At 45.4% G+C, this 60,948-nt stretch overlaps 1 protein-coding gene and 2 long non-coding RNA genes across 3 annotated transcripts; 2 read left to right on the top strand and 1 right to left on the bottom strand.

Moving 5' to 3' along the window:
• Nucleotides 1-212: 212 nt before the first annotated feature.
• Nucleotides 213-27,963, bottom strand: Gm17501. Its single transcript, XR_003954574.1, has 3 exons — nucleotides 27,120-27,963; nucleotides 25,437-26,657; nucleotides 213-759 (listed from the first exon to the last, which is right to left on the bottom strand). It is a non-coding gene; the product is annotated as a predicted gene, 17501 (long non-coding RNA).
• A 91-nt stretch (nucleotides 27,964-28,054) lies between these two features.
• On the top strand, nucleotides 28,055-31,069 carry Ccn1 (cellular communication network factor 1). Its single transcript, NM_010516.2, has 5 exons — nucleotides 28,055-28,310; nucleotides 28,605-28,818; nucleotides 29,163-29,507; nucleotides 29,629-29,843; nucleotides 30,072-31,069. Exons 1-5 carry the CDS (start codon nucleotides 28,248-28,250, stop codon nucleotides 30,372-30,374), a joined length of 1,140 nt encoding a protein of 379 aa, NP_034646.1. The 5' UTR covers nucleotides 28,055-28,247; the 3' UTR covers nucleotides 30,375-31,069.
• A 13,997-nt stretch (nucleotides 31,070-45,066) lies between these two features.
• Nucleotides 45,067-48,583, top strand: Gm40164. The gene is made up of 2 exons (XR_867694.3): nucleotides 45,067-45,487; nucleotides 48,106-48,583. It is a non-coding gene; the product is annotated as a predicted gene, 40164 (long non-coding RNA).
• The last annotated feature ends 12,365 nt before the right edge of the window (nucleotides 48,584-60,948 follow it).

The raw sequence follows: 60,948 nt of genomic DNA, 5'->3' as shown, positions 1-60,948 counted from the left end.
AAATGTCTAGGAATTTCCTCCAGGCAAATATCACATTTTTTTTTTAACAGAACTGACAGCAAACTGTACAATATTCAAGATCACAATCGTGTGTGTCTCCTCATTGAGACATTAGAAGTCTGCCTCTGGGAGAAGTCTTTCTTCAATCTCTGTGCTCTTCAGGGATTTATAAACTACACCACAACTAAAATGCTAAAGCAAAGAGACTTTTTTTAAAATTATTTTAATTTAGTGTTTTTACTTATTTACTTTACATCCTGCTCACTGCCCCTTCCCAGTCACCCCCTCCCACAACCCTTCCCCTCCCTGACTCCTCTGAATGGGTATGGGCCCCCTTAGATATCCCTCCTACCTTGGCACTTCAAGTCTCTTTGAGGCTAGGCACTTCCTCTCCCACTGAGGTCACACAAGGCAGCCCCACTGGTAGAACATATCCCATGTACAGGCAAAAGCTTTTGGGATAGCCCTCGGTCTAGTTGTTGAGGACCCACGTGGAGGTCCAACTGTACATATATGTGGGGAAGCCTAGGTCCAGCCTGTGTATGTTCTTTGGTTGGTGGTTCAGACGCTGAAATCCCAAGGGTAAAGGTTAGTTGACTCTGTTGGTCTTCCTGTGGAGTTCCTATCCCCTTCGGAGCCCACAATTCTTCCTCCTATTCTTCCATAGGAGTCCCCAAGCTCCATCCTCTGGCTGTGGATGTCTGCATCTGTCTGAGTCAGCTGCTGGATGGAGCCTCTCAGAGGACAAATTGCTCGTGTCTGCAAGCATAAGAGAGTATCATTAATAGTGTTAGGAATTGGTGCTTGCCCATGGGATGAGTTTCAAGTTGGGCCAGTTACTGGTTGGCCATAACCTTAGTCTCTGCTTTTTTTGTCCCCTGTGTCTGCATTTTTTGTAGATAGGATAAATTTTGGATGGAAAGTTTCGTGAGTGGGTTGATGTTTCTACCACTCCACTGGGATTCTGGTCTGGCTTCAGGAGAAGGCCTCTTCAGGTTCCATATCCCCAATGTAGTAAGTCACAGCTAAGGTCTCCTCCATTGATTCTTGGGTCATAGACCTTTCACAGGTCTCTGTCTCATCCTGGAGTTGCTCTCCACCTCCTTATTTACCCCTTTCAGTTGCAGATTTTCATTCATTTTTATGGCCATCCAGCCATCTCTCCTGTCCTTCCCCACACCATGGGTTCAGAATGAAAACAAATGGGGGAATTCACTTCGGAGGCAGAGGCACCAGTTGTTTTCAGGTCAGCTTTGGCTTGGTGGGCCTAATGAGGACTGGTTGCCTAGCAAAGGCTAGGGTTAGGGCACTGCCTGCCACCCTTAGCCACCAAAAGGCCTCACAGTGCCTCCCCCAAACACCTTTGTAGTCACAAACATTTCCCAGTATTCTGGACTAGCTGTATAGTAATAGTACGTATGTTAATTATTCTATTTCCAGACGAATGTCAGTTTATTAACATGCACTTCTATACTTAAATATTTAAGAACTGCAACTCACGTGTAAATAACCTACTCTACTTAGTAATGCAGTGAGCAACCGCTAAGACAGAGACCCAGGAGACTCATTTTTCTGGGATTTATCTGCAGCCTTGTCCTCCGAGTTCCTTGAGGCAGGATCTTGGTGTGAGTCATCTCTAACTGCTTCTTGTTGTCTGGCGCTGAGCCTTGCACATTGGAATGATACCATAAAAGCTTTAGAATGGACGAAAAGGGACCTCCTTTAAAGCTGGGTATAGTGGTGCTTGTCTTGAATCCCTGCACTTTGCAGGCAGAGACAGGTTGATCTTTGAGTACAAGGCCAACCTGGTCTACAGAGTGAGTTCCAGGATAGCCAGAGCCGCAAGGGAAGATCCTATCTCAAAACAAACAAACAAACAAACAAACAAAACCAAGAGGGAGGAGGAGGAAGAGAAAGAGGGGGAGGGGGAGGAAGCAGAAGAGGGAGGGGAGAGGATGAAGGGGAAATAAAGAGAAGAAGAAAAGAGGCCTCCTTGGGTAGGGAGGAGTGGGTTCATCTTGAAGGCACAGACTGGGTCTCTGACAGCGGTGTGAGCTGGGAACCATTTGAACAGCACTGTGTACTTGGAAACACTTCAATCCATTCACTGTCTCTTGGCCGAATGTCAGTAAGCTTGTCTTGCTACTGGGGAAATTCACCTTTAGAGAAACCAAGGGATTCATCCAACATGGCCTGCTTCTCCTGCTTGTGGAATTAGAAAATAAAAATACATGCATGCATGCAAATGTACTGACACTCACATAGGTGGTCCAAGGGTTTTGTTGGTTTTATTTTTATTTTTTGAGGGGGGTGTTGTTGTTGTTGTTGGTGGTGGTTGGTTGGCTTTTAACACATCTTCACTTACTCAACTCATCGTTGTCAAAGTTGTATTTCAGGACAGAAAGTGAGACAGCATATCTCAAATATGTCTCTTTGCCGGACCAGATCTGTACAGACCTCAGAGTGGCTAATGGAGATGCTGTGGCAGAGCATGTTCATTCAACTTTGGATGTGTGCACTGCACTCTGCGTTTGACTTTGTAAGTATCCTTAACAATAAGGCACAGCTCAGAGAGACAATAGAACACTGGCTTAACTCTAGTGCAAAGAGCTGCTGGCTCAGGATGCTAAAAAAAATCAGTCTTAATCAGAAATGCTTAGACTTCCTTGTGACATTAGCAATGTGGCAGAAAGGCAGAATCTCCATAATATTCAATATACCTTGACTTGTTTTAAATTATTCCATTATTAAATCATGTAAGAAAAATTGAAACCCAGGACTGAGGCATGTGCTAACCCATCCCAACTTCTGCAAAGAGACTGTGGATATTGGAGGGATGGGCTGTGAATGGTCGGGGCTGCTGGCTGCTCCTTCTCTTTTCTGGGGAACCAAAGCCAACAAGGTTCATCACCACTGCTGCCGTCTTGATCTCCTGCTCTCTATTTTTAGAACTCTCCTGTCCAATATCCTCTGCCCCACTGCTGTGACCTTTCATGACACACTTCTCCTGGTGGTTATTTTGAGATCATATTCCTTCCCCAAAGTATTACTGCAGCTAGAATCAATGTGTGATGTGGAACAAGACAAGTCCTTGCTTGACAAAGCACCCAAGGTATGTGTTCTCACAGGAGGGTGAGTGAATGGGACACAAAGGGCAGGCACATCATTCCATATTTTTAGTCATCAAAGCATTCTAGAAGGACTGCTTAATCAGTTAGATACCACAAGTCAGTTTTATCTAGGTGCAGAATTCATAGCTAAAGGCTATAACAGTGTGTGTGTGTGTGTGTGTGTGTGTGTGTGTGTGTGATTTAGGAGACAGAAAGAAACGGAGTAACCATAAAGAAGATAATAGAATTTATTGTTTTGGGTTCATTTTTTATACCTTCCTTCTCCCTGAGTCTATACACCACCCAGAAAGATCACCGGCTTCTACAGTGAAGGGAAAGCTCAAAGAGACTGAACATGCTGTGACTGTCTAGTACTCCTCAAAAAAGTATTCATGCATAGAAATTCTAGAAGTAGAATAAGAAGAATAGCAGTAAGATGAGCATTTAGCTTCTGGGACAAACCCCTCTTCAATGAAGAGACAGGCATTGCTTTCCGAATTTGTCACTGTACCTCCGTATCACATACACAGTTAGCCAGACAGCTACAAAAACTAGGAAATTTACATTGGCAATAAAAGTTAAGATTTATTGAGCATTTGTATTATGCATATGTGTTAAGAACTGTTTTTTAATTTCTATATAAATTATATCATGGAAAACTGGCAAACTCACCACGAACTATGAACTTGTGCCCTCTTTGACAAGACCATTAAAGGGCAGAGAAGCTAGAAATGTTGGCCAAGATCAAACAGGTGCCCATAGTTTACAGCAGAGATTTTTGAAGTTATATTTAAAAGAGCACAAAAGGGAACCAGCAAGATTTCTCAGTGAATAAAAAGTGTTTTCTATGTGTGCTCGGTGACCTGAATTCAATCCAGACCCATGTAAAGGTGAAAGGAGAAAAAAATCCAGCTTCATAAAGTTGATTAGACTCTACATATGCACCGTGGCATGTGCACCCCACACACAACATCCACACACAGAAATAATAAAGCTTAAAAATTAAAAATAACATAAAAGTTATACTGGGAGAAAATGTTATATGGAAGTGAGATCTCGATTCACATAGAACATTCTGCCTACATGCTATTCAATTAATTTGTCTCAGAATCTTCCCCCAAGTCTTGAAAACTGTAATCTTAGTATTATATAATGACTCCTAAGAGATATACTAGAATTTAGTAAACTCAGTACCAGCAAGGATGTTGCAAAGTAGACAGTCTTCTAAATTGTTAGTGGCATTTTGTGCTAAAATGCTGTAATCTGGCAAAGTTTCATATTACACATCAACATTAATAAAACGAGCCACGTTCACTGCTCAGTGATGGAAGACACCAAAAAACATTTGTGATCAAAGTTGTTTTCTCAGTGAAATATCCTTAGCCACCCACTTTAGATTGAATGACTCCTGCTGCATTAGTAGAGACCTCACTGTTGTCTAAAGCCATATCTTAGTAGTCACCCCAAACTCTTTCTTGAATGAATGCTCTCTTGGTCCAAGGGAAGAAAACCCTTTTTAAAAATAGGGTCTGAATTGGTCAAGCTGATCTGCATGTTAGCTAACACTTGGGAAAACTAAAGCACAGAACCACTGAAAACAAAAAATCAAAAACAAAAACAAAATCAAAAAACCAAACCAAACCAAACCAATCAAAAAAACTGGACCCTAATGAAAAGACACATGGTTCTCAGTTTCTAATACAAAACACTAAACATACCAAGAACAGAGACATTGTGACCTAGAACATGGAAAAAAGTCAACCAATGGGAGGACACCTAGAAATAGAAAAGGTAATGTTAGTGAAAGTTGATACTAAAGCAGTTGCCACCTCCAGGAATGGGTATAGAAAGAAAACCACAAAGATAAAATGAATTGACAAATGAAGATGATAGACCAAAGCCATTAAAAATGAAGTGTGCAGTTGGGCGTGGTGGCACACGCCTTTAATCCCAGCACTCAGGAAGCAGAGGCAGGCGGATTTCTGAGTTCGAGGCCAGCCTGGTCTACAGAGTGAGTTCCAGGACAGCCAGGGCTACACAGAGAAACACTGTCTCAAAAAAAAAAAAAAAAAAAAAAAAAAGAAGAAGTATGCAAGGCCTGAAACAAAAGGCTGATTGGGTAAATTGAAGAACCAATAAGACACTGCAGAAAAATCATCACTAACTTTGAGAATATAGAATGTCAGGTATATAAAGTATATGCAGATGAAAGTATTCTTAAGTCACCAAGACTTTTGGATTTATGGAACAAGCAGGAGGCATATGTGAAATCAAATTTGCCAAATTTTTCAAAAATATGTTGAAAAACTTCCAAAAGTATTCAAAGTTATAAGCCCACATATCAAAGAACCTCAATGAATCTCAACAATATGAGAACGAATTGAGATGAAAATACACGATTTTCATTTGTTGAAACTCAAGTATAGAATATCAAAAGCAACCAGAGAAAAATATTTAACAGAAAGAGGAATAACAACCAACTTCTGTCATGTGGGAACATGCGTGCCAAGGACGATGGAACATCTTCCAGGCTCAGGAGAAAGTATCAACCTGGATGTCTACACTCAGTACAAAAGCTCTCCAAAGATTAAATCAAAATTACATTAAAATTAGACAGAACATCACTGGCATACTTAGACTGTAAAAACCCTTCTAGAAAATTCTTTCAGGAAAAAAGAAAACGAGCCCCTTCACGTGGAAATTTGGGTCCACACTAAGAGAATCACAAATGTGTGAGGAATTTATAAGTACTTATTGTTTTAAATGTTCCTTAAAAGATAATGTGCTGAAACAAAAATATTTGCAGTATGTTGTGGCATCGCTACCACATACAGAAGCAAAATGAATGATACAACATTACAAAGTGGGGTGTGTGTACATTTCCTAAGCTCTGTGTGAGGCAGTGTAAGGATGTTTGATGGAAAGAATGTGGTCAGTTTCCAGACCCCATTGTAATCCCTGAACGGGTGGGCCCAGTGTTTTCAAAGGAACAGAGCTGGGATGGCTCTCACATTGGAACTACACAGGAAGTAAAAGAAAGACAAGGTTTAATAAAATCTTGAAGTAGTTGAGAATCAGTTCTGGCTTACTGATCATTCTTTATAAAATTTTGCTTATCAAAAAGCATGTGCTATCCAAGGAGTATCTATAATTTAGTTTATTCTAAAGAGTGTTTGTTTATAAACTTTGTTTTTTTTTCCTATTAATTCTTTATCTCTTGTAAACTATGAATTAGTAGACATTTTGAATACAAGAAAAAAGTCGATTTTGTAAAATAGTTTTTTTGCATAATAAAATCTTAATTGTGTCATTCTAATTATTAGATGTTATTTTACCACCTCTAACATGTAATTATGACAAAAAGACAGTGTCCTTGTGTTTGGGAAAGAGTGTCATCATAGTTGATTGCCAGACAAGTGCATGAGTTCAAACATCAGCTCCACCTGACTTGAGCACCTTACTTAATGTCAGTAGATCTCTATGATGTGAGGATATTGGAGCCCACCTTAGAATCAAATGATTTAATACACTAAGAGTACTTAGAAAAGGGGCCAGTAAGGATAAACAGATAAAGCCACCAGCCACTAAGTAATGACCTGAGCTCAATGCCAGGGACTCGCATGGTGAGAATTGATCCACAAACTGACCTCTGACCTCCACATGTGTGCCAACACACATATGTGTGCACGCACATACAAACACACAATAAAAATGTAATAAAACTAAAATCAAAAAGAACTTAGTACCAGAAAGACAGTAAATACTACAAGATAAATTGATTGTAATTAATCATAGGAACTAATATGCAGTAGAGAGAGCATTAGAGTCAGAGAGATAACAAATGTAGAAAGTGTTGTACGAAAACAACTTGACAACTAGGGAGTCTGCTTTGGCTTTGTCCAGTCAGGAGCTATTGCTGGCAGACATGACGCTGACTTCCTGAGGGCCCCTTCTCTTGTTTGTTCTTCCCTCTTTCATTTCCTGTTTCCTCGTGTTCTTCCCTTTCCTGTTTCCTGTTCCCTTCTTTTGCACTTACTGAGAATCCAGTATGTTAGATATTGGGATTTGTGTTCTTTCAAGGTTGTTGCTGAGAAGGTCACGTTCAAAATTCAAGTCACATTTCAAATTAAAATTGAATGCAGAATTGAAATATTGAATATAATGAGAGTGACCTCAGAATTGTCTTCCATGATGTACCTGTGGGGACAATCAAGCGTGTGTTGGTATTGTAAGGGAAGCCAGCACAGACTTTTAGGGCCCCTTTTCTAATTTTGTTGGAACTGATGAAATTATCTCATGGAACTAAACTTCACTGAACGTTAGAAGAACAAGTAAGAAATTCTCTCTGTGGCTTTTCCTTTAAAACGAGATATAAAAGGCACCAAGGGTGAGCTCTCTGTCTCTCTCTCTCTCTGACTGAACCTTTTCCAGTTTCTCCACACATGGAAGCTGTAATTGACTTCCCCTTTTATCCAAAGGCAAGACGCTAGTGTAAGATGGCACCATGAGCCTGGCCGGGGAAAGCACACATGGTGGGTGTAACCCCAGCACTTGGGAAGTCACACCAGGAGGATTATCATGAGTTCAAAGCCAGCATGAGCTACAGAGGGAGACCCTTTCTTAAAGAAAATCAAGAAAAAAAAACAGAGAAAAAAGCAAAGACTAGAAGGAAGAAAGTGGGGGGAGGAAGAAAGGAAGGAAGGAAAGAAAGAAGGGAGGGAGGGAGGGAGGAGGGAAGGAAGGAAGGAAGGAAGGAAGGAAGGAAGGAAGGAAGGAAGGAAGGAAGGAAGAAAGGAAGGGAGACAAAAACAAAAGGTACCACGTAGACAGACTATCTTGTGGGAAAAAACAAACCAACCCTATGGCCTATAGAAAAGAGTAGAAGAGAAGGTGGGGCATCCAGTATGCAGAGAGGATTCTGGGATAGAGCTAGGTGCAAGAAGAGTCACTGGGGAGTCTGGGTCGTTCTTTTATTGTATTTTATTATTTGTATGTCAGATTATCTCAGTTACTGAAAAAAAGACTTATCAGTGAGGCAGTGTGGAAGAGAACAGCCCCAACAGGTTCACATATTTGAATATTTGATCCACAGGTGGTGGAACTCTTTGGGAAGGATTGGGAAACGCGGTCTTGTTGGAGAAGGTGTGTTTGGTCTTTTTTGAGGAGATGTGTCTCTGGAAAGTAGGCCTTAAGAGCCCATGCTATTCCCAAGTAACCATCTTTGTTTCTGCCTCAAATAAGGCAAATAAGATGTAAGCTCTCAGCTATTGCTCCAGGGTGATTGTCAGTGGTCATGCTTCCTGCCAAGATGGTCATGAACTATACCACCCACTGGAACTGTAAGCCTCAAATTAAATGATTTCTTTTTAAAATTGCCTTGATTATGGTGTTTCTTCACAGCGATAGAAAAGTGGCTGAGATCATCTGACATACAAATAATAAAATAGAAAAGTTAATAGAAACAGAACCATAAATTACATCCATGGCAGAATTAAGAATAAGTGCATATAAAAATACGATGCCTATATTCTAAATGCGCAACAAAGTCATGGGAATAAAGCATGTTAAGTAGTAATACAGGAGATATTTAAAAGAATCCAACTTAAGCTTCTGTGGTTGAAAGCATGTACAGTGCCTCATGCCGATAATTTTGGCACTTAAGAGGCTAAGCAAGAATTAGAAGTTTGAGGCTAGCCTATGGGGGAAAAAGAGGGCCAGCAGAGCAGAAGCCCGGTGTTTAACAGGGCTGAGGAGAAACCAGGAAGACAGATGGCTCACTGGGTGAAGCCTTTGGGACAAAAACAGGAGAACCTGTGCCCAGTCTCCAAACCTCACGGAAAAAGCCCGCAGGGGCCTGAGGCCTGTGTGCCTAGGGCAAAACAGGACGCAGAGACAGAATTCCTGAAAGCTCTCAAGCTAGCTAGCCTGGGACGCACAGCAGTGAACACTGACAAGGAAAGAGAGACCTTGCCTCAAGCAGGGTGAAGAGGGACACTAGTACCCAAGACTGTCCTTTGACCTTCAGATGCCACCGTGAGTTCATTCACATGCCTGTGTTCACACACACGAATACACATACACAGCATTCTCTCTCACATGCTCGATCAGAGACACATTAAAAAAAATATTGATGAACTTGAAGACATAGCATTAAAATTGTCCAAAATAAAACACGTAGCTTAAGGCTGGTGAGATGGCTCAGTGGTGAAGGTACCTGCTGCCAAGCCTGACCATCCAAGTTGGGTTCCCAGAGCCCACACAATGGAAGGAGAGACCTGACTGCTGGAAGTTGTCAAGCCTCCACATTAGCACCATAGCAGGCAGGTGGGTGTGAACACACACACACACACATGGACACACAAAGATACACAGACACAAACACTCACACATGTGCATTTTCAATTGTATACATATACACGATAAATAAAAATGTAATAATTTGTAATAATGAAAAATGCATAAACTAAAAGTAAAATAGATGCACAATAGCATGCACTTGTGAAAACTTCAAGTAACAATATACATACTACTAGGGTCTGGAAGATTCAATAGGGATGTGTGAGACAAAAAAAATTAAAAGAAATAATGACTGAAATTCTTTCAACATGGATGAAAAATATAAACTCCTAAGTACCAGAACCATGAAGACTACAGCAAGGCATGCCACACTGAATTTGCTTGTAATTGGTTAGAAAGAGCAGTCTTGAAAGCCACAGAATACACACAGTGTACAGCGAGGGACAGACTCTCAAGCCCAGCATTCGGAGCCATGAACGGTGTAATTTCAGAAACAGAAGACAGACCCTTTAAATGGTCTAGAAGAGCAAACATTCTGACAGTCTGGAACCCAATATCCAGGAACACTGCATTTCAAACGTACAGGAGAAGTACGCAAGCAGGCGGTTGAGATGGCTAGGGTCAATAGTTTAATTAACAAGATTTTCCTCATTAATTTCCTAGTTTTCATGTGGCTGAGATGCTGCCGTTGGAGGAAGCCAGTGACAGGCTCATGGCTGACATTACTGTTCTCTTTTCTAAGTGCTACAACTCCACAGCAAATCAAAATTAGAAGTTTTAAAAAAAAAAAAAAGAAAGCAAAGCTTCTGCAGATGCAGAAGAACTGAAAGATAAGTTTCACACTGAAAAGAGATCTGAAGGAGTGAGGAGCAGCAGAGATGGCGCGCTCATCGGTAAATATGAAACTTTTATCTTAGATTTTTTGCCCAAAACGTTTGACAGTTTAAGGCTAAGATATTAATGATGTGCCATGAAATAGGATGTTACCTATAGAGAAATAGAACGTGACAGGGTAACACAGGGACAGACAGGGAGCTGTCTTTGTTCTGTATACAAAATAGTGTGACGTCATCTGGTGGTGGATAAGTTTAAACTTAATCTATAAGTGCTAAATCACTGAAATAAAGCATCAACCTGGAAAGTCCAACCCAATAAAGGAAGAAAAAGTAGAAGAAGAGAAAAACAGAAGAAACGAATGGGAAACAGGTAAGGAGACGGATGGGCTTAAACAGGTAAGGAGACAGACAGACAACTGTGCCTCAGAACCTCACTCAGTGTGAACAGTTTGGGCAACCCAATTAAAAAGTAAAAGATAGGGTGGGTATGGGGGACCTTTGGGATAGCATTGAAAATGTAAACGAGGAAAATACCTAATTAAAAAAAAAAGAAAATATCTTCTGCAAAAAAAAAAAAAAGTAAAAGATATCACGTGGACTAAAAAGGGCAAACTTCAATAACCAAAACAAACAAAAAGCAAACAAACAACAAAACAAAACAACAACAAAAAAATCCCACAATAAACAAAACTTTTAAGTATATAGATTCAAACAAATGGGAAACAATAAAAAAAATCATGTACGTTAGAGATAAAGAATGTGTTTAGATTGGTGAAACTCATTTTCCAGAGGAAAAGAACCCCACTTGTGTGTGTCTGTACACAAATGTTTACATGTACACACATGTGTGTAGGATATGCACATATGTGGAGGCTATTTTCTTTTTCATATGTGTTTGGAGGCTGAAGAGGCCCATAATCTATGGGTGGCAAATTGGAGACCCAGCAGAGCTGATGGCTAAGTTTCCAGTCCAAAGGCTGAGGATTCTGAAAGGACCAAAACATCAGCTCAAGTCTGAAGGCTGGTGGGGAAGAAAACTCAGAAACAAAACAAGAAGCAAAAGCATGCCCCTCTTCCAAAGCACTCAGGCAGGAAGAATCTCTTCTTTTTCACAGAGGCACAGCTGCGTTTTAAGGCCTTCAACAGACTACATGAGACCCACCTGCATCAGAGAGAGCAGTATGCCTGAGTCAGCATACCGATTCAAATGAAAAACTCATCTGAAATTACCTACAGACAGGTGCAGAGCAGTGTCTGACCACATATCTGACACTTGTGGTATAGTCAGGGTGACTCATGAAACCAACAAAGAGTCACTTCATAATTATAATCGATGTAGTCAAAGGATATGGTGACTCTTTTTATGAGCCTAAAATAGGGCGAGGAAGAGCATAGTGCTTTGGGTCTTGTTAGTCCTTCAAACTCATGGGACTAAAGCAAGAGAACGCTTTCAGTGGTGTCCATGGCCAGTCTGGGTAACAGCAAGGCTCTGTCCCTTTAAAGTAAATAAATAAGCCAAGTGTTGTTGTATATGTCTGTAATCCCAACAGTGGGGGCAGGAAGGCCAGCAGCTTAAGGTTATCTCATGCTACAAAACTGGTTTGAGGCTGTTCTGGACTACAGGAGACCCTGTCTCAAACAAAAGATAGATAGATAGATAGATAGATAGATAGATAGATAGATAGATAGATAGACAGACAGACAGAAAGACAGAAGACAGACAGATAGAGGCAGACAGACAGATAGATAGACAGATACATATATACATACATACATTCCATACAATTTGGTACCAATGTATTAATGATAAAATGAGACTTAAATTCAAAAAGCATTTTTCATTGACCTTAAACAGTTAAAAGCAAAACTTTAAAATGCATGACGCTGTTAGGTAGATACTAATCAATGTTTAAGCATCTCTTGGTGTCTCTCGTAGGAGCTAGGGAGTGGGAATCAAGCATGGGCTGGAGGTAAGACCCAGAGGTTAGGTGCTCCTTCAGAACTGCACCAGGATCTGAGCTTTATTCTTAGCACCAGGAAAAGAAACAAACAAACAAAACTGATCAAAATGGAAATTAAACAAATTTATCCGTTTAGATGGAGATTTCAAATGTTCCCCTTTAGTTGCCGAGTAGAGAGGTAGGAGGTAGGTAAGGACAAAGAACATGACTAGTTAGGGCGCTAGACCCCACACAGCATAATCAGCATGCCTTCCAAGTAGACCATCATCCCAGCCATATAGTGAGTCTCAAAATGCAAAAATAACTGAAGTCAGACATCCTTTATTTATTTTTGATCACAAGGAAGTCATGCTAGAAATAAATAACAGATTAATACATGGAGAATATCTAATTCATTAGATCCTAAATAATATTTCTAAATAGTTGGAGTCACAAATAAACTTGAAAGGGATCCCAAAAGTCTTTTTGTTATTAGATATTTTCTTCATTTACATTTCAAATGCTATCCCCAAAGTCCCCTATACCCTCCCTCCCACCCCCTCACCCCCCGCTCCCCAACCCACCCACTCCTGCTTCCTGGCCCTTGCATTCCCCTGCACTGGGGGTATATGATCTTTGCAAGACCAAGGGCCTCTCCTCCCATTGATGGCCGACTAGGCCATCCTCTGCTACATATGCAACTAGAGACACAGCTCTGGGGGGTACTGGTTAGTTCATATTGTTGTTCCTCCTATAGGGCTGCAGACCCCTTTAGCTCCTTGGGTACTTTCTCTAGCTCCTTCATTGGGGGCCCTGTGTTTCATCCAATAGATGACTGTGAGCAGGAATGAAATGAAAGCAGAGTCTATCAACAATTGGGGGATATAGCCAAGATGGCGGCTCATGACTTTAATCCCAGACTGGGAAGGCCAAAGCAGAGGAATCAATGTGGGTAAAAGGCCACTGTGATCTACATAGAAAACTCCACAACAGCCAGGACTACAAAGAGAAACCCTGGCTCAAATCAAAACAGGTTGGGAGAGGCAGTTAAAGCAGGAGTAGAGGAATACTTGCTCTTAGATAGTAGAGACAGGACTAGGGGTGGATTCAATGGGCAGAGTGCTTACCAAGCATGCACCAAGCCCTAGGCTTGATCCATACATAACACCACATAAACTGGGCATGGTGGCATACACCTGTAATCACAGTAGTCTGGCCATGGAGGAGGAGAAGCAGACGTTTATCATTATCCTTGACAGCGTAGCAAGTTCAAAGCCAGCCTGAGCTATATCCAACCATATCTCAAAACACAAACAAACCCAACAGCAATAGAGGGAGCTTACATCAGTGAGCTCAATGTCCACATTAAGACATTTTTAAAAAACAAGAAAGTTAGACCCAAAGTAAACAGAGGAGAGAGAGCAAGCAAGCTAGATATCAGATCAAGGACAAGGATGGAACACTCCTAAACGTCATCAAAGGGCATGGAATCATGGAATTCAACCCTCTTGCCCTCCCCCTGTTGTCCCTTCCACTGAGATAAAGGCTTCTAATTACTGGGATCATCTTTCTCTAGCAGAAACCTATGGTTCTATCACAGAGCATTTCAGGTAAAGCCAAGAGTATAACTCACGAGCCGTAGTCAGGACACCAGAAGATAGAATTTTCCCCCAAAAGGCAGAAACATTAAGAAGCTGGGTTATTTACCAAGAAAAGAGGAAGAACTATTGATAAAAAAAATTATCCCACCCCTTGTGAATAGAAGGTCCTTAGAAATCCTCATCTCATTTGCTACTGTGTTGTGAGCAGTCTAATCAGAGGAGCATGAAATTTGAGTGCTCTGGCAGGCTCTGTTTAGGAAATGTGCAAGATCAAGAGTGACTCCCCAAGCATGATAAGATGACCCCATCCCTGAGCCCACGCCCTTGAATATGTGGCCATGCTTAGACATAAGCTGCCTGTATTTGCAAAGTCCTTACCAAATTTGCTTATAGTCACTCTACCCAACTCTCACCTCTCTCTGCAGCACCTTCATCAAGGTGTGAATCCACATCTTAGTCATCGCTGTGTCCTCAAGTCTCAGCATGGTAGAAACATTTCCTAAAGGCTCTTTAACATTCAAGAGGAGACCCTCTGGAACTGTAGACATTCACAGACAGCACGCATGGAAAAGCCTGGTGATTTACCCCCAAACAAAATAAGACCAGACCCAAACTGAAGCCAAGGGGCAGAGGCTTTTAATCTGTCTTCTGAGATTAGATTTTTAAAGCATTTCTTTTAAACATATTTGTTTCCAGGCTTCAGTGAGAGTCTGGGTGGGTCTGGGTTTTATCTGACGCCATCTGCCCATCCTTTTCCCACAGTGCTCTGGAAGAAAAACTGTCTATGACTCACAAGTCCGCACACTTCTCAGTTCCTATGAGCCGACTCCAAACTGTGTTCCAACAGAGAAGCATTTACTAAGGATCAAAACCTGGATGCCCCTGGCCTGTGGAAGTAGGTCACACTATAAGGCTTCCAACACAGGGCTAAATTAACTGCATTCAGTTCCAGGTGGCTAATATCTAATAACTGCAGACATGATTATAAACAGAGATTGTCTCCATTCACATCCCATGCCCCTTCGAAGTCTTCCCTGGGTCTTTGCCCACCTCCATGTTTGTCTCATTTCTCTCTGGCTCGAGTTCTCAGAGTCCTCGGCATTAAAGTAACACAGATAGGATGGTTCCACTATGAGAATTGGTCCCTTCTTACACAGGGCTCAAGGATGCCTCCAGTCAGAACAAGAAAGCTAGGACGTAGAAAAGGTAGGAGGCCTGGAGAAGAGACAGAGTGGGCCACAAGAAGGATGAGGCGTCCCTAGGTATGTAGTCGTCAGAGGCTGCTCTCAGTTTCTCCCATTTCATCAGCCCACACTCCATTCTCAGGCTGACTGCCGACTTTCTCCATCGCTGGCCATGCCTCTTCGCTCTCAAAGACTCTATGGGAGCTTCAGGCTGGATCTTAGATTCTATGCTGAGATTAACTGACAGAGAAGGTCTCACTTTCCAGAGACCCTTAACACAGTTTCGTTCCATCACCTTTGTATCCTCGGACCCTAGCACAGCAAAAACATTTTGTAAATGTTCTTTTAAAAGGCAATGGGGGAAATCTTTGAAAGTATAAGGGCTCATGTACAACACCCACAGACGAGCCTATAGATTTTGCTGACTTCAGATCCAAGCAGAAAGCAAAAGCAGAGGATTAGAAGAAGCTGAGGTCCTGGGAGATTTGGCGGTTAACCTGAAGCCTTAACACAGCCAAAGTACCTGCTGGCTCTCTCTGGCTCTCTGGCTGTCTCTGTCTCTGTCTCTGTCTTTCTCCTTCCCTCTCTTCCTCTCTCTCTCTCTCTCTCTCTCTCTCTCTCTCTCTCTCTCTCTCACATAGGCCCACACCCCAACACCCTTCTATCCAGTACCCTTCAACATAACCAGCTAGCTACTGTCCAGAAGTAAACTTCCAGATTTCACCATAGTGTTCTTCAGTAGCCTTGGGTTGCCATGGCACCCACCATCTATCTCTTAAATACAAACCCCACAAACTGTGCTTCTTTTATTCTTTCTAATGACGACTACACCCTCTGGAGCTTGTCATTCGTCCCTGGAAAACAGCTCACATGCATCCAAACCATCCTCCATGGTGTCTGGCAAAGAAACAAGGTGACATGCAGGCTCAGTGTCACCATGCTGTTCTCTGATTATAATGGTAATGCTGATGGTGTCAGCTTGATACTAATGATTCCATCCACTTCAGTTTGCATCTCCTTTTAGAGTCTAAAGAGTCGTCTCTGGCTCAGTAGCTACCACTGCAGATCTGGAAGTGCTGAGAAGAACTTCAAGTGTTGGTTTCTTAGAGACACAGTGAGGGGGAACAGTTTATAAAATACAAGGATTGGTGCTGTAGTTCAGTTGGTAGAGCGCTTGCCTACCATATGCAAAGCCCTGGGTTCCATCACCAGACAGTGCATAAAATCCAGGTGATAGCATAGGCTTATCCTGCCAGCATTTAGAAGGTGGTGGAGGGGACAAGGTCAAGGTCAGCCTTGGCTACTCAGTGAGTGCAATGCCTGTCTGGGCTACAAGAGACCCTGCCTCAAGAAAAATAAGTAAATGCAAATTTAAAATAAGAAAAAGAGAAAATAATTGAAAAAAGAAAAAGAAACTCAAAGAATCAGGATGGTGTCACAGAGATATAGAAAGGACACAAGCCCGAATTAGAATCCCTGAGGGCCACATCCCAATTGTCTGATTAACATCTCTGAAACTCTACGGTTTTTCTTTTTAAAAAATAGCCCAGAAACTTAGGATACCCAAGATATAAGATACAATTTGCTAAACGCATGAAACTCAAGAAGAACGAAGACCAAAGTGTGGACACTTTGCCCCTTCTTAGAATTGGGAACAAAACACCCATGGAAGGAGTTACAGAGACAAAGTTTGGAGCTGTGACGAAAGGATGGACCATCTAGAGACTGCCATATCCGGGGACCCACCCCATAATCAGCTTCCAAACGCTGACACCATTGCATACACTAGCAAGATTTTGGTGAAAGGACACAAATAGAGCTGTCTCTTGTGAGACTATGCCGGGGCCTAGCAAACACAGAAGTGGATGATCACAGTCCCCCAATGGATGGATCACAGGGCCCCCAATGGAGGAGCTAGAGAAAGCACCCAAGGAGCTAAAGGGATCTGCAACCCTATAGGTGGAACAACATTACGAACTAACCAGTACCTTGGAGCTCTTGACTCCAGCTGCATATGTATCAAAAGATGGCCTAGTTGGCCATCACTGGAGAGGCCCATTGGACTTGCAAACTTTATATGCCCCAGTACAGGGGAACGCCAGGGCCAAAAAGTGGGAGTGGATGGGTAGGGGAGTGGGGGGGAGGGTATGGGGGACTTTTGGGATAGCATTGGAAATGTAAATGAGGAAAATACCTAATAAAATATTTTTAAAAATTATCTATTTTTATTTTATGTGTATGGTTGTTTAACCCACATGTATAACATATGCCTCTGTCTCACATATGTGGGGTTGGTTTTTGTTTTTGTTTTGTTTTGGTTTGGTCTTGGTTTTTCAAGAGAAGGCTTGACTGTGTAGCTCTGACTGTTCTAGAACTTGCTCTGTAGGCCAGGCTACTCTTGAATTCAAAGATCTGCCTGTCTCTGCCTCCCAAGTTGTTGGATTGAAGGTGTGAGGAAACTCCACTTCTTAAGCTTAAAAAAATGTCAGAAAAGTTCATCCCAGAGGAAGCTTTGAAAATTTTAAAAAATTATTAGTAGTATATGTATGTGTATGTGATAGATATATTTGTGAGATTGATGCATGGATGTGTGTGTCGTGTGTGTGTGTGTGTGTGTGTGTGTGTGTGTGTGTGTGTGTGATGCATGTGTAATATGTGTGTGTATGTATGATGTAATGCATATATGCAGGGTATGTGTTTATATATGTATGTGTATATGTATACATGTGATATACATGTATATGTCTATTTATTTGTACTGTGTGTGATATATGTGTATATGACATGTATGTATGGTGTATATGTGTATATGTGTGTGATGTATGTACATGTGTGAATGAAGATGTGTATGTGTCACACTCTGTGCTGTGTGTGGAGATTTGTGGAAACCTTTGGGAGTCAGTTCCCTCCATCCATGTGGGCTCCTCCAGGGCTCCTCCTCAGGTCCTCAGGCTTTTGGGATATGCTTTCACACACTGAGTTATCTCGCTGCCTGTGAGGATTTCTTGGACATTTGGTCAGGTGACCTTGATGGCGTTTGACCCAATAAGTAGTGCTTCTCTTTGCTCCTCAGAAGAAGGGGCTACAGTGACACAGAGCACACAGTTCAGAGCTTAGGTTCTCTGTCATCCACGCCCTCTGTGAGCAACACACCTCAACCCTGCTGCCAGGAGTTTCTTCTCCAGATGCTCGCTAATCTCCCATGAAAATGCACATGTTCTCTGCAGCCGTCAGCTTCAAACGGAACATGTGTGGGAGGAGGAACAATGCCAGACTCTTCTCACTTATCACAGTATACACAAAAACAAGTACTTCCATTTTTAAAGGGTAGCTTCAGAGGCAGACCCAACCTATCTGCACCCCTAAAGCAGCCTAGACAGACACAGAAACATATATATATATATATATATATATATATATATATATATATGTACTATTCCTGAAGCATGGACCCATGCTTTTATCTGTCTATCTACCTACCTATTATCTGTCTATCTACGATTATGCATATGTGTATGTGTGTATGTGAGTGTGTGTATATATTCATGAGATTATGTGTATATGAATGAGGACAATCACTTTATAACATATTTGCAGAGATCAGAGAACAACTTTCAGGTCTAATCTTCTACCTTGTTAAGACAGGATCTCTGGTTTCTGCTATGCTTTGGATTCTAGACTAGCTAGCCTTCACATTTCATTTCTCCCATTTCTGCCTTCCGTCTCAAGATGGGAGTGCTGAGATTGCAGATATGGACCTCCTCGTCTGGCTTTTTGTGCATACTCTAGAATTGAACGCAGGTTGTCGGACTTCTGAGTAGAATAGAACCCATGAGTCCTCTCTTCAGCTCCAATGTTCCCTTTGTGAACACGTGTCTCCCTGGGCCTTGAAAGACACTGTGGCAAAGATCAAGATCAGACATAGTCTCTGCTTTGCTCCCCAGGATAACACCAGACTCACGTTCCAAGTTTATTAGATGGAGCTGAACTTGGTCTGCAACACCCTAGTATATTTTTATATTTTGTAATTCTTCGGATTTCTCAGAGCCTCAGAAATTTCAAACATTGAACCCTTTTTCTTTTTTTTTTTTTTTTTTTTTTTTTTTTTTTGTCCTTTAAGAATCAATGGCGTTAAAACCATTTTGCTTTTCAAGCTGAAATCTAACTGGAGAAATAACTAATTCTACATTCAAGCTGCCTTCAGCTTGCCATAACCCAGGGCACCACCACCCACCCAAGGTTCAGAGACAGCAAAAGCACACATTGGGTGTGCTTATCCAGTGGCTGCAGAGTTCTGTGCCTAGTAACTGTTGTGAAGGTGGCCACAGGTCGTGGGCGGTGGCATCTTTGACTGCCTCAGGTAACAAAATCAGCGGTGGTGGTGACTAAGTTACAACTGTGGTATCTCTCAATCTCTGAGAGGTTCCTCTCTCTCTTTCTCTCTCTCTTCTCCCCCTCTGTGTGTGTGTGTGTGTGTGTGTGTGTGTGTGTGTCCGTCCTTCTCTTCCTCCCCTCTCCCTCTTTAGAGAAAATAGGAACAAACTCAGGCAGGGGCATTAAAGAGTAAGGTTGTTCTTAACTCACTAATTGCCAAACTCTCATCTCATAGAAACTGGAGGAGCCACAGTTACTGAAAGCACAAATAAACTGAAGACATATCTAGAAAACAAAATTGAAGTGATGGACTCAGTTACAAAGAGGCTTCCAGAAACTGCAAGGTAGTTCTCGAACTTTAAGGTGGATTCCACAGAAGGACACATATCATATAGTCCTTAATAGCACTAAAATTTGGAAACTCGGTTCTACCAAAAGCCTGGCTTAACACAGGTACACTCGTTACAAACTTCCGAAGCCTCCCTTTCTCATCTTTTAATAAAATGCACTACAGGGCTGTGTATAAATTCAGTTGAATACATGCATTCTAACTACCTAGCCCATGGTGGGCCAAAGGCAGACTCTCTAGAAGGTCCCAGTGGGCCCCATTGCTAAGGTCAAGTGCCAGCCAGGCCTGACCCTCAGACACAGCACTTTTCGTAACTATTTATTTATTTTACTTAGCTGATCTTTGGAGGCACTTCTCTGACTCTAACTGGCCCAATCCTGCTATTTTATTGCCAAGGAAACGAAGACAAATTTCACACCTCTCACTACCACGGAGGGCCACGGGCAGAATGGCAATCTGAGTGTTGTATTGGGATGGTCTCTGGTACCCTGTGCATCCTGAATGCTAGGCTACGTGGGTCTTTTTAATCACATTGTCAGTATACCATATATATATGTGCACGTATAGCCTGAGGCCATCTCCTCTACAAACTAGAAAATGCTTTCTAGAACAAGGCTCACGCATTGGATGCTATTGTAATAAAAGTTAAGATAATGATAGTGCTTAGTAATAGCAGTAATTATAATTTATTAAGCATTTTCTGTGTGCCAAGCATCAGGCTGGGTATTAACACATTCTTATGTCTTCGTGCACACAGTCAGCCCGGTGTTACAACCCTCCCTAATACTTAATCCCCGTGACCTGCAGAAAGCTGGCACAAATGAGCAGCTTCATTCTGTCTGTAGACTCTGCGCGCCTCATCGACTGTGCCCAAATGAAATCCTTTCTGAATTCCTAATGCGGTATGCATGGCTTTTTTTTTTTTTTTTTTGAGTGGGTAATTAAGAGAAAGGTATTTCCAGAAATACAACATGAGAGGTGGAGGTGCCAGCTCATTTGATAGTGACTTATAATTACTATATTTCAAATTGCTCAATCATCTCCAGAAGATAGATTGCAGGGTGGGGTGGGAGAAGTGCCCTCCAGTTCTTTCCAGTGAAATGTTTCTGTGTTAGCACAAGACGAGAAGTTCTGTAAGGTGAGGGATTTAGATAGAAATGCCGGGCTTCCTGTGGCCCTGCGCCAGGTGGAGGAAACAAACAGATATGGTTCCCATTGGATACCGGTGCCCTAAGAAAAGTGTTTCCTATCCTGCTGCCAGGACAGTGCCAGCTGCTCACGGCGATGACTCAGGGGAGAGCAGGAAGGCCGGGTGGTGTTTGGGGAGTGGATAAAAAAAATGATAGTTTTTCCATTTTATTAATAGGTCATAAACTTCTACAACCAAGGATTGAGTGGCAGCTTTGATATGTGTATCTATGTGTGTGTGTGTTTGTGTGTCTGTGTGTCTCGGTGTACATGTCTGTGTGTGTCTCTGTGTATGTGTCTGTGTGTGTTTGTGTGTATGTGTGTGTATATGTGTGTTTTTGTGTATTTATATATATGTGTGTGTCTGTGTTTGTGTGTCTGTGTGTGTCTGTGTGTGTCTGTGTGTCTGTGTGTGTGTGTGTGTGTGTGTGTGTGTGTGTGTATGCCTGCTTGTGAAAGCCAGAGGTCAGTATTAGGCATCTTCTTTAATCATTCTCCACATTATTACTTTTTTCTTTTTTTAAATTGGATATTTTCTTTATTTACATTTCAATTGTTTTCCCCTTTCCAGATTTCCCTTTCAGTAAACCTCTATCCCATCCCCATTATTATTAATTATTATTATCATCATTAACAAAGTCTTATTGTGTAGCCTGGTTGGCCTGGAACTTGCTCCAAAGACTAGGCTGGCTCCAGACTCAAAGAGATCTGATTGTCTCTGCCTTTCAAAATCAGGTATCTAGAAAGCTATCTCCACCTTACCTTGTTGAGTCAGGGTTTCTCATTGAACCTGTAGCCCACTGATTTTGCTAGGCTGGTTGGTTAATGAGCACTAAGGATCTGCCAATCACCATGTCCTCAGTACTGAGATTAACATGCCTAGCTGTTTTTTTTTTTTAAGGTTTATTTGGTGCATATATTTTGCCTGCATGCATGCATGTATGTATGCATGTCTATCTGTGTGTATGTATGTATGTATATACACCATGTGTGCTGGTGCTAGCAGAGGCCAGAAGGTGTCAGATTTTTTGGAACTAGAGTCCCAGATGAGTGTGAGCCATCATCTGGGTGCTGGGAACTGAACTCCTGACTGCTGCAGGAAGAACGTGCTGCTGTCTGCTGTGCCTTTCTCCTTCTCTATCCGCAGCTCTTTACGTGAGCTCTGGGGATCTGAACTCAAGGCCTCATGCTTGGGTGGCAAACACTTTAGCTTCTGGGCCATGTCTTCACTTCTGATTCTTAGGTAAAGTCAAGTTCACTTGGCAAAGAACTGGGCAGCCGCTGCTCTTCTTGGAAGTTTCACAGGTAGCTGGGAGCTACTGGGCACCCAAGACAAGTACCCTGAAGCCTGCAGTCTGGACATCACAACTGGCACCTGTAAGGTGTCTCCTTTGGGTTTCCAACCGTCAGCCAAACTGGTTAGATTTTAACTAATTGCCAATTTCTAAAACTTTGAATATTTCACAAATACATCTTATCCCTGGTATCTCTCATACATATACATATACACATACACATACACATACACATACACATACACATACACATACACATACACATACACATACACATACACATACACATATACATATACACATGTATATATACACACATATATGTGTGTATATCTATATTTATATCTCTATATAATAGGCCTACACTTTCATTTCCATACTCAAACAGTCCCCAACCTTGACGCCAAGCACCAGCCAGTCTGCATTCTCAGTCATGGCATTCTGCGACCTAGCAGAGCCCAGTACCAACTTAAATGTGTGTGGCTCTGGACTGGCATCATCCCATTATCGTATAGAAATAGAAAGCAAGACAAACCCTAGGACTTTTGGCCAGCATGAAAACAAAGTCCTAAAGCTGTGCCAGGCGAGGCATGTCCCAGCTGATCTCTGACCAGTATCCCGAGGACACCCCGTGGCTCAGCCACAGTTGTTCCTATACTTGGCCAAGGCCCTACTGCCTTTGTCCCAAATCTACGACCCTGCTAGCAGACACTCAGCTGTCCTTTCTGCTCCACATTAGCAAGGTCAGCCTTAACTCACGTGCCTGCTCCTTCATCAGACCTGAGCGTCCCCCAGGGGAAATTCAGTGTCAAAAGTCCTGGGTTTTATGTCACCAGTCTGTGGCACAGTGCCAGGACATCACATGAACTAGATAAACCTGGCATTTAGAAAATTAAAAAAACAGTCTTTTGGTTTATAGATCTGATTTTATATCAATATGTGAGGGGGGGACGACTGTCAAGTAAATAGTGCTGAAAAATTTAACTCAGAAATAAATGCAGTCATTCCTACCAGGCCAGGGTTTCCTCCACAGGTAGGAATTGCTTAATCAATGTGGTTTGCAAGGTGTCTGGCCTTAAATATCTTCTCCATCACCCTACCATGGTGCTTAAAAACTCCTGTAACTTACCTCTACTGAGACTTAAAAATAAATGAGTCATGAAATCATGAAAGAGGGCAGGCCTAAATGTCTGAGCTAAGGGACCAGGAGCAGACAATATAGGCTGTGGTTAAATTTAACACAGGTTTGAACCAAGACCTGGGCCTACTGAGTGGCCAGTGATTGGCTTCTGGAGTTCAGATTCTTCATTCAGGCCCAGAATGATACTAGCAAGACCATGTTCGTCAGCTGGGCAAGAGTGAAAGGAGTACCTGGGCTGCAGACCTTGAAAATGGTGTGTGCTATAGAGTAAGGCCTTCGTGACACAGCTGTTCTTAGAAGGGAGTGTCCCAAGGTTTGGCGCTGAAAGGGATTGTGGTGGTGGGAGAGCTACTCTTTTTTGGGGGGTGGGGGTGGGGGGTGTTTCGAGACAGGGTTTCTCTGTATAGCCCTGGCTGTCCTGGAACTCACTCTGTAGACCAGGCTGGCCTGGGATTAAGGGCGTGCGCTACCACGCGCCGGGCCAGGAGAGTTACTCTTGAAGGCCTCCTTTGTTGATCAAGAAGCAATGAAACAGGCTATGGCACTGGGCTTTAAACCCAACACTTAGGAGGCAGATGTAAGCATTCCTCTGAATTCAAAGGCAACCTGGTCCTCAGAGCGAGTTTCAGGATGGGGGCGGGGGGAGGTTACACAGAGAAACCCTGTCTTCAAAAAATAAAATAAAATAAAATAAAATAAAATATGAAAGAAAGTAGATATACTTGGAGATAGCGTGAGCTCCAGCTGTGTCTTTTGGAAGACTAAAAAAACAACAAAACAACAACAACAAAATAAACAGGCCTATTGTGGGCTTCACCCTAACCATCCCAGACAACCTCTGGTCCTCACTCTCTCCAGGTTTGTTCATGTCTCAGCAAAAGTCACTTTCCTATACAGAGTCCCCAGCCCCCGGTTCCTGGGCGTACCCTCGAAGTCTGGCACAGAGAGGTCGCTTGCAGCCCCGCTGGGAGAACGAGTCAACAGCGGGGTGGACTGGAAAAGTGACATAATCTTTGCAGCGCCCTGTGCCTCCAGCCTCTCCCGCAGCGCAGGCCTGGATTCTGCTCTCCTGCGCTACGGCCCGGGATTGAGGCGCTGTAAACTCGGGACTCGGCCAGTCCTGGGGTCCCTCGTGGAGTGGGGACCCCGGCGTGGGCGGCCAGGATGCACTTTTCAGGAACGCCGGGGCGGCAGCGCGCTGGCTGGGCGTGTTCCCAGACCGCCGCCCCCTTGGAGCCGGATGACGAAGTCTCGAAAGACTTTCACCAAATATGGGCCGAGGCTGGAAACGTCCTGTGCTGTGAGTCGCCGGAAACCTCGAGTCGCGGCCACCGCGGGAGTGCGGCTCTCGGGCCAGGGGCCCGCAGGGGGCGGCGGCGGCAGATCCCAGCCCCGTGGCCAAGGCCCGTTGCCCTCGTGCCCTCCCGACCCGCAGTATATGTCACTCAGTTCCTGCCACCGCTGCCACCATAATCCCAGCCACTCCCACCCATCCTCAGACCATGCCAAGCCGTGGGGGTGTGGAAATGAAGAGGGGTGCAAAAATGTGGGGTGACGAGAGGGTGTCAATGTGGCTAGACAAGCAACCCCCTGCCTGATTGTGGACACACAGGCACGAGGGTGGGGAGAAGTGGGGAGAAGAAAAAGGAGAAGGCAGAGACCTGGATAGAGAGAAAAGGAGGGAGGGAGGAGGGTGGAGCACTTCTATGGTCCAGAGCAGCGTGTGATTCTGGGACCAGCAGCATCGACATCACCTAGAGACTTGTTAAAATGTAACTGAGAAGAAAGTCTGGAGTGGGGCCTAGCAATCCGAGTTTTAACCAACCCTCCGGGTGATTCTGGTGTACGCCCTAGTCTGAGACCCACTAAACTAGGAAGCTGGAGTCGACAGGTTTGGGATTATGATCTGTCTCAGTTGCTGCGAGACAGTGAAACCTTCTTGGGGTAATCTAAACTTCCCTGGCAGCTGCTAGTGAGACTCTATCTCTCAGCTCAAGCCAAGAGCCGCAGAGGACAAGCAGTCCTTTCTCAGAGGCTTGTGGCTCAAAAGAAACAAGTCCACTGGGTGGAGAGACGGTGGGGGTGAAGAGTCCTGCAATGAGAACCCGAAGGGACACTTACCCACTCCATTTGCACATTTCCCTCCCTGTCTGTCAACGAAGGATCTGTAGCTCTCAGCAGAGGAGGTGAGAAGGCGACAGCACGTCTGGAGTTGCTGGACCATCCTAGGCAAGGACTTAAGCAGCCGCTGTTTCTCCTGGTTCCCAGCATGCTGTCTGCAGAGGCGATGCACAGAGGTTCCCGCAGCCTCTCCTCCTCCAGCACCTCCTGGCCTTGACGACTCCAGCACCCCTCCTCTTCTCACCACACACCCGCTGCTTTAAATGGACAGCTGACGCTAATGTTCTCCCCGCGTCTCCTCTGGGACAATCCCATTCTCCGAGATTGCCCAGTTGGAGTCCAGAAACAAAACCCCACACATCCTCGTTAGAAAACTTTAATCTGATTTTTAAAGGCATCTATGGAATGGCGTGTCTGTTTGAACGCTGTGCCGTATACCGGACCTCTAGGCTTCCCCCCCTCACCCTCCAACTCCCCTCAGCAAAGGAACACAGCATATTCAGGCCAGTTGGATCATCCACTGCAACTTTATTTTAAATCATGATAGACAGATTGCGTGAAAAACAAGGAATTCCAACGAATTTCCTGCTCTGGGAACAGAAGTTAAGTCTATATTTAACAACATTTGAAGCTGTCAAGAATGCCTTGTGGTTGGATAACAGAGGGAGAAAAATGTTAAAAACGCAGGCTACTGCTATACCCAAATATGGAAATATTGTTACGTCTGGTGTCTGATTCACCATCTGGAAATACTTACAACCATGAAGTCAAATAGAAAAGACGCCACAACAGAAGCCAGGAACCCTCCTCTCCATTCTGTTTCTCCAGCGCCTCCTTCTACCCTGTTCCTTGCCTTCTCCACCCTCACCCCCTACCCTCCCGAGCTTCCCTAAGATGGAAACAATGAACTGTGCGCAGGAGGAACTGTTCTCTAATAAATCGGCCAGCCGAGGGGACCAGGCCTAGGCTTTGCTTTCATTATTTGCATAACACTTGACAACCCATTGTCTTTAAAAGTCCCCACCCCCAGAAAGCCTTGGAGAACCTACCGCCTCTAGCAAATTCCTCCAGGACTTACGAAAGGGCGCTTTTGAATGAATGAACTTAACTCTTTCCAGTAACAGCTGTCTTCACTGGAGTGTGCGCAACAGCCTCTCCTTCTCACTGGAGTCATTCATAGAACAGGCAACGCAGGAGGCTCTCTTAAGCAAGATCGCGAAGCTGCAAAGGCAGAGAGGCCCTAAATATTAAAAATGAAGAAAAGCTATCCCAGTTTATGAATGGCATTAATAACCCCAAATAGGGTCTTGTGTGGGAGGGGTGTCTTCAGTTGTATGTTTAATAAGATCTTAAAACCCAACTTCCTCTATTACAGTGTTGCCTTCTAAATCCCTCATGTCTCGGAACTTGGAGGGAGCCACTGCACTACCCTTGAAAAAGAAGGCTTCTAAGTGATCCAAAACAAAGGAGTTAAACACATGGACGGGCCCAGACACACACACACACACACACACACACACACACACACTCACACACACGGGGGGGGGGCAAACAAATACACACAGCGAGACACATAGGGGGCGGTGGGGGAGGGTGTCTGCAAACACCCCGAGTCTTTTTTCCAGCTATCCACAGGGCACAATGGTCCTGTTAGAATCTGTTTTGTCCCGGTAGCTTTTGCACCTGGTGATTTCAGGACAAGTCACTCCACGGTGGTCTCCTCCGCTTCTGCTTTGGCTGCTCAGTTTCCACCGCCGCCAGTCCAGGGAGAGAGGCCAGGAGGGTTGACCCGGCCTCCGGCATCCGTGAGGAAGTGGACGTCAGGCTCCGGGAGAACTCTGCACTCGTTTCCTCTTGGATTTCCAATGCAGGCAGTGGGCTGGAACTAAAACTGGGAACCTCCAAAAACAAACAAGTACAACATACCAAAAAAAAGGGGGAGGGATGAGGGAAGACCTCTGGCTGGAAATATGCCAGCGAAGAGGGAAGCTTCCCTCCCCCCCCCCATTCATAAATGCCACTCCGGGTATTAATTTGCAATACACTTCTCTTGGCTAATAAACATCATGCCAAAGCTTTGGGACTTGATCCGAGCATGCCTCTTTGAAGTCCACAAATAGATCCCTGGCTTAGAAACCAACTCCCCCTCCCCTTTGGACTCTCAGTAGATAACTTTACTCTCACCTTGGTTGTAAACAAGCAAACAGCTCGCTGCCTTTCCCGGTAGGCATCACCAAACAAAACCACTTTTGTTCCTCTGTCTCCCGCCCTCCCATGTCTAGGCAAAGATCTGAAGGGTTCACACCAACACATACACCACGCCCCCCCCCCCCATATACCCTCTTCAATCAAAATCATCACCCTCGCGCCCCAAGCATCCCGCCCTCCCCAAAGGAAGTTGTTATTTAAAGTGGAAAAAAACGAACTTTTTTTTCTCTCTGATGGATCTGAGAAGAGGGGGGAAAAGGTGCAACGGAGCCAGGGGAGGTGCTTGGCAGCAGCCCGCGCCAACCAACATTCCTGAGATGTTTGAGAATTCTAGAACGCGCCGACAGAGCTACGTCACTGCAACACGCGGCGCCTAGGCAGGCATTATAAAGGGCGGGCTCCCGGCGCTGGGGCAGACCGTGAGCGAGAGCGCCCCAGAGAAGCGCCTGCAATCTCTGCGCCTCCTCCGCCAGCACCTCGAGAGAAGGACACCCGCCGCCTCGGCCCTCGCCTCACCGCACTCCGGGCGCATTTGATCCCGCTGCTCGCCGGCTTGTTGGTTCTGTGTCGCCGCGCTCGCCCCGGTTCCTCCTGCGCGCCACAATGAGCTCCAGCACCTTCAGGACGCTCGCTGTCGCCGTCACCCTTCTCCACTTGACCAGACTGGTGAGTTGGATTTTTTTTTTTAACCACTGCTTCCCGGTCTGCCCTCATCGATTCCTTTCCCCGGGCCATGATCTTTCACCGCAGGGAAAGTTAGACTGAAAAGTTCGGAGGTAGCTGTTGCTTTATGCCCAGGGGGCCTCTTCCTGGGACGCAGCCGCTGGGGTGGTCAGGCTGCCGGGACGCGATCGAGACACTTCTGGTGGACGGAGCCCCACAGCCAGACCTAGGCTCAGGGCAGTTTACGTGCCTCCCCGAGCAATGCAAAGCAATCTCACGCGCTTCTCCCTCTTGCAGGCGCTCTCCACCTGCCCCGCCGCCTGCCACTGCCCTCTGGAGGCACCCAAGTGCGCCCCGGGAGTCGGGTTGGTCCGGGACGGCTGCGGCTGCTGTAAGGTCTGCGCTAAACAACTCAACGAGGACTGCAGCAAAACTCAGCCCTGCGACCACACCAAGGGGTTGGAATGCAATTTCGGCGCCAGCTCCACCGCTCTGAAAGGGATCTGCAGAGGTAAGAGGCTTGTGGTTTGGCCCCTTTAAAAAAAATAATAGTCCCCATAGTCCAGAAGTTTAGTAATTTTGAGACCATGTATGGTGGACGCTTTGTTGATGGTAGCTTGGCAGAAAGGCACATGATTTCAGCAGTCTGGAATGCAATTCAGAGTGTCTGGGCCCAACGAAAAGCGCATACGGAAAAGTGATTCCTGACTAACTTATTGTTCAGCTCTGGAGTCTCGGGGGAACTGTAGGGAACTTTACCATACATTGAATTGAACAGCGGAAAATATGTATGAGTTTCAGCCTGTGGCGGCGAATCTTAACCTTCTCCTCTCTCTCTTTTGGTCGTCTTTGCAGCTCAGTCAGAAGGCAGACCCTGTGAATATAACTCCAGAATCTACCAAAACGGGGAAAGCTTCCAGCCCAACTGTAAACACCAGTGCACATGTATTGATGGCGCCGTGGGCTGCATTCCTCTGTGTCCCCAAGAACTGTCTCTCCCCAATCTGGGCTGTCCCAACCCCCGGCTGGTGAAAGTCAGCGGGCAGTGCTGTGAAGAGTGGGTTTGTGATGAAGACAGCATTAAGGACTCCCTGGACGACCAGGATGACCTCCTCGGACTCGATGCCTCGGAGGTGGAGTTAACGAGAAACAATGAGTTAATCGCAATTGGAAAAGGCAGCTCACTGAAGAGGCTTCCTGGTAAGTGGATATAGAGTCCTTAAGACACTGTGCAGAAATGCTTTCTTGGTCTGCAACTTTGTAGAAACCAGTGTGTGTATGCAAGCATCTAAGAAGCCTTCCATTTCCTTTATCTTTCTAGTCTTTGGCACCGAACCGCGAGTTCTTTTCAACCCTCTGCACGCCCATGGCCAGAAATGCATCGTTCAGACCACGTCTTGGTCCCAGTGCTCCAAGAGCTGCGGAACTGGCATCTCCACACGAGTTACCAATGACAACCCAGAGTGCCGCCTGGTGAAAGAGACCCGGATCTGTGAAGTGCGTCCTTGTGGACAACCAGTGTACAGCAGCCTAAAAGTAAGTTTCTTTCAGGGCTTGACCGTGATGACCCCACAGGTGGGTGGGATATGAGCCTCTGTTCAAAAAAGAAAAAAAGAAAAGTCCATGATATATCTGAAAAGAAATTGTCTTTATGAAGCCCAACACTATGTACAGTGGTTAAAAGCATACCTCCAAACAAACAAACAAACAAAAACAAAAAAACAACAATCCTCATTCTTGGCTTTCTTTTGTTCTTTCTTCCAGAAGGGCAAGAAATGCAGCAAGACCAAGAAATCCCCAGAACCAGTCAGATTTACTTATGCAGGATGCTCCAGTGTCAAGAAATACCGGCCCAAATACTGCGGCTCCTGCGTAGATGGCCGGTGCTGCACACCTCTGCAGACCAGAACTGTGAAGATGCGGTTCCGATGCGAAGATGGAGAGATGTTTTCCAAGAATGTCATGATGATCCAGTCCTGCAAATGTAACTACAACTGCCCGCATCCCAACGAGGCATCGTTCCGACTGTACAGCCTATTCAATGACATCCACAAGTTCAGGGACTAAGTGCCTCCAGGGTTCCTAGTGTGGGCTGGACAGAGGAGAAGCGCAAGCATCATGGAGACGTGGGTGGGCGGAGGATGAATGGTGCCTTGCTCATTCTTGAGTAGCATTAGGGTATTTCAAAACTGCCAAGGGGCTGATGTGGACGGACAGCAGCGCAGCCGCAGTTGGAGAATGCCAAGGGGCTGATGTGGACGGACAGCAGCGCAGCCGCAGTTGGAGAAGACTTCGCTTCATAGTACTGGAGCGGGCATTATTGCTCCATATTGGAGCATGTTTACGGATGACGTTCTGTTTTCTGTTTGTAAATTATTTGCTAAGTGTATTTTTTTGCTCCAGACCCCCCCCCCCCTTTCTTGGTTCTACAATTGTAATAGAGACAAAATAAGATTAGTTGGGCCAAGTGAAAGCCCTGCTTGTCCTTTGACAGAAGTAAATGAAAGCGCCTCTCATTCCTTCCCGAGCGGAGGGGGGACACTCTGTGAGTGTCCTTGGGGCAGCTACCTGCACTCTAAAACTGCAAACAGAAACCAGGTGTTTTAAGATTGAATGTTTTTTTATTTATCAAAGTGTAGCTTTTGGGGAGGGAGGGGAAATGTAATACTGGAATAATTTGTAAATGATTTTAATTTTATATCAGTGAAGAGAATTTATTTATAAAATTAATCATTTAATAAAGAAATATTTACCTAATATCTGAATGTATGTTGTTTGGTATTTTTAGAACCCATCCAGGCAATCAGGAACAACTGTTCTTGTCAATCATTCCAACAGGATTTTTTTCCCCTGAGGACCTACTATGTGTCAAGAACTACTCTAGGTGCCCTACTTGGGTGACAGTGAACTGTTAGGAAAGTGGCTGCCCTTGCAAATCTTTAGGGAACAATGGTGGCATATAAGCTGTCAGCTTGGAGGGCGAAGTACTGAACACGGGCATTTGTGAAGCAGAAAAAGGAAGCAGAAATTGAATTTGTTAACCTAAAACAATGATTTATTTTTACAAGGATTGAAATGAAAGCCTAAGAGTTACCCCATTACCCCGAACAAGTGCGGCACTTGTTTCTTATTTTAGCTTCGGGGTGATTCTGTGTGTGGTGCAAGTAGAGGTGGGGAACCTTTTAGTAACCTCTGACCACAGCTGCATGGATGAAGTGTATCTAAAAATTAGAGAAGCTGCTTCAATATTTTACCATTGGCTACTAGCAGAAGCGAGGGGAAATTCCTGGGACCTATTGGGTCGCTGGTTTGTTAATAGATGAGCTTGAAGCAAAGACTTGTGTTAATCCTAATAAGCCAGTGAGGAATTTCAAGGGCTTTCCAGTTGCTAAAGGGCCAGGGCTGCCCACCCCCTTCCTTTAATAGCACACATCATATTGATGGCCGAAGGAGCATTTAGATAGAGTGGGCTATCCAGAGGTCAAAGGCTAGACACTGAGCATTCTAAAAGAAAGGGGCTGACTGTGGTCTAGGAGAGGTAGAGACAGCTGCACTAATGTGTGTGAAAAAAAGCCAGCAGCCTGTGTTAGAAAAATCTACATCTTTAGAAAGCGCTGACAATAAACCTTTTATAGGAGAAATTTTCCTTTCACCGGCAGTCCTGGCTCCCATTCAATCCACAGTGAGATATTGCAGTCTGCACTTGAATCCTTAGACATAAGAGAAAGTGTTTTGAGAAGTGGGGGAGGGAGACAGCTCTTGGGATTGTATAAGGGAGTTTTCTAGATAGATGAATTAATAATGGTGATTTAATAAAGACCTAAAAAACTAAAATAGAATAAAATAAAATAAAATAACAAAACAAAACACTTTCTCGGCATCTGTCTTAGAGCTTTCGAGATGAATGGCTAGGACAATCTACAGTCAACAAGTCTCTAATCTTGACAGTACCCTGCCTGAAATACTGCAGATTGTACCTTCAGAACTGTGAGTTTTTCTCACCGAAGGCACTGGCATTTTATGGTATTTGGGACTTAAGCGCCACCTGGCCTCGTTGTGGATTGCAGCTAGGCTGGTCAGTGTGTGATGCTAACATGCGGAAGATGATGAAGGCATGAGGATTTTGTGAGGGCAGTTCTGATGGACAGATCTTGGAATCCATAAGCAATACCCCCAGTATGAATCCTGAATTGTTGCCTTATGTCCAGAGAGCCCACAGACTCTTCCTGTCTGTTCAGAGACCACAGAATGATGTTGTATGGATCCATGGCATGGGTAAAAAGACAGTGTCTGTGCAAAGTGTCCCAAATGAGGGACAATGTAGCTGAGAAAAACAGTGGATCTTTGAAAGGCCATTGATCTCCATGAACTTACAGTGATGGTGCCAAGTACGTTCAGTTACCACAATGATATGTAGAGCGCAAATTATGCCCCTTTATTTGGACAGGAAAGTACAACAGAAATATAAATACAGTGATACAGAAAATACTGAAGAACTCAAAAGCAGCCAAGAATGAAATTACAGTCCTCAGACCATACAAGATCAAGTATACCCGGAGTAGATCTTGTTTAGTTCCATTATTGTGAAGACAAAAGCTACTCTCTTTACAGATATGACATGGAAGTCAACTGTATCAACATGCATTGTGATGTATGTACTAACGACAGTATACCAGCAACCATAATAAAGACCCCCTCATGCCTCTCTCCCCATCATCCCGGCTTTGTGATTCTGGGATGGTTTTTTGTTTTGTAGACTTAAGACCAGAGTGTTATAGAATGACCTTGGAGTCTTAGGCATTCTATGAATTTTAAGAAATATTCTATGAGACACGAAGCAGCCTGATCATTGCTGGGGTGCTGCCTCATATGAATGCTATGTACTCGCCATTCCACAAAGGGACACAGCTAAGTCAAAATTAGAAAAGTATACTTTAGGGTTATTTTTTTCCAGTAGTGGGGACATATTCAATCTGTTCACAATGTCTTCTCCTAGGCTTCTGTTACTACTGGAAAGTCCATTGAGTGATAGGCAGCATAGGTTATCAACAACACAGTCTCGGGACAGCAGAGCTGCGTCCTGGGCAGAAGGACAGGTGACTCAGCAGAAAGACTGCCACACAAGATTCAGAGACTACTTTCACGGCCAGCTCTGTCCTTAGCTTGCTAGGTGCTTCTTAACCGTGTGAACATGAGGAGATGGCTTTCGGAATTGTTTTTAAAGATTTGTTTTTATTTTATGCGCATCTGCGTTTTGCACTCTGTGATGAGTCCCCTGGAACTGGAGTTACAGACCATTGTGATCAGCCATGTGGGTGTTAAGGATGAAACCCTGGACCTCCCTCTATAAGAGCAGTAAGGGCTTTTAAATTCTGAGCCATTTCTGCAGCCCCAAACTTTAGGCATTTTTTGGGGGGAGGGAGGGAAAGCCCAGACAATTATCCTATACTTTCTTTGGTATATTCTTCTTCTGCCTCCTAAGCTGTTGCTTTAAAGTACATGGATCTGTAAAGTCAGAGCTGCCCAGGTCTTCCTATGGTTCTCACTCCCATGAAGCCTTTGGAAATACGTGGCCAGAACCTCCCTCGCCATCCCCTGCATGCTCTTAGTTCCTGAGGCCGTGGAGGTCCCTGCACCTCACAGTGCGGGTCCACACTTTCCCCTCACAGAAACCCTCTGGAATCCATGCCTCATGAAATGTGCTGTCCTAAGAGATGATTTAAATCAGAGCACACATTTAAAACACAGTGATATAAGTGTCCTAAGATCAGGCGTTTGTGATAATTTCACCGGTAACGATTCACGTCTATGGAATCTTACAAAACCCAATTCCATTCACAAATCCTCAAATGTATTTTTTTTAGAGTGTTACAGTTCCCACATACTCTGCTCATAAACGCTCCTGAATTGACCCCTTTCTCCTTTGTGCAAACATGCACACCTAAGCCACCATCTCTTGCCTGAATTGTTGGTTGGCCTCCTCACTTGCTGTATTTCCCAGCGGTGGCTGCAAAGGCATTTTCCATCCTCCCTGCATGTCTGTCATGTAGCCCATTGCTTCCACCCCAGTCAGTGGAGTATGTCTCCTATTCTCTTGACTTCAAGCGCTTCATTGCCTGCTCACAGTGGAATTCTGGGGTGCTCACTTCCTCTCTCTCACAGAGGAGGGGTCACGAAAAGGAGGACCACTCTTCTGATCTCTGTGGACGACCAGAAGCCCAGTATCCCATGAACTGGTCCTAGAGAGTGAGTTGGCATGAGAAGGGGAAAGGTCAAGGAGCACGTGGGCAACATGTCTGTGCATGAAAAAATGATCCAGAAAGTGGGTCCTCCTCCCTCGGTTATGTCAACTGACAGCTTGTGAATCAGACATAAACTGCTTAAGCCCTTTCCACTATTCCTATAATGGGTAGAGAGCAAACCAGGGTAGCAATTTTAAGGTAGGGAGTTTTGGGTGTGGTTAACAACGGAGGAACAAAACATACGTTTATGTCCTCCAGACATAAACCAGAGCACGCCAGCTGTGGCTCAAAGGACCCGACGGTGTCACATTGCTCTTGGAATAAGGCTCCGCGTCTCACTTGGCCCGTGGGTCTAAATGTGCCTCTTTGTCACCAGCCACCCTTGCTGCTGACCTTTGTCTTCTCGGAGAAAAGCCATGCCAGGTTGCTGAAGGCATGCCCTGCTTTTGCAGACGCCCGAAGTCCAGGTCCCAGCACTCACAAAGGGCAGCTCTCAACTCCCTGGAAGTCCAGCTCCAGGAGGGCCAAAGGCAAGGAGCCAATTACAAGTCCAGGCTCCTCCCTTTCTCAAAGCAAGTGCTTAGAAAAACAAAAACAAAAACAAAAACACCACTTTTCACCGTGGTAACACTGTTCACACCGGAGAAAAAGAAAAGAGATTGCTTTAAATCACTTCACCTCCTTGTGCCCCGCCCCAGCCTGTGTATTTTTGTAGAGAAGTGCACACCTACTCCATTTATAAAACCATGTCACATTTTCCAACTGACACCGGATAAGTTAATCAAAGATATACGGCGCATCCTGAACACAAGCTGAATTTAACCACCTATTTTTATAGTAACCAAAGAGGCTATGGGGTCTGAGGGGAGCGCTGCTCCAGATAACCTGGTGAGGTGAGTTTGGGGAGTTTTAAAGAAACAGCTCAGGGTCTACTCTCAAATAAATACTTACTTTTCAGATGTGTTCAAGAAACTCCCGATCGATCGATTGAGGACTGGCCTATGTAACTACTTTAGTTACTGGCTCGTCAGGCAGTAGCAGAGGAGAAGGTAGAATTCAGAGGATTTATTGTCTGAGCTTGCCCCAGACAGAGGCAACCAGGTCACAGGAAGCCACTTGAGTTACACAGAGGTCTGGCCATGATACGTGTTCTTGGTATTATGTGGCTGGCTCTACAAAGGATTTCCACCAATAGGCTTCCTAAAATTGAGCCAGCTCCTTCCAAGGATCTCGCCTTTCTCCAGCAAATGGGGAACAATTCTATATATTCAGGAGATTAGCTAAAGTAAATGCACTCACCCATAACAGGAATTTAAAGTTTAGGCTCCTGGGAAAGGCTTTCTGAGAGGTCCCTCCTATATTCCAAATTTAGTTTGTTCTTGGAAAGTAGCCCATGTCTTTAGCTGACCTCTTGCATTTAAGACGATACTTGGCCATTTAAAATGTTTTGCAATGTTTGGGGTTTCTTGTTGCTATTTTGCCTTTATAAAAGGAAGGCATACAGAGACAAATTCCGTATGATAATAAAGACTGAATGTCAGAGAAAATTCTTAGTACTCTGTCTGTCTCTATGTCTCTCTCTCACACACACAGAAACACAAACACACAAACACACACAGACACGCACTCACACAAAAGAACAGCCAGCCAATATTATGTAGGCAGTGCATATTCTGGGATTTGGCATCCATTGATAAATATTAAACAATTAATTCAGAAGGATAGATGGTATTTATATTTACTGTGTGTCCCCCAACTTAGTAAGTCTTTGCAATAATTTCACAGGCTTTCATTCCATCAGTGATGTGACAACATTATATTTCAATATTTGACATGATGGCTACTACTAGGTGCCCACCCAACAGCCACACCCTGTGTCCCTGAGTCCCTGCTATATCAGCAGAGTTTCCATTTTGGTTGAGTTTTTTTGCCTTCCACGAGTTCTAGGAAGGAAATCCCCTGTCTCCACCCTCACCCTTAAGGATTGCATCAGGACTGCCTTAGGTCACCATGACTTAATCTCATCAAGGCTACTGAAAGAGGGGAGGGATGCTCCAGAGAATATCTATCCTTGATAATAAGAAGCAAGCGGAGGAGAGGAAGTGCCCTTCTTGCCTGCTGGACATCATCCCTCCTTGAGCTTCAGGAGAATGTCAGAGCAGCAATAAGGAGCCCCTCTGCATTGAATGGGCTCAAACTGCTGAGTCACCCAGTCCCTGTCCCAATGATGCTCTGGTTGAGTGTGACAATAAACCCCTTATTTAAACTATTTTGGTGAGTCATCTGTTGCTTGCAAATAAAGCCATCCTAACAACCATAGGGGTGGCCGACTTCAGACCAATGGTTGGGTATACGTATCTGCATCTGTCTCGGTCAGCTGCTGGTAAGTAAAATAAGTAAACAAACAAACAAACAAACAAACAAATAAGCAAAGTTCAGCCACAGTGGCACATGCCTGCAGAGCCAGGACTTGGGAGGCTGAGGTAAGAAAATCACTACAAGCTTGAGGACAGCCTCGTCTACATAGTGAATTTCAAGCCAGCATGGGTACAGGGCAAGACCCTGTTTTAAGGCACTACAGTAGTAGTCACAGCAACAACAGTTAAAACCTTGGTCCCTATCACTGTGTCAACACACTTGTGGTAAGCCTCTGCTGGTGTCTGGATGAGCAAGCACTCCTCGGGATGTTTTTCACCCCTGACAGTCACCCTAGGCTTGGCCCAGAGGCTGAGTATTATCTTCATGCTCCTATAAATCAGAAGCCAGTTCCCCTGGCACTCAGCTAAATAAATAGGACATGGCAGAGCCTCAGATCCAGCAACTGGAGCTTCTGATGTTTGCGGTGAGGAATAATTTATCCTGAAAAAGAAAGAGAAGAAATCCCCGGTAACATTAGGAGATTCTAAGACTTTTTTTCCCCCCTCCTGAATTTTGGCCAAGGAGCCAAGATTAGCAGTCACATTGCACTCTTCCTGTAATCAACTCCTGGCCTCAATCACAGAAACACTCTCGTTTGCATATATCTGCATACCTGCATGTCATTTGAATATATCTATATGCCTGTGTCTGTCCCTCGATGTGTGTACACATCAACTCCTGGCCTCAATCACAGAAACACTCTCATTTGCATGTATCTACATACCAGCATCTCATTTGCATGTATTTATATGCCTGTGTCTGTCCCTCGGTGTGCATACATACATGCATATATGGAGAGAGAGGGTAAGAGATGGAGAGCAGGAGAATAAGGACTCTCTTTCTCAGTAGGAATCAGAGAATCAATATTGATGGCCCACGTCCTAGCCTTGAAGAACTACCTCCTAGGCCAGTCTCTGCTTCTCATCTGGAAGGGTCAGAGCTGGGCCTGTACATTGTTTCTCACCCTCAGAGCAGAGAGGGTGAGGTAAGCCCACCCCAGCTCACTTGAAGGGACTTATTTTAACCTTATGATATACATCCTTTGCAAAGTGAACCCCACATGGTACACTAACATGGTATCAAGTGCGTCTCCCAGCATCTACTCCTACTTGGGTTCCTGTATCATTACAGTTTGCAGTTCCTGTGCCTGATACATCCATGTGATACCTTGACCTCAGCAAGCTCTATCATCAGGTCATGTACCACCCAGAAAAGCCCAGTCAATTGAACTAGGACGTGCTTGGGCTTGGAGAGAGAGCTCTGTTGGTAGAGCGCTTGTCTGACATGTATGAAGTCCCATAACCTCATTAATGGGGTGTGATGATGCATGCCTGTGATCCTAGCACTCGGGTGGTAAAGGCTTGGGGAACAAGAGTTCAAAATGATTCTCAGTTATAGTTCAAGGACAACTGAGATATATAAGACCCTGTCTCAAAAAACAGAGAGAGAGAGAGAGAGAGAGAGAGAGAGAGAGAGAGAGAGAGAAAAGGAAGGAAAGAAGGAAGGAAAGATAAAAGGAATCCTAAACCATGACATGCTACCCACAATAAGATAAGATCTGTTTTGGTAGACATAGAGACATTTTCAGCATCAGTGAAGTATGGAGGCTTAGATCTCCTGGATTATGAGTTCCCAGCAGGCCCCAAACAGACATTGCTGTCTTCTATAGTCTGGTATGCCAAGCGTCATGTGACACAGAAACATGCAACTCCGAGACAGTACCTGTTGAGCGGGGTGACCGAGTGACTGAGTGACATGTCAGTGTAGTCCCCATCTTCCCCTCAGAGAACCACACACCAAGCTGCTCATGCAGAGGCAGGAGGGCCTCGAGGGGACCTCGTTCTTCCTGTGGCACGGAGTTAACACCAGAAACCTCTAAGATCCTGGCGCCTGGAGGACAGAGGCACTGGGAGAGGACTGCACAACCACAGCTCTCATATTCTGTGGAGCAGCTCTAAGCCTACTCACTTTAAGGCCCTGGGCAGCCATAGCCAGACCCATTTGCATGCTAGCTCCCTGGGGCCCTATTTATGTTTCTTCTGAAAACTGGTGTGCAATATCAAACTCCTGAAAATAAAAAAAGAACAGCTTCAGTGGCTTGTGGGAGCTGGCTATGTACAGGACATCTCTGGCCAGTTCTTTGGTCTCATCAATAACCATTACCTGGTCTATCTTGCGCACAAGGCACACCCTGATACTGAGTTTCCCCACAGTAGAGCTTTGTGCTATGTCAGTGGCTTGAAAAGCTTTGGCTATGAGCAGCCTACCTCCCTTGAGAGCCTTGGTTTGCTCAGGCTCAGTTAGCCACACTCCTTTCCCAGGTGCCCTGGCCTCCGCACTGGGAGAAGCAGCAACTGGAAACCACATTTGCTTTGCTTCACCTCCTTTAGGAAGAAGCTGTATCTCTGGCCAGAGCTTTACTCCAGCTTTCGGGAGATGGGCTGCAGCGATAGTATAACAGCACTCAGCTGTGGGTGTAAGTGAGCAGGTTACCGTGACTGCAGAGGCACACTGGCTTCAGAACCACCTCTTTAAGGAGTAAGGGATGAACAAGCCTCAGCTTCTGGCTTGAGGTACTCGCCACCCAGTTACACATTTCCTGTGCTGTAGGGTTTGATGTCTCCATGAGGCTTTCGGGTCCAGGGTAGTGGGAGAGTTTCTATTTGGGGTAGGATCTAAAAGCAAAGTGAGGATAGCTCACTGAGACAGTGGGATTCCGTGTGAGAAGGCATAGATGTGCAAAGCATATGGCACCTAGGGAGTAAGGAACTGCCAAGGCCACCCAGTGCCCCTGGCTTTTGCCCTGAGCCAGTGCCAGAGAGATGAAATGATTCTCTCACCTGTGTCATCCTTGTAAAATCTGCCTCTGGGAATTCTCATCTTGACCTCTGAGAACTGTTCTCTACAAATCTGTGAGCCTGGGCTGTTCTCTTTAGCCCCCAGGGTATTGGTGAAGTGGTACCACCCCCTCCTCTGGCAGGAAAGGAGTCCAAAGCTCTGAAAAGATGGTGTTGCTTTGTGTCGAAGCATGAGAAGCTGAGGAGAAATTCAGTCAGGAGCACAGGGTTCCTGAGCAGGGCTGCATTGTCTAACTGAAGCATATTCTGACTTCCTTGAACTTGTTTATTCTTACATCCCTAGTCCTCCAGCATCCCTGGTGTCTGTCCCAGCATCCCTGGTGTGCCAGAATCCCTGGTCCCCCAGCATCCCTGGTCCCCCAGCATCCCTGGTCCTCCAGCATCCCTGGTCCCCCAGCATCCCTGGTCCCCCAGCATCCCTGGTTCCCCAGCATCCCTGGTCCTCCAGCATCCCTGGTCCCCCAGCATCCCTGGTCCTCCAGCATCCCTGGTCCTCCAGCATCCCTGGTCCCCCAGCATCCCTGGTCCTCCAGCATCCCTGGTGTTCCAGCATCTCTGGTGTCCCAGCATCCCTGGTCTGTCAGCTGCTCTGGGTTCAGTTCTGTTGTTGAGAGCTGAGCACTGTCATCAGCCACAGAGCATCCTTCCAGTCTGTAGTAGGTGTGTCTCATCTGTCATATGTGTAAGACTAAAACTCAGCAGAGGGATACCATGGAGATAGTGCTTGCTGTGCAAGCATGGAGATACAAAATTGATCTCTAGCAACCAGGAAAGAAGCTACGTGTGACAGCCCACACACATAATCTCAGTGCTGGTGAAAAAGACACAGATCTTTGCAGCTTGGTGTCCAGCCTAACCTACCTGGTGAATTCAGGGTCGATTATATATAGATCCTGTCCTGAAAAGAAGAGTCATCAGCGTTGAATGAAAGACACACACACTCGAGAACTCTGGATGGATTATGTGACACTATGCTTGGCTCCACTGATGTCAGGATCCCTTTCCCACCTCCTCAGTAGAAGGATGCTCAGGCCCTTGGCTTTGGCAGCGTCAACTCCACTTTTTCTGCTGGGGCTGACTTAGAAGTGTTTGGAATCCTTCTGAATATTAAGTGGAAACCTGTCTTCCTTGCCCTTTAGTGACTGGTCATGGTTCCCCTCCTGATGGTTCCTGGGATGAACCTAATCTCTCAGCTGCCGTCTCAGAGGTTTGCAAGCGATGTGTCTCTCTCCATCAGGACCGCCCATGCTGCGCTGCTCTCTTCTTTTGTTTCCAGTCCTGGGATAAACACATGTCTATAATTATCCCTCCCACCATCTGGTCTTCAGGTCTCATTTCTCAGTCTGCTTGCTCTCAGATTCACCCACCTCCATTTATCAGAGTCACTCTACAAATTAGAGAGCTAGGTGGGCCCTCCTGATTTTCTCTGATAGGTGCGGCAAGTTCCCAGCACCCTCAAGGCCCTTAAAGTTTCACTTCATGGACATTTTTTTTTCTCCCAATGGAACCACAAGCACTTATTCTTAGTTCCCACATACCCCGGTGTAAAGGTGCAGGCCTCTGTTCTGAAATCCAAGATACATATAGCATGCAATAAGAGAATTGGGCCTTCACTGTGTGGGTCACCCCAGCCCCTAGCTCCCAAACCTGGTAACCAGCAGGTGCTCAATTACTGAACTGTCAATCAACAAGTGTATTTGTCTAAAGCGAAGCACGATGCACTTGACTTGAATTTCTTAGCAGAGTGTCAGTCTAATGGCTAACGACTCCAGAGTTTCTACCATGGCCGCCTCTAAGGAGACGGTTGCTTCTGGGGGCAGCGTTGACTTTTGAATATAAATCTAGGGCTCAACACATAGCGAACTTTTCCAAAATTTTGTGGCTTCGAGTGACTGATTTGCCTTTTGTCACAAGTGTCTTGACTGAAGAGGTTCAGCTTTGAGAAACCTCATTCAGCTGTGGTCTGGCTGGGCTAGAACATCCCAGTGCCCTCTGTTCATCTTCTGTGGTCTTTGTTCTCACAGATTCCCATCACTGCATGCTGTATTTGGCCTAAGCTTCTTTTAGTTTCTTAGTTTGGGGACAGGGTCTTAGCATGTAACCCTGGCTGACCTGGAACTTGCTATATATACCAGGATGGCTTTGAACTCATAGAAATCTGCCTGCCCGTGTCTCCCACAGAAGTACTGGGATTAAAGGCCAATATCACCATGCCCAGCCTAGCCTAAACTAAGCTTCTTCATGGCAGAGAACTGGCTTCTAAGGTAGAGCGCTCAAACAGGACAACGCCTGGTACAGGAGTCCTACTAAGCACTGATTGCCTTACACTTACTAGTGCCTCAAGGAGCAAAACCAGTCAGCTTCAAAACCAAGAGATACAGGAGGGAACTTGTCAAAGTCACTTGGAGAGGTTGTTCATTGTGCCCATAGGGTTCTCCTCTTCCTCTATTTATTGTTAATTGATTTATTAATTGATTGGCACTGGGATTAAACCTAGATCCTCCGGAAGGACTAGACAAGGACTCTACCACTCAGCTATATATCCTTAAGCCTAAGCCTTTCCCCCCATTTTTTAATTTTAAGGATTTTTTTTCTAATAATGTGTGTGTAGCATGGGGACTGGTCTGTGCATGTGAGTTTTGGTACCTACAGAGGCGAGAGGAGTCAGACCCCCTAGATCTGGAGTCTCAGACAATGGCAAGCTGTCTAATATTGGTGCTAAGAACTGAACTCCAGTCCTTTGGGAGGGCAGAATAGGCTCCTAAGCACCGAACGATCTCTCCAGCTCCCAGTTTTCACCTTTAGACTGAGCGTCAGTACGGTGCCTAGGCCAGCTTAGAATTCACTCTAGCCTAGGCAGGCCATGTGAGGCAATCTTCCAGCCTCAGACTCTGTAGTAGCTGGGATAATAGGCCTGGACTACTGGTTCATTCTTACTACATCTCACTGTTATATATTCCAGAGGAAAGGCAATTGTGTCTTTATACAATTCAACGGTTTTTTTGGAGATGGGCAATCCCAGTGATGTTGGTAGGAGTGATGGTGATGGTGGCGTGGTAACGAAGATACAGCTGCTGGTATCTCCTTGTTTACATGTTTATGGTTTATGATTCATGCACAACCCATCATTTCCAGCTCACAAGCAGGGAAAGTGGGGTTCTTAGGACCTCATAACCTTCTCTGTGCCTCACAGCTAGCGAAGAGCAAAAAACCTTCGTCCCACCTCCTAAGCCTTTCCAGTTGCCCCCAAGGTCCACACTTTTAGTTCAAACATGTAATGACTCCCTTTTCAAAAGCATCGGGAGAATTCTGATAGAGCAGCCAGAAGATAGCATTTTATTCTCAGGAATTCTTCAAATGTTTAAACCTCATTTTGTCCTGGGGCATTTTGCTTTCTTCCATTTTCCAGAACAGGTGTCCCCTTACCCCCACCCCCGCCGCCCAGTAAGGAAGGTGCCCTAAAGCGTTGATCATACAACAGGGCTGGGATATTCAGATATCCAAAAGAAGGTTCCAGTAAGACTTTATGCACACGGCTACAGGGCAGGCTTTCCATTTGAAAAGGGAGTTTGAACTTGAAGCCAATCCTAGTCTGGGTCACCAGCGTAACTGGACTCCAGGTGGAGAGCGCTGCTTTTTTTCTTTATCTACCCTGGTAAATTATTAAAGGACTCTTCTGCCCAGGGGAGATCATTAACTACTGCAAGGCATCCGCCAGGTGCTGCACGGGGAGTCAGGGCAGCTCTGGTTAGGTAGGACCAAGCTTCCTCGGTCGGCCCTCACCTGTCAGCCAGAATAAGGCAAAGGGCCCCAGCGGGCATGCAAAGGGTGGGGATGGGGACCGTGGGCAGAGAGTGCAGGCAGATTTCAGATCCAGTGGGTAACTCCAATCCACCTCCCCCAGTGGCCTGCACGGCAGGCAGGTGCACCTGCACCAACCCACACTCTTTCCTGCTTCCTGGAGGGCGAAACTCCTGGGTGGCAGCTGTGACTTGGGGAAACAGAGACTGGGGCGAGTTCCATTGGTCATGGGGCAATGTCTATGCTGTTGACACAGGACAGTAGGACTAAGCAGGCGTCACAGAGCCAGAGCTCAGCCTTGTCTCCAGCCCAGCCTCTTCGTGAACTGTGAAGGTGATGCAGAGAGTGGGGTGGCATGTCCAGGGTGCCCTACACAGACCTCAAATTAAAGGAAATAGAAGGCACCACAGAGAGATGAGCACAGAATTTACTTGCAATAATTCAAATCCAAATAGGCATATTTCTGACTTGGTGAAGTGGTGGGGCATGGCGAAACAAAACTGTAACAACTATCTCAGACTTTTCTAGCTTTGTTACCTTGGGCAAGTTCCTTTCTTTGTCTGTCTGTCTCTCTTCCTCTCTGTCTCTCTCTCTCTCTCTCCCTCTCTCTCTGTCTATCTGTCTCTCCTCTCTCTGTCTCTCGCCCTCTCTCTCTCCCTCGGTCTGTCTGTCTCTCTCACCTAGGGTGAAAGTTGGTGAGGGGGAAAAAGAGAGAGCTGATGAGAGCCAGGAGCCATGGAGAAAGCTTTGTCTGTCATATTTAAATCCACTAACACACCCAGACCTACACTCTGAGAATGGTGCCCTGGGTGAATGGTTCTTGTACTTCAGGGGCAGGGCAGTACCTCCATCTCTGGCACTAGGCTGCCCCTCCTCCATGCCAGAGCTGTTGCTGGTCTCAAAGAGTTAAATCATGTGTAGGCCCAACTTACTAAAATCAAGTCCTTCCCAGCGCAAGCGTTTGGCAATGAGAGGCATGGCCAAGGAGAGCCCCATGGAAGCTAGCGTTCAGGGACCCTGCTTCCTTCTGGAGGAGCCAGAGGAGGCTATATGTCCTCAGCTCCTTAAAGGACACACTGAGCTTGGCCCAGGGAAAGGCAGTTCAGGTATTGGAGGATGGTAGGGGTGTGTGGGGGCAGCTTAACAGAAACAAGGAAGCTGTCTGGGTGGGCCTAGGGGGTCTGACAAGATGGAGTCCTGAGCAGTGCAGAGTTCAGGATCAGGACGAAGTACCAGAGAGGTAAATTCTCCAGGTCAGCCTTCCTCGTGGGAGGCCTCCCAAGGACACTGGGCCTCAGGTTCTTATTGTCTGAGGTCATGGAACCTCCTGAAGGTATGCCAGGAATGTGGACGCCTGACTCACTCTTCCTTGAGAGTTCACAGTCTGAAGTTCATAAAAGCCCCGGCTCTCCCCTTCAGTCATTCTTCAAACATCTGCCCACATGCTTCCCAGCTGGGGTCTGTGGGGAGACAATGGGGGACGGGAAAGCAGAATAGGAAACGAAGAGATCCAGGAGCCATCACCAAGTTAGCCCCTCAGCATTGACAATGACACTACTCAGCACAGATCTCCCACAGAGAAGCAGGGCTGCAGAAACTAGCCATATCGCACCCTGCCTCGGTTTCCTTGTCGTACACAAGGACTGCAGCGTCTGCCGGAGAGGCCTGTGAGGAGGACCAAGTGAGTAAAGGTGTGGAAGGTAGCGAAGGAATCTCTGACTTGCTTATTGACACGCCACTCACTGAGGACCAAGAAGGAGCCTTCTAAACACAAGGCGGGAACAAGGAAGCCTGCTCGAACGGGATTCTGTGGGATGGGACGGATTCGAAGTCGTGTCCTGCCCTGTTAGCAGCTGTCCAGGTGAGGGGGAGTCACGCCATGCCACGCCACCCTTAGGAGGAGGGCAGAGGATGAACGTGAGGGTCGCATACGGCCTGAGACCAGACACAGCGTTTCCATTTGGCGTGTTTCTCCCTTCTGGAAACGGTCACCATAACACCTAGAAACACAGGCTGTGCAGGAGAGATGTGGCATGTGGGTGGGTCACACAAGTGACTGCGGAACGACGTGAACCCCTCGTTTGTCCTGTTGATGAGTCGGTCGAGAACAGAGGAGACAGTGTTCCCCTCCATTCTGACCCCAGCACAGAGGACTGGGCGTGCTGCTCTCCAGACATGGCTCCTACAAGGTGCTCATGAGACACACCCATGCCATACCGTCCTTGGAGCTAGTTTCCAGATCTGTCCATCACTGGGGCTCACAGACATGGCTCAGTCAGTAGAGTGCTTGGCCAGAACACATGACCCCCTGCCGGTTCAGTCCCCAGGACCGTGCAAACACATGGCTATAATCCTGGCACTCAGGTGGTCATCCTCAGCTGCAGAGTGATTTTGAGGCTACCCTGGGCTACATGAAACCCTCTCTCAAAAAGAAAGAGAAAAAAAAAGAAAAAGAAAAAGAAAATGTCAGTTGTCTTGAGTCAAAGGTCTGTACCTAAGCAGTCCTAACCACTAAGGGTCCTCTAAGATCAAAGACTAGTTCTGGCTCCTGGAAGATTTTACAGGCTATTTGTTTATTCTTCCCTGTTAAGGAAAGTCCAGGAAAGCTACTGGAGTGTACAGCAGATATGGCCCATGGTCCCAGGGTGTGCTGTGGGCATAATGCTTATCTGTTGCTCTGAAGTCACTGGTTTCTCTCTATCCATATCCCATTCCTCAAGGAGAGACTGGATACCTGCTTGTGGTGTGTCTTCATGTGTGACCAAACAGTAGGAATCTCATAAATTTGAAAGGTCTTTTAAGTTAAAAATAGTTCCTTTTAAAAAATATTTATTTATTATATGTAAGTACATTGTAGCTGTCTTCAGACACACCAGAAGAGGGCATCCAATTTCATTATGGATGGTTGTGAGCCATGATGTGGTTGCTGGGATTTGAACTCAGGACCTTTTGAAGAGCAGTCAGTGTTCTTACCTGCTGAGTCATCTCTCCAGCCCTAAAAACAGCTCTAGTAAATGAGAGAAGTCAGGGGTTTCGCTGAAGAGGACCAGAAGAAACTGGCTTAAATAGTAGCTGAATAGACAGACAGAAGACAGAGGCTGTCCTACTGTCAGACCAGTGGGCCCATGTCCTTCTTTGGTCTCATCATATGAAAAGTAACCAGAGAGGTGAGACACAGTGATTCTTGAAATGTGTCATTATTAGATTCCTTACTATTAATCATTAAAATCCCTCTTTTTTATTAACTAGAATTTTCTAACAATAAATACAGACTTATGGTAAATAATTCAAACGGGGGAAAAAAGGAAATGGGGTGAAAAGTAAAATTCCTGGTGGCTTAGTGAGTAGAGGTGCTTGCCGCTTGCCACCAAGCCTGATGACCTGACTTCGATCCCTGGGGAAGAGAGAACCGACACTTGCAAGCTGTGTTGTAGCGTGCATGTGCCCACACACACACACACACACACAAACACACGGAGAGAGAGAGAGACAGAGAAAGACAGAGAGAGACACACAGAGAGATAGAGACAGAGAGAGACACAGAGAGAATACATACATAAATAAAATACAATAATAGTATTTAAAAAAATTTTTTTTTCTCCACTCCATGTCCCCTGCTCTTCTCTGGGCACCATTCCCAATGAGACCTCTACCAAGACAGTTTCTTTCCCGTCTTTCTAGAACTGTCTGTGTGTATCCCTGTCCTTTCTGAGCCCCGGGGACCTTTCCTGTTGTTTCTGCTGACTTGGAATTCCTGTGCCTTTGCGTGACAGGCTCTCTCTGTGTTCTGTTACAACCTACTCAGAATTCGCACCTACTCAGAGAGCTTTTCTATGCCCTCTCTATTGGAACATCCCATCAGGAACATGGCTTGTTCTAAGCTCCAGGCTACTGGCAACCCAGTCCTCAGCACAACGTCTGGAATGCAGAAGCCATCTGCCACACGCATGATGGATGTGTGTGTGAGAGTATGGGGCGGGGCGTGTACACACTCACAGACTTTCCACAGACATAAACAGGATGGGATTATAGAATACAGCAATTTGCTTTCTATTTCATGAAAATAATGATAATTAGTGTTCCTTAAGCACCTAGTGTTCCAAGCATCTGACATTTATACTTTTAAAACAACTCCACAATACTAGCAGATATTCAAGATGACAAAGTCAGAAAAATGAAGGTATAAAGCCACTAGACTCCCTTGGGTCATCTGATTTGAAAATGGAAAAACATATAATGCATATATGTATATGTACTTATAAATCTATATTAATCATAATATAACCATAATCATGTGGTTGTTTGAATAATCATGGCCCCCATAGCTTCATATATTTGAATGGTCATTAGGGAGTGGCACTACTTAGGAGGGCTTGGGAGGTGTGGCCTTGTTAGGGAAAGTGTGTCACTGAGGGTGAGTTTGAGGTTTCTAAAAAGCCCATTCTAAGCCCAGACTCTCTCTCTTCCTGCTGTCTGCAGGTCTGGATGTAGAACTCTCAGCTGGCTCTTTCAGGACCATGTCTGCCTGCACGCTGTCATGCTCCCTGCTGTCACACTCCCTGCTTTGATAATGGACTACACCTCTGAAACTGGAAGCCACTTCCAATTAAATGTTGCTGTGTCATGGTGTCTCCTCGCAGAAAGACCATCATCAAGTGGCTGTTTAGCTTCGACATGCGATTTTAAGAATCGTGTGGAAATACACGAAGCAAAGTAGGCCACTTCTGCCACTTTCTGTCATGCAGCCTGTGGCATCTCACTGCCATCCTCTTCAGAACTTCACCACCTCAAATTCAGCCCCACGCAGCTAAGCACACCCGGCTTCTGGTGCCCAGGCCCCAGTAGCCACTGTCTCGTTCTCCAAGTCTACAAGTTTCACCAGCCCAGGTCTTCCAGCATTTCTTCTTTTGTGTCTGGCTTACTGCACTTAATCTAATGTATTCTTTTTGAGAAATGATTCACTTTTATGTTTCTGAGTGTTTTGCGTGGGTGTATATATCTCATGTTTCCAGAGGCCAGGAAAGGGCACTGGAGCCTATGGAGCTGGGGCTACAGGGCATTCATTTATGAGCATCCTGATGTGGGTACTGGGAACAGAACCCTGGTACTCAAGTGCTCTTGGCTCCTTAGTCCTCTAATAGCTTCTTAATTTATTAACTTTGAAGAAAGGGCATTAGATAGGGTCTCTATATATAGTCCACTCCAGCCTCAAACTCTTGATTCCTCTCTCTCTCTCTCTCTCTCTCTCTCTCTCTCTGTGTGTGTGTGTGTGTGTGTGTGTGTGTGTGTGTGTGTGTATGGACATGAGCGCTCATGCCCGTGTGTATGTGTAAGTAAATGTGTGTGTGCATGGGTACTCCTGCCTATGTTTGTGTGCACTTATGTGCGGACACGGGTGCTCATGCATGTGTGTGTATGTAAGTGCTTCCATGGAGGTCAAAGGTCTATCTCTATTGTCATTCCTCAAGTGTCATCTACCGTTTATTCAGCCATTTCCTTAATTTATTCTGTTGTTGAGATAGAGTCTCTCTCTAGCCTGTAACTCACTGATTCAGCTGGGCAGACTGCCAGCAGAACCCAGGGCTCCTGGTCCATGCCTTTTGTGATTGCCTGTTGGATCAGAAAGGGCGCTGCTGCTGTGAATGGCCCCTCTCTGCTGGCTTGAAGTTTTCTATGTCTTACACATAGTCTCTTGGTCTCACACCCTCAACCTTTGAGCTTCTCTAAATGGCTTTCTCGATGCTTTAAAGAGTGTACAAGTAGCCACAACTGGCCTCTAGATGTCTCCAGTGTTGGAGGCCAAGAGTCCTGGGTTGAGATTTGTGCAGAAAGTTACATCCCAGAGAGGCAGGGCAGAATGGCAGCCTTCCTTTCCGACCACCCTCTCTGCATTCCTGGCTCAATAAGGCAAACGCTTTAAGACCTACCTCACTGAATCAGCCTAGTGCTCCAGCCTCAAACTCCTGAAACCCGAGAGGAAACATGACAAAGCGTCCTCTGTCCTTACAAATGCCACTTTTGAAATAGTCAAAATGACTTCCAAGTGAAGACACACAGCAGCATTCACCAGTGTTAGGAGGAGTTGAGAGATGAGACTACAGTCCATGAGCTCCTTCTGTGAGTTCTAAGACGAAGGAAAAATAGAAAATTGGGAAGGGTGTTAAACACACAGGGAGGCAACGGGTACCTGTGGAGCCAGGTTGGATACATTTTGAGTTTGCTCTTTTTATGAATTTGAAATCCCAGACTTTTAAATTGGTCTCCAGTATCACTGCCACCCCCACTCCAACACAAAGAGAACATCTTTTTCCATCATGAGCCTCCATTCAGAAGGAGGCTCACATGGGGGACCAATCACACAGGCTGTGCTGCCTCAGCAGGCAGCAGGCGGGATTGCAACCTTGTGTTTCCTCCTTCCAGGAAGCCTGGCTGCATAGGAGAAGCAGAGGGTGTGTACCCATGGCCCACAAACTCCCTCTTGCTTGGATAATACAACTCTAACTCTGGCCCTTACATTTCAATTTCTTACATGTGCCCCTAAAGACATCCGGCGCTTCTGGAGAGGCAGCCTAGTGGACAAGAGTGCTTGGTGCCTTTGAAGAGGACCTGGGTTCAGTTGCCAGCACTAACATGACAGCTCAGTTCACATCTAACTCTAGTTCCAGAGGATACAATGTTGCTTCTGGTCTCTGCAGGCAGTGCAGGCTTTTGGTGCCTGACATACCTAAAGTAATATATATATATATATATATATATATATATATATATATATATATACATACACACACATATACATATGTATATATATGTATGCTCTTTACTTCCCAACCTGTATGTGTGTGTATATATATATATATATATATATATATATATATATATATACTCTTTACTTCCCAACTTGTAACAAACCATTGTGGTGGCTGGCAAACATGTCTCCAGATCTGATTACGTTTAGCTATTCTAGCTGCAAAGCTGAGACAAATGAGACTTTTGTGTAAGATACAGAAGAAGTGAGACCAAAGAAAGAATGTAGGCAGGGAAAGAACAGTGAACTCACAGGACAAGCTGGGCATAATGGTACATGATGCCTCATCTGCTCCTACTAAAGAGAACAGAGCTGGGCAGTGGTGGCACTTGCCTTTTAATCCCAGCACTTGGGAGGCAGAGACACATGGATTTCTGAGTTCAAGGCCAGCCTGGTCTACAGAGTGAGTTCCAGGACAGCCAAGGCTACACAGAGAAACCCTGTCTCGAAAAACCAAATAAATAAATAAATAAAAATAATAAAAAAAGAAAAACCAAGAAAACAAAACAAAAGAGAACAGAAATAAGACGCATCTACAGAGGGACTCTCACGGGGTTACAGAAGCTAGGTGTGTGGAGTTTGAAGAAGACAGAGAAGGGATGCTAGCTCGGAGTGACTGAACAGAAGATAAATACCACGTGACAGGCCAAACAGAAAATACAACCCACCTGTTCTGGGAAGGGCCGTGGTGCTTGAAGTCCTGTTTACATATAGGAATATAGGCCTTCCTTGTGGTTTCTTATGTAAGTTAAAGCCTCAACCATTAAGAAATACAGAAAGTGGGCTGGTGAGATGGCTTAGTTGGCAAGAGTACCCGAATGCTCTTCCGAAGGTCCGGAGTTCAAATCCCAGCAACCACATGGTGGCTCACAACCATCCATAACGAGATCTGACACCCTTTTCTGGAGTGTCTGAAGACAGCTACAGTGTACTTTACATATAATAGTAAAAAAAAAAAATACAGAAAGCAACTTCTTGTCTTTTATTCAAGATGAATTAATGAATGTCAGAGTGTCACTGATATTTACACTGAGAACGATCTCAGAAGACATCTGGTCCAGATCAGAAGAATATTGTCCTGGATAAAGCCACTCACTCAATCAACAGAAAGTCCCAAAGGATTTTTAAAAAATAATCTCTTGTGTACATGTGATGGGCAGACAGCATCCCAGCAGATCTGAGAATCCTTTAAGCAATGTGAACTACACAAAGTATATGCAGTGTACTCCCCGCCAGACTTCAGTCCAGGTGAGTGAACTAGAAAATGTGGATTTAACTGCACAGAATGGTACATACCTGCAATCCCAGTATTTGGAGGTGGAGCTTAAAGGATCAAAGAGTTCAGGGACATCACATGGGGCTACACAGTGAGTTTGCAGCCAGCTGGGGTTATGTGAAGCCTGGTGTTGAAACAAACAAACAAAAAAAAAAGACAGGAAGAAAGGGGGAGGGGATATAGAGGAAGGGAAGAACAAAAGCAGGAAGATCAAGATTTAATAGTGTTGTAATTATACTAATTACATTGTCACCCAAAAGTGCTCCTTCAGGATTGACGGACATGAGCCCCTTGGAGATGAGTCTCTGTCCTCCCATTTACTGGGCCTGGGAGGATACACTGTTCGTGGCAGAGTGGTAAAGTGGATGGGTCTCAGCCAGATACAGAAAGTCACAGTACAACAATTTGCCACTGCACCCACATCTTGTTCCTTGGTGGTCAGTAGCTTGGGCTCTTCGACGATCATCTGGTCTGATCCCAGCAGTCCACAGTGTGGCCCTGCCTAACGTCCTTGACTTTCCGCAGAGTGTTCCAGGCACAGTCTGGTCAAGACCAGAGCGCATTTCAGAACAAAGCCACCCTCGTCCTCGTTGAGAACGTCAGACTCTAACCATCACTCCAGAATGACACTGACTGAGTGCTGACTGTTGGCTCACTTCCATCCCAACAGCACACAGAGACACATGGAAGGGCTCCTTGCTTGTTTCAGAGAGGAGGGAAGCAAAAGCCACTCACAGCTGAGCCACTTGCCAGAGGTGACACAGCGAGTAAGTGACAGAGCTCTGTACTACTCAACCCTTAGCTCCCTCAGCCTCCTCAGGGCTGAGTAGCATCTTTGTACCATGACCTCCACCTTACGTTGCTATCAAAAGATTCACATGATCAAGATTCAGAAGCCTGGTTTCTGACTGGTCACGTTTGTTTTGTCATGCATACATACCACTTCCTGTTCTTTCTATGCATATTTCCATCAAATAAAACCATATGCATTGTCATAGCAACACTGCAACACACACACACACACAAACACACAAACACGGTGCAGTCTCTGCAGTAGAGAATTGCAAAGATCTGTGGGAATTTTCATTGCGTTGTTGTTTGTTTTAAATAAAAAAGAAACCCCCTCTGTCTACATCCGAACAGAATCCCATGGCAACAGTGCAGACAGGCACGTGCTTCGGTGCCCCTCACATACCCTGAGCTTCTCCGGCCTTGCTGATCAATAGTTTTAGATCATCAGAAATTTGGCTGCAATGCTTGTGATTAAGCAGGGAGCCCAGTGACCAGACTGATCTAGCCCTCCAATGAGACAAAGGTCACTGCCCAGAATGCCAGCACTGGCTCTGACTGCCAGTTCCCATCCATTGGTGCTTGTCACATGCAGAGACTCTGGGGACATGTCCTTGGCCTTGGGGAACCCTCAAGCTGGTCAGGTCCCAGGCACTCCTGCCAGGGACCACAAGTCCTCGTGTGTGTGTGTGTGTGTGTGTGTGTGTGTGTGTGTGTTCAAGCCCCTCAGAAATGTCTCATCTCAACTATTACTACAGCATCCTCTACAACATATTTCATCCTATATTACTTCATCAAAGTGGTATCAGTATCAACCACACTTCACAGATGAAAACCTCCAGCCTTGGAATGGTTAGCGACTTGTCCAGACCAACAAATTTGAAAAGACAAGAGGAGAGATTTGAGTCCAGGACTGTTCCTGATTTTGCTTTAAGCCGTTCTATGTGGCTCCTTATTTCCTGGGTGCTCTGGAACTCATCTGCCCACAGATTCACTGACCTGAGCCTGCATTATGATACCTTCTTGTCTAGCTCCTGGGTACAGCTGCAGGAGATGGGCTGGCTTTGAATGTCTCTGGTTCTCTATCAGGTCCTCCCTCTCCCTCTCCCCCTCCCCCAACCCCACTCTCCCTCAAGTCCCAGGTTTTATATTACCACTGTTACTTCTACTACTATTATTTTTAAAGATTTATCTATTTTTAATTTATGTGTATGAGCATTTTGCCTGCATGAGTACCTGGTACAGACAGAAGCTAGAAGAAGGTGTCAGACCCCCTGGAAATGGAGTTACAGATAGCTGTGAGCTACCATGTGGGTGCTGGGAATCGAACCCACATCCTCTGGAAGAGCAGCCACTGCTTTTAACTGTGAGCCATCTCCCAGAGCCTTTATTTGTATCTTCTCTGTTACTGTTATTATTTTATGGTTTCACATATTCTAGTAAATGAAGACACACCGAAATAAAGAAATTCTCAAGCCACTGGGGAATGAAGAGCTGTTCTCAGAAAGGGGAGCACTCACTAGCTGAAGGGGAGGAGGTTCGCCATTCCACCCATGGATCACCTAATATGGTCCTTGGCTGCTTAACCACTGAACTTGGGCTGGTGTTACCCATGGTCACAAAGGTGCTGAAGGACAGCTGTCAGTTGATTGCAAGAAGACTTGCTCTCTCTGGAATGCTTGGCTCCATGCCGGGTGTGGGAAACCCACTTTATGACACAGCCTGCTCTCACACCCAGGAGACAGACAGGGTTGGTGTTATCGCTTAAGACATTCAGGAGCCAACACCGATGCTTTAGCTGGGTACCTGTCCTGTCCAAGAGTTGGCAGTGGCAGGGCTGAGGGTCCACTCGGGTCCTTTGCAGGACTGACTTCCCAGAGGATGCTTGGAGTTGGCCAGTGGGGGGAAAACATTGCTAAGGATGAGCCAGCAGGGATTCTGCAGACTCAGGCTGACTTTAACCAATGGTGGGACGCAGATGGGGAGGAAGGAAAACACTTCCCTACTTCCTTGTCCAAACCCAGAGGGGGGATCCAAGGTTCAGTCAGGAAGGCTCTTTGTTTAATCAATTGTTCTTGCTTTCAGAACTAAAGTGGAAATGACCCAGTGAAGAAGGAACATGAGCACAGCTCGCCCTGGTCACACGATGAAAACATATACACTGGCCAATGGGTACACCACTACTCCGCCCATCCCTTCAGAGGGAGAAGGACTCCCTTTCGTCCCGGAAGCCTATTAAAACATTCCTACCAGGGAGTCCCTGCTCCTCCTCAAGGGACACTGTAAGAGACCTTGTTCCTCAAAGCGCAGCCACACAAAGGGTTCTGTGTAGACAGGCGCTATTATTCTAGACACGCAGTGAAGCATGACGGATGTTGTGTGGACAAAGGCTGGACAGAGGATGCACGCCCAGATGCTGTCTGGGCCAGGTCGCAGCGGCAATGATCTAATGTCTTCTGGCTCCTTCTTTCTTTGCTTTTCCAATTTGGTTTGAATATTTGTATTACTGTATTATTTTCCCTGCACAAGCGCCACTGCTGTGCACGGTTAGGTCATTTACACAGTTGGGTAAGGAGACACATCTGAGATGAGATGAGCTACAGCTGCCAGCTGCCTGCCCTGGGACCTACAGCCATCACTCCTTCCGGTTGGTCTCAAAGACACTACCTGAACCAAGGATCTACGTTTTTACTTTTGAAATGAACTTTGCAGTACTAGGGCATAAATCCAGCATCTTGTGATTCTAGGCCAAGCATTCTCCCACTGAGCCACATCCGCAGCTGAGGATTCAGGTTTTAAGTGCTATACTCTCTCTTTAAAGACAGGGTGGGCACATCTTGTTTTTGTATGCGTTGGGTTGCCCATCCAGTGACATGGTTCTCAGGGCTAATTATAGCCCCACAGTGAGAGGCTCCTGACAAAAAAAGATACCTGCATTTCATTGGCTGGGGCTTGTGGTCCATGACAGATACACTGAAGCAGACCCTGGGCAAGGGAAAAGGAAAAGAAGTTGTAGAAGAAGAAAAGGGTAAGTTTGCCCCAGGGGCAAGTCCAGAAATGTATGTTGCTGCTAAGAGTCACTAGAACTGAGGGCTAGCCACCCTCCCTGGTGTGAAATCTCATGGATAAATAGCCCTGCTGAGGGCCGCCTCAGCTCTCAGGGGTTTGCGGACTGTTGGTAAAACCAAGGCTAAAGTTCATTTTGCGCTATGTTTGAAAATAAAATTGGGCTAAATAAATGGAAAGTCATAACAAAGTCACCGGGGAAGATCTCTGATTTTTCTAAAATTTTTATTACAGTCTGACTTATTGATGGGGTGGGGGTGGGGACACAGCTGAAGTACATACATGGAAGTTAAAAGACAAATTATGGGGGGTCAGTTTTCTCTTTCTGGGGCCAAATGCAGTTCACTAGCCTTGTGGATGAGTGTCTTTACCCAGTGAGCCATCTTGCTAGACTCTCCTTTGGTTCCTAAAATCCTTCACGATCAAACGTGTGTCTACTGAATGCCCCATTTACAGGCATAAGGCTCACTGTTACTTCTTCCTCCTGCTTCCTCTCTTAGGGTTTATAGCTAAATCTCTCACACTGGCCTTGCTTCTCCTGACTTCTCCGTTTTTATGCCCAAGTCAGTCACTTATCATTTACTAAATCAATGTTGAGCACTTTCCACGTGTGGAGCATATGTGATATGCTAGAATAACTCAGCAGCGGAAAAAGGAGACCTGCTCTCAGGGAGTCTGCAGTCTGATGAGGAAGACTGACAAAGCGTGGTGGGCATCTCAGAGAGGGAGCCCAGTCTGAGTGCTGAGTAAGGCTGCAGGTGAGATGATGAACCCACAGTCACACGGACACCTCATCCCCACTCTCAGACGCCTGATGATGTGGCTGGAACAGAAGAGATCAGTCAGGATTGAACACCTGCCATCACTTCCTCTCCACAGATTCCTGCAGGCCCACCATTGGCTTCTCGTCTGGCTTTTCCTCACACATTCCTTGTACACAGCTCATGCTTGGGCTTTCCCAGTGCTGATCTGTTCTTACCTCAGGAAACTTCACATTCATCAATAAAGCCAAAGCGCTTGCACTGTCTCCTTCTGAGGGCAGATGAGCTGATAAGTTGAGTCAATAGAGGTAAAAGTGTTTTGAGAGCTATACAGAAATAGAAAATGAAGTGCCAAAGCCATGATGTCAATAACATATTGCTTTAGCCGATGAATCACCGAAGAGATTGATCACTAATTAATACTAAAGCTTAACAAATCATTTGCAAATGTACTGCCAAACTCTTACAGAGAAGTGTCCCTGCACACACACACACACACACACACACACACACACGTGCGCACATACACACCACAGAGTCTGCAAACCAGAGTGGTAATCTTCCAGTGAAGTTCCTGCTGCTTAAGAAAGTCAGTCTGTCATGTTTATATTGAAGCACTAGTCTTAAAGACCGTGTAGAGGAAGGAGACAAGGCTTAGTACCTTCAAAAGATGGAGACTCAGGACTGAGGCTTCTGCATAAAGGTGAGGCCACAAAGGAATGGACACCCAGTGATAGGGTGGACTACAGCAAAAACAAGACAGTCACAAGCCAAAACCGCTTGCTTTTGAAGGCAAAGAAACTGGTGTGTCTCAGCCTGGACTCAAGGTGTTAAAATCCCAGGCTTCCCTTCACATGGGTTTAGTGTTTGAATTACACTCCCTATGTGAGCTGAGAAACATTAAGTAAAAAAATAACTATCCAGGTAGGATCCCAGGATATGGGCAGAAGCAGATATTCTCCAGAGGGACAGTCAGAATGGCTTTAGAGAAATCTCACAAGGGCAGTGTCACTGAGCATAAGGGTGTAGCTTGTCACTGTGGTAGAGAATGAGACACCGTGAATAGAAGTGAATACGCACACTGCAGCAAAGGAAACTAGGTCTTCGATGATAATAAAGTGTTTTTAAAGTATAAAGATTAAAGTATAAAGTGTTTTAAAGTATAAAGATTAAGAAACCTATAAAGTAATAAAAACACTGGGAAGAACTGAGAAAAAAGAAAATAGTAATTTAAAACACTATATTGTAAAATGTAATTGTATAGAATATGTAAAAATATAATTATTACAATTAAAAGCAATGCTTGAGTAAAAGAATTGATACAGTCAAGGGAAGATCAGGGAATCATAAAATTAACCCGAAGAAAGAACTCATGTTACAAACAAACATGGGGGAGGGGTCAAAGAAATGAGAAGGTTGATAATGCAAGGGTCAGGGAGAAAACGAAGAGAGCGTGAGTAAGGCAGGCAGTCACTCACAGGATGGCTAAAAGAAGCAGGAGCAGGGGGTGGGGCTCCCGTAACGTTTGAACAGTGCGCTGTGAGCACCTTGTACCTAGGGGATGGCCTAGGTACTGCATGGGCTGCCCCACGCGCTCCAGCGCTGGGAGACGGTTTACTTCATATGGTGTTTATTGGAATCTCCGCCAGAGATCCAGTAATGAACACCACATGTGTCCTGGATGAAGCTACAACAAATAATATGAGAGAGAGAGAGAGAGAGAGAGAGAGAGAGAGAGAGAGAGAGAGAGAGAGAGAGAGAGAGAGAGAGAGAGAAGCGCGCATGGGTCGGGAATGATGATGACTGTGCAGCTAAAAGCACTGGCTGCTCTTCCAGGAAAAGGTGATTTAGTTCCCAGAACCCATCTGGTGGATCACAACTGCTGTAACTCCAGGTTCCACAGATCTAGCGCCATCTTATGACCTCTGCAAGTACTGCACACATGGGGTGCACAGTCACACATGCAGACACGCTCACACACATAAATCTTTTAAAAAGTGAACACATTAACACTGGAGACACTCTTATGTGATAGGAAGTGCCGTGAAAGAAAGAAAAGGCTGTGAGTCATTGGCAATAGGATTTCACTGAGAAGTGTGGCTGCAACGGTGAGAACTCAAGAGGCAGGCTACCCAAGGAAAGATGACCAAATGCTTGGACCTGAGTACAAACTCACCGGAGCTTGTGAGGAAGGGAAAATAGGCCAGAAGAGAGTCTGCAACTCCGTGACCTTGGAAGGCAAAGGGGATGCGGTCTAGCAGGTGGGCAGGGGGACTGGCCTTTTACCCTTTTCTGGGAGCTGAAGGATGCTGAAGAGCTGAAGGAGTTGTAGGCTCTGGAGTGCTGTGGATGGTCACCCTGCCTACTGGTTGGTAATGGACTGTAGTGAGGCGTGAAGGGACGTGGGGAGGCTGGTTGGCGATATCACGCGTGAAGATCTAGCAGCAGCTTGGACTATATGATGAAAGCCAGGTATATGGAAGCAACTGGATGCTTTTAGTACATTCTGGGGGAAAGACCATGTCTGAGGTAGATGTGAGAGCTGAAAGAAGGGGCACGTGAAAGCAAGAAATCGCCTTCTTCCTCCTCCTCCTCTTTGATTGAGCAAATGGGTAAAGATTGGCCATTTGCCAACAGGGGACTCAGTAGAGTCACACGTGGTCAGAAGTGGCATGGGAGGGCGAAGCAAGTGCTCCGTGTCCAACCTTCAAGCAGACAGCGACATAGAACAGTGGATGAGCCCAGGCAGAAGATTCTCAAGTCAAAGACTGCTCACATTTTGAGGCTTAGATTTCCTTTAAGAGTAGATGTGGTCAGGTATACAACACCCAGGGGACAGTAGCCATCTAGAGCTAGAGACACTGTGGGAAAATGTCAGTTTAGTTAAGAGTTCAAAAGATTGCTTGACTCCCTGGCTGGCGCTGACGTGCAGCCTGGGTTCCTTCCTCCAGGCCTATTTAGTGGATACTTGTGGTTGTTGGTATACTTGTTAGCATTGTGTTTCTGAGGGATGTCAAGAGATTGCACTGTGACAAACCCCGGCCCTTGTCTGGGGAAGGGCGGAGAAGTGGCCACACAATCTAGTTTCCACCCACTCCGCCTACCAGCTGAGAACACTGTAGCCCAGAGGTCCAAGGGAGTAGAGGCAAGAACAGGACGCGTCATCAGGGAGAGACAAAGGAAAAGAAGGTCCCAGCATGAGGTAATGACTGAGAAATGTCACAGCCCATTACATAAGCGAAAGTGAAACCCGAGGAGCAAATAAACCCAGGGTATCAGATTGACATGAGCTCACAGGCAGCTTGCTTTGTGGTTGCTGACATACATCACTGTGGAAACACAAGTGTCTCCAAAATGACCACAGTTCGACCTGGAACCACACGACAGTGGCTCTAGGACATCTCAAAGAACCAAGAACTTGCTGAGGGCTGGGGTACAGCTCAGTGGTATAGAACCTGCCTAGCATGTGCAAGGGCCTGAAATCTGTTCCTGGTGCCACAAACAAAACAACGAAAAGGCAGCTTGACAGAGCAGCCATCTCCCCACGGCTTGCCCTTTAGAGAAGAGAGGGGAGAAAGGGCCATGATTCACAGAGAAGGCTCAAAGACTCTGGGTGTGCCGTAGGAAAGAACAGGAAAAGCATTGCCTTTAGAGTGCACCCAGGTCTGGTAGACTATGGTAATACAATGGTTTTCTCCTCAGTTGTATGTAATATATGGTATAACATATGATCTATCTACTCATATCCACTGTGAAGCTGCACTCCTTTCATTGCTAAAAACTCAAGGGTTTGCTAGGAAGGGTGATGGACACCTGCAACTTTCCCCAGTAAGAGGTCGACGCAGAAGGACCAAGAGTTCAGTGTCATCATGTAAGAGTACGAAACCAATCTGGATATATGAGACTGTCTAAAAAAACCAAACGAGCCAGGCAGTGGTGGAACATGGCTTTAATCCCAGCACTAGGGAGGTAGAGGCAGGTGGATCTTTGTGAGTTTGGGGTCAACCTGGTCTACAGAGTGAGTTCTGGGATAGCCAGGGCTACACAGAGAAACTTTTTCTTCAAGGATAACTAAAAGAAAGAGAGAGAAAAAAAGGGGGGGGAGGCAGGAAGGAGAGAAGAGAAGCAGCATTGACTTACCTCGTCCTTGGTCATGTCCACTTTGAGCTGGCTTCAGAAAACTCAGCCAAATTTATTAAATATATAAAACTTTAGATACTGTGTGAATATATGTTAATCTCGTGGTATATTAATTTGAAAATAATTTCTGGTGTTTTTGGAGCAAGGCCTCACTCAGTCGCCCAGGCTAGCCTGAGACATACTATGTAGCCTTGAACTCAGAGCGATTCTTCTTCCTTAGCCTCTGGGGCATCAGGATTGCATTTGCCAGCCACCATACTCAGCAGCAATTTTTATGCCCTTATTTTTCTTTTATCTCTATTTTCTCATTTTAAAATGTATATTTAATGCACTATGTTTTGGAATTCTGTCCAAACAAGGCAGCATAAAAAGTAAGCACCTGATGGGCGTTGTGACATTTCCGTGAACTGAAGAGGTTCTAATTACTGTCTGTAAACACCCACGTCAGAGTCATCCCGTTCATCAGACACAGTGGCATCTGGCTT

This window comes from Mus musculus, chromosome 3 (assembly GCF_000001635.26).
Source record: "Mus musculus strain C57BL/6J chromosome 3, GRCm38.p6 C57BL/6J".
Lineage (NCBI taxonomy): Eukaryota > Metazoa > Chordata > Mammalia > Rodentia > Muridae > Mus > Mus musculus.
The sequence above is the reverse complement of the archived record's forward strand: the minus strand, read 5'-3'. Positions and strand labels throughout refer to the sequence as shown.

Coding starts and splice junctions, on each gene's coding strand:
- Ccn1 (NM_010516.2), top strand. CDS start 28,248: ATGAGCTCCAGCACCTTCAGGACGCTCGCTGTCGCCGTCACCCTTCTC. Junction 28,311..28,604: donor TTCTCCACTTGACCAGACTG/GTGAGTTGGATT, acceptor TCCCTCTTGCAG/GCGCTCTCCACCTGCCCCGC. Junction 29,508..29,628: donor CTCACTGAAGAGGCTTCCTG/GTAAGTGGATAT, acceptor TTATCTTTCTAG/TCTTTGGCACCGAACCGCGA.